Source organism: Hibiscus syriacus, unplaced genomic scaffold (assembly GCF_006381635.1).
Source record: "Hibiscus syriacus cultivar Baekdansim isolate YM2019G1 unplaced genomic scaffold, ASM638163v2 tig00110264_pilon, whole genome shotgun sequence".
NCBI classification, from domain to species: Eukaryota; Viridiplantae; Streptophyta; class Magnoliopsida; order Malvales; family Malvaceae; genus Hibiscus; species Hibiscus syriacus.
Window position 1 is genome coordinate 1,598,419 of NW_024062653.1, and position 72,089 is coordinate 1,670,507.

A 72,089-nucleotide genomic window follows, 5' to 3' on the forward strand; every position below is an offset into this window, starting at 1 on the left:
ACACATTTAGCGGTTCCATCTCTACCAAGGAAATCATAAGAGCTAGTAAGTGTTTCTTATTTGATTAATACTTTTATTATGTTGATTTTTTTTTTTTTTTTTTGCCAAAAAAATCGGATTCGGATCCGGATATTCGAATATCTGATCCGAAATTTCGGATATCCAAATTTTCGGATATCCGATTTTTTCGGATCGAATACGGATCATTATTTTAGTAATCCGAAATTTTCGGATATCCGAAAATTCGGATCGGATAATATCCGATAATGCACACCCCTAATCATCCCAGCCCTTGTCCCTGTTGAAGATGATGGCTGCACCAAGGCTACGAGCCGGGTTGATTCCGGTTCCGGAGATCGGGATGGTGGCTAAGTGCACCAAAATCACTGCGAACCCAATTGGCAAGGGTGCAAGAATCTAGCAGACAACACAAGTTTAAAGTTAAACTCTGATCATTAGTCAATTGGGTAGGAAAATAACAGAAGATGTCGAATCTGTGTTAAAAAATTGTTTATACATGTCTCAACAAAACACTCCAGTTCGATAATGTTCAGTAGTAATTTATAATTTAGATGTTAATCTTACAATTCTAATAAAAATATCACTTACAGGGCCGTGAGAGTCTCTGGCACTGCGCTTGGCATTCCTGGCCGAGAAAACAGTGTAAACAAGAACAAAGGTGCCGACAATTTCAGCACCAAGACCATATCCCTTGGTGTAGCCATGAGCCACCGAGTTAGCTCCGCCGCCCAAAGCACCGTATCTTGTCTCTCCCGTGAACCCTTTAACAACACCAGCACCACATATGGCTCCCAAGCACTGCATCACCATGTAGAAAATCGCCCTCGTCAAGGACAATTTCCTTCCCAAGAACAACCCAAATGTCACCGCGGGATTGATATGACCACCTATACATGTATATATAGCAAAGTTTTATACATTTTATAATTTTCCCGAGAAACAAACATAAGGGATATGGGGTATATTTACCTGAAATACCAGCGGTGAGGTAAACAAGAGCAAATATCATACCACCAAAGGCCCAAGCAATCCCTTGGATCCCAACAGTAGAGCATTTAGTCGGCTACTTAACAACACCGAGATATACAAGAAAAGTAGCAACGAACTCAGCTATCCCAGCTCGGTAAAAAGACCAAGAGGTCAACTCACTGGGCTCAAACAATGGTGCAGGTTGTGGCTCAGTGTAGTCCTTATCGTCTTGCGACTGAGCTGCCGTCCCAATAGACTGCCTCTCGGAGAACTTGTTGGCTCCCAATCTAACATCCTCTTCCTTCCCTTCCATTTCCCTTCTCTTTTTTGCTCTTTAATTACTACGGACAGTGGAAGACAATGAAACCTGCGAGCCAAATAAACAATTAAGAGTGTGCTTTTTGCGAGTTAATGGAGTGGATCTCATATACAAAGTTGTATGAGAAAATGATGGGATCAAAGCTTACCATAAATGAATAAATATAGTGTTTTACGATATTAAATATAATGAATTATGACCGAGTACGGCGGCGGGGTGGCTGCTGATATATCTTAGGTGGCTTAGTCTTGGCCACAAATTTTTGAGCTGACGGTCATCAGCCACCGCCCCATTGCTGCGATTGTACTAAACTGACATCTTTTTACGAAAATTTTCTTTTTCTAATACTATTCGATTAATATTTCTTGAAGTAGCACCTTTCGATACAAAGTCGTCTTTTCGGGGATGCGTTTTACTTGGGTTTATATTGTATGAGATGCCACGTGTGTAAGACGAATCCCCGAAGATGCGCTTTATATGAGATCTGCTGAGTCGGATGTCACGCTGATATTTTTTTTAATAATAAATATTTTATTATTATTATTATTATTAATATATTATGTAAAGTGTTTCGGTTATAATTTAATAATTATCAAATATATTTTTTAAATGTGTGTTGAAGATGTGGAGTGAATTTAAGTTTTAGTATTTTATGTTTCAGAGACTTTGACATTCACGCATTCCACGCGACATTAATCGGATAGAACAATAGATGAAAACCAGCTTTGATCTTATTGTAGTTATAGGAAAAATGTATGAAATTATAATATTACATGTATGGTTATATATCTATTATTTTTTTTATTTTGATTATCGATCTATTAATTTTATCACTTAATTATTTAAATGTTATTAATCTAGTCATTTGTTATTAATATTTATCGAAAATATTGATGCATAAGTTAATAAAATGAGAAAATCGCCTCAGTGACCAAAAAAAAGTTATAATATACGATTTTAACCAACTTTTTTTGGATTTGCCAAAATGACCAACAAAATCGCAACGCGAAATAAAAATCGCAACGCGATCCCCAGAATCGCAAATCAGTTTCCAAAATCGCAACGCGATTCTTGAAAATCGCAATGCGATAGTACAAATTCGCATTGCGATTTTCCAAAATCGCAACGCGAATATGAAAATCGCAACGCGAACACATAAATCGCAACGCGTATCCGTAAATCGCAACGTGTATCCGTAAATCGCAACGCGTATGGGTAAATCGCAATGCGTATCCGTATATCGCAACGCGTATCCGTAAATCGCAACGATAATACATAAAATCGCAACGCGTATCCGTAAATCGCAACGCGATATTTAAAGCGCCATTATAATCGCTACGCGTATTTTATTTTCAAATTACAAAAAGAATATTAAGACAAAATCCCGTAATCGCAACTCATAACCTAAAACCTAAAATCACAACTCAGTCCCATCTCCATCTCTCACTCTCTACGGCGAAGAAATCCGTCCCCATCTCCGAAGATTTCCGTCCCCATCTCCGGCGAAATCCCTCACAACCATTCACGGTCAGAAATCCCTCACAATATTCAGAAATGGAAAATCAACCTCCGAGGGTTAGTTTTTTTAATTATTTTTATTTTGAAATGTTTGCATTATTGTAGGTTTTTCATATTGAAACTGATGATAAGTTTACTGGTCATTTCAATAATAGATTAACCATTTCACTTAGATTTCATTTCGCGTTACGATTCTGTCGTTGCGATTTTCATTTCGCGTTGCTATTCTCTCGTTCCGATTTTCAAGTTAGTATTTGTCTTTGTCTTTGTTCTGTCTTTTGGTTGAAGTAATGCAATCCATTCAAGTTTCAATTTGCAGAAGAGTCGCAACGAGATAAATGAAAATCGCAACGAGAGAATGACTGTCGCAACGAGAGAAATGAAAAGCGCAACGAGAGAATCGCAACGCGAAATGAAAATCGCAACGAGAGAATCGCAACGCGAAACCAAAATCGCATTGCGATTTTCATTTCGCGTTGCGATTCTCTCGTTGCGATTTTCATTTCGCGTTGCGATTCTCTCGTTGCGATTGTCATCTCGCGTTGCGATTCTCTCGTTGCGATTTTCATTTCAACCAAAAGACAAAACAGTGTTGCAAATTTTAGTTTCAAGAATAAACTACTACTTTTTATGTTTATTGTTTTTGGTATATCTTCACAGTGTAGTTTTTGGTATATCTAACTTGGTATGTTTATTGTTTTTGTAGAAATTTTTTTCGGCTCAATTGACCTTGAGAAATAAAGTCAGCCTGGCCACTACAATTGCAAAGAAGCTTTCACCTGCTCAAAGACAATTGTTTGAGGAAACCTGCTTCGGGCCATGGCTGAGAGTACAGCATCCGGGTGGAGATGCTAATTTGACCCATTTGTGGCTTCAGACCATGACATCAAATCTACCCGACAGTATACAACGTGGTGAGGAAGAGATATGGTTTCATTTTCCACCAGCGTATACTTGTTTTGGGCGGAAGGAGTTCTGCTTAATCACTGGTCTACGATTCGGACACGATGATGTAGGCCGGTACACTCGTCATATCGCCCGCCCATCATGGTTATCCCGGGTTTTTCCGGATGAGTCAATGGAGAAGCCGAACCTACATGTCGACGACCTGAAGAAATTGTTTAATAAGAAAGCTGGTTTCACTCGGATGGATGACGTCGATGTTGTCCGAGTATGCCTTCTACTACTTGTGTATGCCGGCTTTTTAGGCAGAGAGGCCAGACAACCTATTCATCGGGAGCTAATAATATTGGTAGAGGACCTGAATGCATGGAATCTGTTTCCGTGGGGTTCGTATATATGGAAAGCTACCTGGACTAAGTTGTCGTCTGCCTTTGATGACCGCAAAAGTTTGCGGGGCGATGGGTCCAAATACACTTTGTCAGGCTTTGTTTGGGCCTTTAAGGTAAGAATTTCTATATAATGTTTCTAAAATTATAATTAATTATTTAACAATTACTAATTTTGTTATTATATTGTTTGTAGATTTGGATATTCGAGGCTTTCCCCAGCATGCGTACATATGCAATAAAAACGTCAAATGATATTCCCAGGGCTATTTCCTGGAAGAGGAAAACTCTGTTGGATTGGGAAGACTTAATACCATATGCCACAATAAATAATGTAAGTTAACACAAATACTTTCATATAATATATAAACAAGTTATTAATAGTAGACGTTTAACTTTGTTTGAGTTTTTATATTTTAGGAGGCTAACATTCCATTACAAAGACTGACACCCACGGAGGAAGAGCTTGCCACTGATTGGTGGCAAGCTAGTCAGAATTTTTTTGATGGCACGGATGATGAGCAGCATCCACTTCCTCCAATTCGAGAGCCATCACCTCACCTAGAGCCATCACCCGATCGACCCGACTATACACCTCTAGAACGAGAGCCATCACCTATCCCGTCACATCATCGAGCCTCTTCTCCACCATCACCTCATGATAGGCGACCGGCAAAGATGCCACGACTCCTATCTCCCTGTTCTCCACCTCCACCTCAACGGGATGAGTCAAGGGAGTTACGTGATGAGGTCAATGCCTTGCGTGAGGAGATCGGTACTCTACGCGATAACGATGGTGCATGGCGTGTGGAGGTGTCAACTTTACGTAGTGAGGTTGCCGCTCTACGTGAGATGATAGTATCGTTGCAGAATGAGGTTCATACTCTACGCAACGAGGTAAGTTTAAGATTTTCCATATTTAACTTAATGATAAATTTACTCGTAATTTCACTTAGATTAGCCATTTCACTTAGATTGCTTAGTAAATTTATTCGGTTGCTGCCAATTCTGCTAAACTGTGTATTCTTTAACACTGTGAAATAGTATTTGTCTTTGTTTTGTCTTTTGGTTGAAAGTAAATTTGTTCGGTTGCTGCCAATTCTGCTAAACTGTGTATTCTTTAACACTGTGAAATAGTATTTGTCTTGTTTTGTCTTTTGGTTGAAAGTAAATTTGTTCGGTTGCTGCCAATTCTGCTAAACTGTGTATTCTTTAACACTGTGAAATAGTATTTGTCTTTGTTTTGTCTTTTGGTTGAAAGTAAATTTGTTCGGTTGCTGCCAATTCTGCTAAACTGTGTATTCTATAACACTGTGAAATAGTATTTGTCTTTGTTTTGTCTTTTGGTTGAAAGTAAATTTGTTCGGTTGCTGCCAATTCTGCTAAACTGTGTATTCTTTAACACTGTGAAATAGTATTTGTCTTTGTTTTGTCTTTTGGTTGAAAGTAAATTTATCCATTCAAGTTTCAATTTGCAGAAGAAGAAATAGTTTACTTTCGCAACACGAAACTTAAAATCGCAACGCGAAACCAAAATCGCAACGCGAAATGAAAATCGCAACGACAGAATCGCAACGCGAAACCAAAATCGCAACGACAAGATCGCAACGCGAAACCAAAATCGCATTGCGATTTTCATTTCGCGTTGCGATTCTTTCGTTGCGATTTTCATTTCGCATTGCGATTCTTTCGTTGCGATTTCATTTCGCGTTGCGATTTTGGTTTCGCGTTGCGATTTTAAGTTTCGTGTTGCGAAAGTAAACTATTTCTTCTTCTGCAAATTGAAACTTGAATGGATAAATTTACTTTCAACCAAAAGACAAAACAAAGACAAATACTAACTTCAGGGTATTAGTTTGAAACATATTTTCTTTGTTATCTGATGCATTTTGTGAACTATGATAGAATAATGACTTGGGTGAATACAATGCAAGTTTGAAACATATTTGTCTTTGTTTTCACTGTTTAAATATCATGTCTGTTTATTTACTGATTTTTGTATTTAATTATTTAGCGGCCCGATAGAGTGGATGCTTTACGTCGGGTTATGCTTGCACGACGGAGTTCACGCATCAGACAGCGTGCACGTGCTATTAAGTCTCCGTACACCCCAATAGTGCGAAGACACCGCAAGAAGAAGCCTGACTCGCCTGTCATCCCTCAAGAGTCCACTCCTATCGTTGAAGAGGCCCCCCCTATCATTCCTCGAGAGTCCCCTCCCACCGTTCAAGAGGCCACTGTCATCATTGAAGAGGTCCCTCCCACCATTCAAGAGCCCGATTCACATGGCGTCATATGTAGGCTTCTTGAGAAACCCTCTGTCGTGCCGGACATGATGGATTCAAGTTGGCTCTCGTATGAGTTACCGGCCAGTACCATACCGGTATCTGAAGAGGAGAGGGAACAACTACCGGACACAATTTTGGATAACACCCTTTGGGCTAAGACCGCAGTTGATTTTTATCTACATGAGCGGAGCAAGGGGTGTTTCACTGACATATGCAAGCTCACCGATGATATCTATTTGTTGCTTGAACGGCCTTGGTGGGGCGTATTATTAGGGGTCGAAGACAATGGCTATTTCGATGGGGGGGTAAGTCTTATATTTTTCTTATATTTCAATTTGATTAATTTTTTTTAAATTTATGTAAGTCACTAATATATGTCTTTTTTGTAAAACAGCATATCGATGCGTGGGTGACACGTCTTCTAATAATAAGAAAACTTAAGAAAAATAAAAATATACGATATACAATTATGCCGACGTCTTTTCACGCCGTTCACTTGAAGAATGCACGAGATGAATCATTTGATTTGGGCAATGGACAAGCTAAACTTTATCCTGCATGGGGGAGGTCGATAAGGTTAGTATTTATTTTAGATTGAGTTTAAAGGTTTTATGAAATAAGTGCGCAAATGAATGAATTATTACTTATGATTGCAGGTGTTTATCCCTGTTTTGGAACGTAAACATTGGATTCTCGTCGAGCTTCAGCTCCCATCCCTTAAGACAATAGTGTATGACAGCATGATAAATTACATATCATTGGCTGATTTAAGAGATGTTATTAAGGGATGGAGCTCTCATTTGGCTAAATTCTTGGATGCGATCAATTATTGGACTCGTTCTGGAAACAAGAAGCCAAAGAAGCTCAATATTACAGTTATTAGAGACGAGACCGCGCCACAACAAACGAGCGGAGCCAGAGGAGATTGTGGTCCTCTCGTATGCTTGGCGTTGGAGCGTTTGACGACGGGAAGCATCAAGTATCTACCTCCCACCGATAGAGATAAAGCTGCAGTAGGCTTGTGGTTTCGGCATTATATGGCTAAATCGATATATACGAGACGCTGCCTACCTGCATCCGCGTTATAAAAATGTCCATAAACAATTGGTAAGTTTATATACTTTTGGTTTGAAAATGTTTGGTTAAGTACCTAGAATTCAATAATTTGCTGTTTGAACAAATGTTTGGTTTCTGCAGGTTAATCTCAGAAGTGAACTGCGTGAAAATGATGTCGAGCTGCAAAAGTTGATTCAATAGTTTAATTGATTGTTTTTTGATTGTTTAATTGATTTGTAAAAGTTGATTCAATAGTAGATGATCGGAAATAAGAATTATTGCTTATTTTTTGATTGTTTAATTGATTTGTAAAAGATGATTTGTAAAAGTTGATTTGTGTAATTGATGCGAATATAATTCTTATTTGTGCTTGTTTAATTGATTGAAATGTAATGGTTGATTTTGTTGATTTCAATCTGCATTATGTTGAAGGCAAAATTGACTATCGCAATGCGAAATGAAAATCGCAATGCGAAATGAAAATCGCAACGAGAGAATCGCAATGCGAAATGAAAATCGCAATGCGGAAATGAAAATCGCAACGAGAGAATCGCAATGCGATTTTCATTTCGCATTGCGATTCTCTCGTTGCGATTGTAATTTCCGTGTTGCGATAGTCAAATGCATGCCTAATAGTGATAACAACTGAATAACAAGAGTTGGTTAAGTCAAAATGGTTGGCCTGAGTCATTAATTCAACTGAAAATGTTAAAAGTCCACACATAAAATCCACATAATACAACGTTTGCATTTAAAAATCACCTAAGTTAACAGTCCCAAAAGGTGAAGCCAATTGTGATTGGGATTTTAAAGATGGTTGCCTTTTGCTTGACACCATATGAGCTTTGGATTTTGATGAGGATCCATATTTTGGTAGAGGAAAAGATGATTTTGATGGCACTGGTGATCCACATGTCAACCTTGTATGACCACTTTCCTTGCACCGACTACATGTCGATCTCTTCTTCTCTTCACCCTTAGACGGTATACGATCGTGACTTTTGGTCGGCCAGGTAGCCTTCTGTCCATGGCTGGTGGCAAAACTGTTTGTAAGTCATCTGGTATGTCCCACTCAGAAGGATGTGGAATAGGGTAGACAATCTCGGCATAAGTCTGTCGATAAACTTCTGTAGTGTAGCAATCCATAGCGTATGCGCTTGAATCATCTTGGTTTAAATGAAGAGCAACTTTTATAACATGGCCACACGGATAACCAGATGTTTGCCATTTCATACAACTACACGTCTTTGCATTTAGATCGACTAGCCCATTTAAGTTATTATCCAGTACTTGAAACAAAGTGTTTGAACATGGTTCAACTCTCCATGACGTTGACTTCACAACACGTTTCGTTATCTTTTTTTCAGTCCATGGTGTAACACGATGTTCCAATGTTCCTGTAAATTTAAATAAACAATACTTAGTAAAATATATAAATATGATAAGTTACGAATTCAAAGAAATAATACCTGCATGGTTTCTTTTCTTGTAGTACCACTGTTGAATAGAGGCTCGAAAAAACTCCATTAACATAGTAATGGGTAATTTCCGGGAATGACGACTTAGAGCGCTGATTGATTCTGCACTATTAGACGTCATGAAACCATATCTTGCTCCAAGTTGATGTACTCTTGACCATCTTTCAAACCCGACATCTTCTAGTGTTTGAGCACACTGAGGCAAAACACGTCTTAAACAATTTATATGCTTATTGAAATCCACTTCCCGATAAGCTTTTACAGCCTTCCAGTATGTCCATTTGTGCTTTTTTATACCAGCAGACCTTGATTTTAGATTTCTATACAAATGAACACCACAAAGTCCATGAAAAGCATCTGGGAAACACCTTCTAACAGCGTTGTCAATTGAGTTTGCCCTATCGGATATGATTGTCAGATTGCTAATAGGATCTATGCAATCCCTAAGATGCCCCATAAACCATGTCCATGAATCAGAGGTTTCAGATTTGCCAACCCCGTAAGCTATTGGCAATATCCCATTGTTAGCATCCATGGCTACTGCTAATAAGTTTACTCCAAGGTATCGACCTTTCAAATGTGCTCCGTCAACTATAATAACTGGGCGCATGCAAGTAATAAACGAACGAATCTACAAAATAATATACACAAGAAATATAATCATTTAAATGTGAAATGCATGTAACTAACAAAAATGAGTCAACAAATTATATGATTTACTAACCGTAGCACCAATGGCGATAAACAGCAACTCAAAGCGTCCATCTCTATCTGTTTTGATATGAGTTACCGACCCAGGATTTTTCAGCTTTAAATTGTGACAATAAGCCGGCAGTTGGGCAAACGATGCTTCTGGCGACCCCCTCAACAATTCCAAGGCATAACATTTGGCTCTCCAAGCTTGAGAATATGATATACTAATCTTGAACCGAGCATTCATGTCAGTCATAATTTCATGTCCCCGATATACCCTGCCATTCAAAAACATTAACTCAGCCAGAAAACCACCCAACACCTTTTTGTTTGCCTGTCTATGGTGAGGAAAAACTTGGGTTCTTGAACATGTATGTTTATCAATAAAAGTCCTAACTTGAAACATTTTGCAATCTTTTATTCTCTTTGCAATCATACGCCACGTACAGTTTTTGTCAATCATACACCTTGTTTCGAAACGATCTTTGCTTGATTTGTTAACTTTTAGTTGATAGCCATCTTCCACACATTTCGTATACAAAGCTATCTTCAAGTCTTCCTTTGTATCAAAACAATCATCTTTCTTGACACGAATAACTTTTGTGTAACAATCAACTGCTTTCTTTGCCAACTCTTCTTCCGGTAACTGAAGTAATTCTGGCATATTCCAGTTATACTCCCGTGGCATTTTCTTTTCTTCGGGGACTTTTTCTTCTTCTTTTTCTTCTTCAGGATTATATGAATTACAGAATGGATGTTCAACATGTTCATTCACAGTCGTAACTTCCTCCTCATTATCATCAACAACATCTTCCTCGGCAACGGGTGTTTCATCATCAAAATTCGGTATTGACCAATATGAAAATCATTACACACATGGTCTGTTTCTTCTTCTGAAACATCATCAAAATCCGTGTATTGACCAATATCAAAGTCCGGATATTGACCAAGACCAAATTTCGAATACTGACTAGTACTCACAATTTTTTCTGTTGGCTCATCATCGTCTAACTGGTCAATACGAAAACCGGAATTTGGTGCTGAAAGTTGATTGGGATTTGGATTAGAGAAAGGTTGTGGGTTTTGAGAAAAACTTAGTTGATTACTACCCGCTACTGACCCAACAATACTACTTCTAGGTTCAACAACATACAATGTAACATCATCTTGTGAAACACTAATGTAAGCAATGAATCGTTCAACATCTTCATTGTCGGTTAACAAATAAACTTTACCATTTCTCTGATAAGATAGCCTAAATCCACTTAGGGGCTCTAAATTCAATTTATTTGAAACACGTAGCATTAGAGTTTCATAAGTTAACTTTTGTAAAGACAATTTTAGTTGAAGATTCATGGGTAAAGGCATATATTGTAAAACACCATGAACATTATCCCATGACCCTCCAAAACACAAATCTATCCAAACATGATCAACATTAGATGATTTCATGGTTGTAAATTAATTTACTAAACAGACGAGCTGCGAAACTAAAACCTGTTGCCGGATTGGGAAGGATGTCGTTGGATATAGGAACGGATGTCGCCGGAGAGAGTGATAGATGGAGATGGAATGAGTTGCGATTTAGGGATTTAGTTTATGATTTCATTGTTATATACCCAAAATTTCAGTGTTGTGATTTACAGATTCTCGTTGCGATTTACGGATTATCGTTGCGATTTACAGATTCTCGTTGCGATTTACGGATTATCGTTGCGATTTACAGATTCTCGTTGCGATTTACGGATACGCGTTGCGATATACGGATACGCATTGCGATTTACCCATACGCGTTGCGATTTACGGATACGCGTTGCGATTTACGGATACGCGTTGCGATTTATGTGTTCGCGTTGCGATTTTCATATTCGCGTTGCGATTTTGGAAAATCGCAATGCGAATTTGTACTATCGCATTGCGATTTTCAAGAATCGCGTTGCGATTTTGGAAACTGATTTGCGATTCTGGGGATCGCGTTGCGATTTTTATTTCGCGTTGCGATTTTGTTGGTCATTTTGGCAAATCCAAAAAAAGTTGGTTAAAATCGTATATTATAACTTTTTTTTGGTCACTGAGGCGATTTTCTCTAATAAAATTAGTATAATTACACATTTAATTTTCAATACTTACATATTTTATCAATTTAGTCTTACTTTTAATTTAATTTAATAAATTTAATCCTCCAATCAGAATATGAAATGTGTAATCGTATACATAAATTTTTTATAACTTTTAATTTGTTTAATTTAATATTTTTTTCTCTACTTAGAAGGTGAAATTATTATAATATTTTAAAATTAATAAATAAAATTTTTATAATAAATTATATTAATTATTATATTAAATAAATATCATAAAATAATTTTTAAATAAATTTTTTTTAAAAAATTACTTAGGTGTACATACATTGAGAAATTATAGAAAATGCATTTACATTTAAATATTAGAAACAAAAACATTCATTTAAATAAAATATTAATTACATAAGGGTTAACGGTTATGTGATGATAACAGAGCTGGACATTTTTTTCTATTATGTCTGATGTTTCTACAATGCCCACATCGTTTTTGTTCTGTTGACTTCTCCCGAATATCCATATCACAATGTATTCTAGTAGATTTTGGATAACCTGAGTCCCTCAATAGCAATGGATCTGGTACAATTGTAAGCCAAGTTTGAATCTCATCTCGGTATCTTTCGTTTCCTATGGGCGGAAACTCAAATTCATATACCTTGAAACCACAATCGCACCACCTCTCTTGCAGATTAACTCTGAAAGAGTTAGCTTCAATCCCTTGTAGCGGACATGGCATTTTGGTAACATGAAACAATTCAAGGGTACGAGAAAAATTTGTAACCAACATCCCATATGATGCAACCACTTTTTTCTGTAAATCAGTTACTAGTCTTGGGTGGTAAATATGTTCATTTTGCAACCAAGTAAGAGCTTGTCCACCGAGTTTTGCAAAGAGTTGACCCAAACTAAAATAAGTCATTTTGACCAACGCCGTGACTAGTAAATGACGCGCCCCCTTTAAGGTTGAATTTATTGCTTCAGCCAAGTTGGTTGTCATATGACCATAACGATACCCCTGTCATATGCATTTGTCCACATTTCTTTGCTGATGTCCATAATGTACTCACACCCCTTCTTATTTTTGCCAAACAACTCTTGTAGCATAGACTCAAACCTTTGAGGTAAGAGTTCGTAACCTAAGCCATTAGGAATATGTAATAGTTAATATGAAGTATAAATAAGTAATACGAAAATGATAGAAAAATTGGGAAAAAGTAACATACCCATCCGCATGACTAACTGACATTCATCGTTCTTCTTGTATTTTTCGTAATAGTTTGCAGCAATATGACAAACACAATAACGATGTTGAACATGTGGAGGTCTATACATTGTACCCAAAGACTCCATTGCTTCTTTTATCCCGACTCCTCGGTCTAAAATAATGCATACTCGTTCTCTGGTGACAACATGTAAACGTAAATTTTTAAGGAAAAAAACCCAGGACTCAATGTCTTCTCCTTGAACGAGGGAAAACGCAATAGGAAGAGTATTGCGGTTTCCATATTGGACCACAGCCAATAATAAAACTTGCTTGTATTTCTCATACAAGAAAGTACCATCAATTTGGACAACTAGTTTACAGTACTTGGCTGCATTAATACACTGAGGGTAAGTCCAAAAGACACGGTAGAATTGATAGCGATCGCGAACCATTCGATCATTCACGTAATGATGTTGAGTTTCGAACTCAACAATTGTCCCGGGATTGAGTCTTTACACAACATGAAACCAACTGGGCAGTTCGTTGTAAGAGGAATCCCATTCGCCATGAAGTTTGCAAATGACATTTTTTTTTGCCAACCAAACTTTTTTATAGGAGACGGTGTACCCATATTATGACTGTATAGTAGAAATCAACACTGCAATAGCTATATGAGAGCTTTTCTTCACAATGGGCATGATTGCTTGGCAAATAATGTTGGAGTCCAAGTTGGCATGATCCTGGTTTATACCTCTTGCACAACATGTATGAAGATCGTTGTATCTGGTTAGTTCCCATAAGTTGTTCTTCCTCTTCCTCTTTGATACACATGACATCCATTGACATCCGTTGTCACGTTGGACGTAGTAGCAGACATATTTTTCCGTGGTAGATCGATCAACTTGGACTCAGGTAAAGCGCATATAAGGCGCATCCCCGGGGATGCGCCTTACACGCGTGGCATCCCAATCAGCATAAACCCAGGTAAAGCGCGTCCCCATGGATGTGCCTTTGTGCCACCTCAACCGAAAGGGTGCTACCTCGGGAAATATTGGTCAAAGGGTGTTAGAAAGGGATAATTTCGACAAAAAGGTGTCAGTTTAGTCAAATCACCCCATTGCTAGACTGGAGGGGGAGTAAATGATTAGTCATGTTTCTTTTATGGGTAAAATACATCCTAAGTCACTTAGTTATATATTTCAATCTAATGGTTAATGATTTTTTATAACTATTAGTATTGGATTTATCAATAGATAATTATGATAGAATGTTATATAAGTTCAATATGTGACAACACTTTCAATTTAATTTATTTTTTAGTAATTATTAAAATTTAAATTTGATATTTTTTAAAGAATAATGTCTCATTCAACTAAATTAATTAATTGTTAGTGAGTGATTTATTTTTTAATAAGTTTGTAAGGATAAATTATATACTTAGTACTTAAATTATCAGTTTTGATTTGTTTAGTATATAAACTTTTAATTATTTCAAAAACATACCTAATATTTAGTTTTTTTTTCATTTTAGTACCCTATTGTTAAATATTTAACATGTTTAGTGCTTAAAATATCAGTTTTGGTCCGTTTTAGTACCTAAAGTTTCAATATTTTTTTAAATTTAACGTTAAATTTTGAATTATCATACTAAAATGAAATAAAAACTAAATTTTAGGTATGATTTTAAAAATTAAAAAAGTTTTGTTATTAAAACGGATCAAAACTGATAGTTTTAGTGCTAAACATATAATTTATCCAAGTTTTCAACTAAATAATATGTTTATATCTTTCTAAAAAAAGTATTTCACTTAGTATTAAACATATAAAATGTACTTCCTTTAATTATATAAGCTAATAATTTTATTGTAAGGACTACAAAAATTGCAGAAAAACTGACAATCTGTAATTGGTTTCGGGAGATGATGATCGGGCTAATTGGAATTTTATTACCTAATCTCAGTTATTTATAATTTCTTTCATTGGAATGACATGTATAAGATAACATATAAAAGAATGGCATCTAATGTAACACAAATAATCAAATTCAGAATCTTTCAAGCATTCTAACATTTTATATTGGCTGGCAAGACCTTTAGGTTAGAGACATAATCATATTTATATGTTTTGGAATATAATTTGTTTATAAACATGCAAATTGGTCCCATTTAATGGTATGGTGGTTTATAAACGGTTCGTGTAATGTTCAAATATCAAATTCAATAAACATGTATAAACAAAATTTTTATATTTCTTTTAATAAAAAAATGAACATAAATCGAATTATGTTCACAAACAAACTCGTTGAGAGCTTATTTATTAACTCGTATATAAGTTCGTGTATCTGGTTTTCTTTTTCTTTTCTTTTTATCTTTTTATATTTTAAATATTGGTGAACCTAAAGACTAAATTGAGTGCAGGATGAACTTTAGAGTTTAAAATGAGAAGTATTTTGAAGACTAGTGATGTAATTTCACCATTTTTAATTTATAATTGACTATGTTTAAGAATACTAAACAAAAATGTTGACGAACATTGAACGAACATATTTATGAACGCTAAATAAACCGAATATGAATATTTTAAAAAATAAACAAATATATACAAATATGATATTAAAATAAATTAAATAAATAGACAAATACAAATATAATCTTGTTCATTTAAATATAAATATAATCTTGTTCATTTAAGCTTAATTCATTTAGGCTCACTCTTTTGTAAAGCCTAATTCATTTGTAAAGCTTCAAAGCTCAACTTGGGAATGATTTCAGAGCTTCTTTTGAGGAGTGAACAACTTGAGGACTTGACTGAACATAGTGATAGTCTATGCCAATGCCAAGTCTATGTGTGAGCCCAATTACCATGTCCGGTTGTTCAATAATTAATGCCTCAAATTTTAGTATCATAGCTTCCTGTGAGCTTGTTGTTGCTTGATGATATATGGTTGGTTTGTTGGCATTGATGGGGAAGAGGAAGATGAGGTTTGGACTTAAGCTAGTTATGTGAAAGACAAGCATCCGAGACATTGTTGCTGCAAGATAGTAGTTGGATAGGCCATTGTGACTCAAATTTGAGGTGTCCCTTACTTGGATTCTTTGTTATTGGAATAATATATTAACTTGAAACTCATTGAAAGAGAATATGTTCATATTGGACTTTGAACAGATTGGAATTATATATTTTCATATTCTTGTATACATACACAAAGGGCATACAACAAAAGAAAGATGGAATCAAACTGAAAGGATGGGTGGAATTCTCCTTCTTAAGATCATAATCATAATCATGACCGTTGATCGGATCATTTTGATTTGAAAGGAATGGCTCTGATCACAACGACATGGTAGAGTGCTGCTAGTGCTGCTCCAATCATCGGACCAACCCAGAAGATCCACTGCAACCAAACCAAAGTAGATAAGTATCAATATTCATGGTTACAACAAGAGTTAGAATGGTGAAGGAATCGGCTTACATGGTCATCCCAACCCTTGTCCTTGTTGAAGATGATGGCTGCACCAAGACTACGAGCCGGGTTGATACCGGTTCCGGTGATTGGGATGGTGGCTAAGTGCACCAAAAAAACTGCGAATCCAATTGGCAAGGGTGCCAGAATCTAGCAAACAACACAAGTTTAAGTAAACTCTTTACAATTCTAACAAAAATATCATCTGATCAAATTTGAACTTACAGGGACGTGAGAGTCTCTGGCACTGCGCTTGGCATCAGTGGCGGAGAAGACGGTGTAAACAAGAACAAAGGTGCCGACAATTTCAGCACCAAGACCATCTCCCTTGGTATAGCCATGCGCCACCGAGTTAGCTCCGCCGCCTAAAGCACCGTACCTTGTCTTCCCCATGAACCCTTTAACCACACCTGCACCACATATGGCTCCCAAGCACTGCATCACCATGTAGAATATGGCCCTTGTCAAGGACAATTTCCTTCCCAAGAACAACCCGAATGTCACCGCCGGATTGATATGACCACCTATCCATCACCATAATTTCATCAAGAATCCAATCGTACATGTCTATGTAGCAAATATTTGTAAAGGATATGTATATAGTTTACCTGAAATACCAGCAGTGCAGTAAACAAGAGCAAAGATCATACCACCAAAGGCCCAAGCAATCCCTTGGATCCCAACTGTTGAGCACTTAGTCGGTTCTTTAACAACGCCCATAACAGTCAACACCGAGATATACAAGAAAAGGAAAGTGGCTACGAACTCAGCTATCCCAGCTCGGTAGAAGGACCAAGAGGTCAACTCACTGGGTTCAAACAACGGAGCAGGTGGTGGCTCAGTGTAGTCTTTGTCGTCTTGGGACTGAGCCGCCGTCCCAATAGGCTGCCTCTCGGAGAACTTGTTGGCTCCCAATCTAACATCTTCTTCTTTTCCTTCCATCCTTCTAGTTATTTTGCTCTTTACAACAGACTCTGGTTCAAACAATGAAACCGAACTCTATGCTTTTGGTGAGTTAATGGGGGGCTGTTTTTTAAATACCAAAGTGGCTGAGAGAATGGTGGGGATAAAGCTTGGGATAAATGAATAAATTTAATGTCTTGTGATATTAAACATAATGAAATTATGACGACTGATCAATAGTTTTCTGGCATTTTTTCTTTGGGGTTTAGTGGGAAAAAGGCATGAATACACCGTTGGAATGTTTATTCTTTATGAACCACAATGGTGGGGTGGCTGGTGAGAGTGGTACTCCTTAGCTGGCTTAATTTTGGCCACAGATATGCGAGCTGACGATTATCAACTACCGCCCCATCGCCACACGTAAGAGAGAGTGAAACATTCATGATTTATTCTTAAATGAAAATTTTCATTATTGTTCGAGCAAGTTCCATGAGTTCCGCAGTGTTTGAAAAACTGGATCATCATGTTTATCTCGTGGGGCGGTGGAGCTGGAGCAGGCTTAGGGATGGGCACGAGACCCAAATACGATATGTTTGGATCTGGTTTAAATTTAAGGTAAAAGTATTTGATCCAACTCAAAATTTTATTTTATATATTTAGATATAATTATAATAATAACCATATATATTATTTTTTATTCATTTTTATTGAATAAAAATAATATTGTTTATAGAATAAATTTTAAATTGCATCCTGAATTTTAATCTGTTTTTTATTTTACTCAATCAACTTTCAAAGTTTTCAATTTCTCATTGAACTTAATACATTGAATTTTTTTGTCACTGAACTTTACTCTCTTTCATATTTTGGTCATCCCGTAGTTAAATAGTTAACAACATTAAAAATGATGTTGTTTTAAAAAAAATACAATTTGCATCAAAACAACGTTGTTTTGCATCTATGTAATAACTCATTTTAACGCTGTTAAATATTTAACGTTCGAATAACAAAAATAAATCAATATATTAAGTTCAGTGAGGAAATTGAAAAGATTTAAAGTACAATGAGTGAAATAGGTAACAGAGTAAAGTTCAGTTGTCAAATTTTTAATTTACCCTTTTTTATAAATATATTTATTTGGGTTGGGACATGTCAAGTTTAGATTTTATCTCAAAAAATGGGATCGATTTGGGTCAGGTATAGTCACCCCAGGTCGGATCGAGTTTTAAATGGATGGTGTAAATTTTCAGATCGGGTTAGGGGATTGAAAACTCGACCCATACTCGTCCCTAAACAGGTTAGATCTAATTTATACATGAAATAGATATATTTTATTTTTATTAAACTTAGCATAATTTGAAATACGAAATTCAAATTGTTTTCTACATTACATTTCAGATAATCCAATGATTTTCTCCAAAGGTGCAAAGAAATGCAGAAAAATGACAATCTGTAATCCAGGGAGATCGTTTTGGGAAGATAATGACGACCTAATGGAATATTATTATATTTAATGCCGATAACTAATCTCATATATTTAAATATTATATGTCATTGGAACGACATGTAAAGGTATAACATAAAATAATGGCATCCAATATAATATTGTATATATATATATATATGCAGGCAAAACCTTTTTGGTTTGAGACATCGTCGTGTATCATATATTTTAGTATATAACTTGCTTTTAATATATTTATTAAATCAAATAAAATTATCGATTTTTTTATTCAGTTTATTATTAAATAAATGTTATTCGAATATTAGGATTGTAATCATGGGGGGACTCCTTTGCATTGCATGGCCCTCAACATGATTTAGTGTTATAAAAAAAAGTTGTGGGTCGGCCATTGAAGTTGAAGCTCAAGTTACTTCCATCTGTTATTCAACTTCTTGTGGTTGTAGTGAAGTAGGGGTTTTAATTCTTGAAAGAAGGTTATGCATGTTTAAGTTGTATTTATATATATGGAGCAACGTATGAATTTATGTTAAAAAGATGAATTTTTAGATTTTAAGTAATATAAAAATTATAATTTAAAAAAACTATTAATGTAAAATAAAAAAAAATTAAAATATATGATAATTTAATATTTTCAAGAATATAACTATCTTCGACCATCTCTTCTCAATTCATCCTATTTATATGAGAGTTGATAATTATATACAAATAAAAATTTAAGGATGATATGATTAAGAGTAAATTACATCAATCATCACTTAATTTTACTTTCTCTCCTATTTCACTTATTATACTTTAAATTTGTTCAATTTTCTCACTGAACTTAATACATTTAGTTTTTTTTATCACTCTGTCATTAAATATTTAACGGCGTTGCCGTTTAAGAAAAATAATTTTTTTACCGAAACGACGTTGTTTTGCACTTATATAACAGTCAATTTATAATGCCATTAGTGAGAAAACAATCGAGCGACTAAAAAATCAAATGTATTAAATTCAGTGAGGAAATTGAACGGATTTAAAGTACAATGAATGAAATGTGAGAGAATAAAACTCATTGATGATTGGTGTAATTTACTCTATGATTAAATGTATGGAAGTTATTTGTCATTTTGGGTGGCTAAGTGTTGTTTAATTAATGATGATCACATACCTAAAACCATATTACATAATTTGGCATTGTTTAAACCATAGGTAAGATTAAATATCAAACCCCAGCCGCCCATTGAATTGAGACCACAGTTTGTGTTGTTGGTATGTCAAAATCATATGGCCTCACAAAAATGGCTGCTGCTGACCTAAAACTCCAAATTTCTTTTGTTTTCCTTCACCACAAATTAATATATATATGCTCAAGTCGCTTTCTTTTCAATAAATAGTCTTTTGAGAATATGAAAGGTTGGAAGCTTAAATGGAACTAATGATTTGGGAATAAATGTAGTTTCTCACAATCCCTTTAAATTGAAGTTTTATCTGTCCATGGGTTCAATTACTTGTTCAACATGAAAGGTTTGGTCCATATGTATCTAGGGTTATGGATGTGCATGAGATTCGGATCTGAATGAGTTTCAACATAATTCAATTCTATAAAATGTAACATTTTTTTCTCTCTAAAAATTAGGTTCGAGATTAGTGTAGGCACTAATTTTTCATTTTACTTTTATTATTATTATCATTATTAATATTATTATATTATTATTATTATTATTAAATACATTTCAGGACCAAATCCGAAGCCATTTTACAACAAACCCGAGGCCCGATTACAATTCCAGGCCCAACCCAGATGGCCCAGTAGGACCCAAACCCTAATGTAGATAGGGTTTCTAAACCCTATCTCAACTAGCACCGCCGCCTCAACTATCCACAACCCCTGCCGACGCTCCACTACCAGATGACCCAACCAGCAGCTGTCGACCCCTGCTGCCACGACACCACCATTGCAGAAGCCTCCAGAAGCTCTCCAACGCTAGGCCAGCCATCCACGTTGCTTCCATATGGTGAGTCACCAGCATAGCTTTGGTGACTCACCGAACCTTCCCCCTTTGGACTGGTCCGAGCAGAACACTGGAGTGGCTATAAAGCCTCATCGAACACCTGCAAAGAAAAACCACCAGGGACAGCAACCAAGAAGAGACACAACGACGAGGAGAGCAAAACAGAAAAAAGAAAAAGAAATAGCAAGGCAAATAACCAACGATCCCAAACAGTGTCAAACCGAAAGAAAAAAAAAACGAGAGCCTTACCTCGACCATCAGAGCTTTCCAACGTTGCCGGAGATCCAAGTAACCGAAGGTAACCACTTCGATTTATTTTAGATCTAAGGTAAAATATAGGGTTTTAAAGGGAAAGGAGGCTAGATTCGGCTTTAAGGTTTAAAACGAACGATTTGGGGTAATATTGTAATTTTCGGCCACCATTTCCGGTGGCCGACGGTGATGATCGGCGTCGAAAACGGTGGCTGGTTTTCTCCTCCGACGAGAGAAAACGAGAGTTTCTGTCTCTAAAGAGAGAAACACAACTAGAAAAATGAGAAAATCGGCCCTTAAAGGCCGGTTAAATGGGTTTAAATACCCTCCCCACACGGCATCGTTTTGGGGGAGGGGTGTTTGTGTAAATTCTCGTATGGTCAAACCACACACGCAGTCACTCTAACTTTGTAAACTTACATTATGGTCACTGAAATCTGTTTTCTATTTATTTTAATTTGGTATTCTAATTTTAATATATTATGTTTTAGTCCATGCCAGTATTTATATATAATTTAGGATAAATACTAGATTTAGTCCCTCATGTTTTAATAAATTTTATTTTAATCCTGATTAATTAATTAGGGATAAATTACACTGTTAGCATTAAAATTTTATAATATTACTAACTAGGGCCTTTAATTTTTATATTTTACATTTTAGTCACCGATATTTTATTTCTTTTCATTTTTGACCTTGAATTTTATATATTTTAAAATTTAATTCCACATTTTTAATTTCTTTTATTTTAGTCATTATTTATTGCAATTTTATTCTATTTTTTTATTTGTCATTTATTTTTTAATATGTTTAAATTAATAATTTAATAATTTATGTATTTATTTGTTATTATTTATGTTTTATTCATTAATATTTATATGAAATACAATATAATAATTTCATAATTTAATTAAATAATAATATTTATTTATTTTTAAATACTCAGAAAGGGCGGTATTAAAATAACTAGATGTCCTATTCTGGTATTTTAAAAATAAACAAATATATTGTTTATAAAAATATATATATTTATTTCATTTTTATTTAAATTATTTTATTCTAATTAATGTTTATTTGTTTTTTAATATCAAAGAAAGGGGTTGTCTTAATGTAACTAGATGCCTTTTTATGATATTTTTAAATAAATAAATACCCTATTTATAAATCCTTAAAAATATATTCTATTTAGTTTTATAAAAATTATTTTAATATATTTTATTTTAAAATTATATGATTGAATCTGAAATAATAAGATCATAAATTAAATTTATATTCGAATTCTTAAAATTATATTATCAGAGACAATTTATAATCAATATGTACCAATTCTGGGTGTTGTGGGGGTGCTAATCCTTCCCCAAACGTAACCGACCACGAATCCTTTTTTATTTCTAAAAAAATGAATTTTTGATTAAATGCATACCCGTTTCTCTTTTAAAATGGTATTTTCTTAAAAAACTATTTTAAAAGATGATTTTTAGGTATTCACCTAGCTAATCCAAAAGGACGATGGCGACTCCAAAACATTTCCTTAAAAAAGCCATTTATTTATTCATATTACTTTTCCGCCAAGGAAATTTCGTGCCCGGGCAAAAACCGGTTACGACAGCTTGGCGACTCCGCTGGGGACCCTGGTCAAACCTAAGTTGATTATATATTGTCTCTATAATTAGAAATTAAGAATCCAATTTTATTTAATTTATAATTCTTTTTATTTCTTTCAATTTATTTTATGTTTATATTTAATTGCTTTTTAGATATTAATTTTTGTGTAAAAATTTCTCTTCACACACAACACGTGCATTGCATAACATAGACTTTATAACCAAGCTTGTCCTATTTAAGTGGGAGTGAAAACGACGTCTTTGTGAGAATTTATTCTCCGTGTCAGACCTAACAAGTAACTTTCGGGGTTCATATATTCTATGTCTTTGTGAGAATTTATTCTCCGTGTCAGGCATAGGGAAATGTGTCCCCTCGAATTGAATTTGATCCGCTTAAGTCTGTAATGGACTAGGATTGAGGGTTTGGTAGCCCAATGGGGCACCAACAAAGACAATTCGAGTATCTTTACTCCTGGAACTGAAACCCTGCATATAATAAACCATAGAAATTCTCTTGATCTAAGATAATGCTGAAACCCTGTCCGTAGGTGTACACAAAGGAGAAATAAGCTCTAGCTTTTAATTTATTTGATTTCATTTTCTTTTTCTAAATAAATGCCTACGAACTATAAATCATGCGGTTAGGTTAGTTTTTCCAAACAAAGCATTGAACTAGAAAGCATGAGGTTAGAATTTATACCATGATAGATATGATCTTTTATTTTCATTAATGGGTACTAACTATTTGTTTTTTCTCTCTTATTTTTATCTATTTTGTATATACATTTTATTTTGCTCTAACTTGTTTACATTAATTTCTTTTTCTTGCATTACATGATCATGGCATAACCAGAAGGTGTTAATTCGAGAGTGTACATCAGATTGGAAAGTTTTCATAAATGGACAAAACGTTTTATGATCAAGCAAACTATGACGCAACCAAGGAATGGCATCCTAAGGGAACTCCGAAGATAGAGGAGTGCTATACACCTAAAGATCGTATGCATATTGAAGAGCAAAAGGAGATACGAGAAATAAGAGAGCATATGTCCAAGATGATGGGTAGAATATCTGTTTTGGCCAAAGGAAAAGAGACTCCTGCACAAAAAGAGAGAGAGGTCAATGAACATAACCCTTCAATCTCAGATATACAAGGAACTTCAGATCTTAACCAATTTGAGAAATTACAGACAATCAACATTCGTATTCACAAATTGTCTGGAGATACCAAAGAAATGGTGACAATTGTAAAAGCTCCCAAAGATGAGAAGAAATCATGTAATCTGAAATCGTCGAAGTTTAGTATGCTCCCGACGTCTAAAACTCAGGTTCAATCCAAGACAAAAGGCGGTTCTCATTTTGATGTTATCCCTATGTCATATAAAGAGTTGTATAAAAACTACTTGAAGCGCGAGAAGTGGTTCCATACTACATAAAACCGTTCCAACCTCCATATCCGAATTGGTATGACATTAACGTTTATTGTGAATATCATGCCAAAGCTCAAGGACATACCATTGAGAATTATCTTGCCTTCAAATGTCGAGTCTAAAGTCTTTTGGATCATGGAATCTTACAGTTTATGATAAATGATGTACCTAGTTTGGTAATTGAAGGTCTTGCTAGATTAATACCAAAAGTATTCAAAGGTAAGAGCATCAGTAGGGGCATCCAGAAGGAAGAAGATTTGATGAGGTTTGAAGCTCAAATATGTCATTTAAAGATTGAAAACGATAAATTGAGCACCAAAATGGAAACCATGCATGAAGATTTCCAGAAGGTCAATCAAGCCTTTCAAAATGCTGGCATATGAAATACACCAGATGAATGGATAACAGGGGTCACCAAATTGAAAAAGAACTGCAACATACATGAAGGACAAGCCAAGAAGTTTTCTCATGATTTACGAATTACAGAAGAAATGCGCAATACAATTGTCATTGAATTGGCAAAATGTCAAGCCAAAAATCAAATGTTGAATAGTTCTATGACCAACATGGAAGCATCATATCAGATCCATCAGCATGAGATCGATACTGAATTAAAAGCCACTAGAGCCAAGAACAAGACATTGAAGAAATATTTAGATGATTATGGAGATCTTGTACGAGAACTTCTTGAACATAAAGATTTTCTCACAAGAAAAAATGAACAACATTGTTTACAACTCCGAGAATTGACACAGAAGATGAAGGAAAAAGACAATATCATGAAGGAAGTTGATGCTCAAGCAAACAATGTGGCTAGATTCGACTTCGGTTTATTTTAGATCTAGGGTAAAATAGAGGGTTTTAAAAGGGAAGGAGGCTAGATTCGACTTTAAGGTTTAAAAACGAACGATTTGTGGTAATATTGTAATAATGGTGGCCGGCGACGGCGGCGATCGGCATCGAAAATGGTGGTCGGTTTTCTCCTCCGGCGAGAGACAACGAGAGCTTCTCTCTCTCTCTAAAGAGATAAAAGTAAAACCATAAAATGAGAAAATCAACCCTTAAAGGCCGGTTAAATGGGTTTAAATATCCTCCCCCACACGGTATCGTTTTGGGGGACGGGTGTTTGTGTAAACTCCCGCATGGTCAAACCACACGCGCAGTCACTCTGACTTTGTAAACTTACATTATGGTCATTGAAATCTATTTTCTATTTATTTTAATTTGGTATTCTAATTTTAATACATTATGTTTTAGTCCATGCCAGTATTTATATATAATTTAGGATAAATACTAGATTTAGTCCCTCGTGTTTTAATAAATTTTATTTTAATCCTGATTAATTAATTAGGGATAAATTACATTGTTAGCATTAAAATTTTATAATATTACGAACTAGGGCCTTTAATTTGGATATTTTACATTTTAGTCACCGATATTTTATTTCTTTTCATTTTTTACCTTGAATTTTATATATTTTACAATTTAATTCCACAGTTTTAATTTCTTTTATTTTAGTCATTATTTAATGTAATTTTATTCTATTTTTTATTTATCATTTATTTTTTAATATGTTTAAATTAATAATTTAATAATTTATTTGTTTGTTTGTTATTATTTATGTTTTATTCACTAATATTTATATGAAATACAATATAATAATTTCATAATTTAATTAAATAATAATATTTATTTATTTTTAAATACTCAGAAAGGGTGATCTTAAAATAACTAGATGTCCTATTCTGGTATTTTAAAAATAAACAAATATCATGTTTATAAAAATATATATATTTCATATCATTTCATTTAAATTATTTTATTCTTATTAATGTTTATTTGTTTTTTAATATCAAAGAAAGGGCTATCTTAATGTAACTAGATGTCATTTTCTGATATTTTTAAATAAATAAATACCCTATTTATAAATCCTTAAAAATATATTCTATTTAGTTTTATAAAAATTATTTTAATATATTTTATTTTAAAATTTTACAATTGAATCTGGAATAATTGATCATAAATTGAATTTATATTTGAATTCTTAAAAGAGAAAATAACCTCAGTGACCAAAAATCCCATATAATATACGATTTTAACCAACTTTTTCCGGATTTGCCAAAATGACCAACAAAATCGCAATGCGATCGCTAAATCGCAACGCGATCTCCATTATCACAAATTCGCGTTGCATTTTCGCAATGCGATAGTTGAAAATCGCGTTGCGATGGTCTACAGTATCGTTGCGATTTTCCCAATTCGCAATTCGAATAAGTAAATCGCAACGCGAATTGGGAAAATCGCAATGCGAATAAGTAAATCGCAACGCGAATTGGGAAAATCGCAATGCGATACTGACTATCACAATGCGATAATAAAAAATCGCAACGAGATACTTACTTTCGCAACGCGATACTGACTTTCGCAACGCGATAATACATAATCGCAATGTGATTTTCAAAGCGCCATTAGTATCCTGGCCAAGTATTTTATTTTTAATTTCCAGACATGAATATTAATATATTGGAACACTGAACTGTCCACAGTATATCCCGTAATCGCAACTCATAACCTAAAACCTAAAATCACAACTCAGTCCCATCTCCATCTCTCACTCTCTCACCCATCTCCGACGAAATCCGTCCCCATCTCCGGCGAAATCCGTCTATCTAAATCTCTCAGAGCCACCCTCACAATCAGAAATGGAAAATCAACCAAATCAACCACGAGGGTTAGTTTTTTTAATTATTTCTTTTTGAAATTTTTGCATTATTATTAGGTTTTTCATATTGAAATTGATGATAAGTTTACTGGTAATTTCAATAATAGATTAACCATTTCACTTAGATTGCTTATTAAATCAACCAAGAATCGCAACGCGAAATGCAAATCGCAACGCGATTTTAGTTTTACGTTGCGATTCTCTCGTTGCGATAGTCATTTTCGTGTTGCGATTTTCATTTTCAGAAACTATTCTGCTTCTGCAAATTGAAACTTGAATGAATTGCATTACTTCAACCAAAAAACAAAGACAAATACGAAATTCACAGTGTTGCATTTAAGTTTGAAGAATAAACTACTACTATTTATGTTTATTATTGTTTTTGGATATCTTCATAGTGTGTTTTTGGTATATCTAATTTAGTATGTTTTATTGTTTTTGTAGAACTTTTATTCGGCTCAATTGACCTTGAGAAATAAAGTCAGCCTGGCCAAAACAATTGCGTCGAAGCTTTCACCTGCACAAAGAAAAATGTTTGAGGATACATGCTTCGGGCCATGGCTGAAAGTACAACATCCGGTGGAGATGCGATGTTGACACACCTGTTTCTTCAACCATGACTAGCGATCTACCAGAGACTATACAACGTCGTGATGAAGAGATATGGTTGATTTTCCACCGGCGTATACGTGTTTTGGGCGGGAGGAGTTTTGCTTATCACCGGTCTACGCTTCGGACACGATGATGTAGGTCGGTACACTAGACACATTACCGCCCATCATGGCTATCCCGGGTTTTTTCCTGAGCTGGAGACCGAGTCTACACGTAGAAGACCTGACAAGATTTTTGAATAATAAAGATGGTTTTACTCGGATGGATGACGTCGACGTGTCCGAGTATGCCTTCTAATTCTTTTGCATGCCGGCTTTTTAGGCAGAGAGGCCAGACAACCTATTCCAAATGAATAATCAAATGGTAGAGACCTAAATGCGTGGAACCTGTTTCCGTGGGGCTCGTATTTATGGAAAGCATGGAATAAGTTATCGTCTGCCTTGGATGATCGAAAAGTTTGCATGGGATGGTTCCAAATACACTTTGACAGGCTTTATTTGGGCCTTTAAGGTAAAAATTTTGATATGATGTTTCCAAAATTATAATAATTATTTAACAATTACTAATGTTTGTTATTATATTGTTTGTAGATTTGGATATTTGAGGCCTTTCCCCGCCATGAAGACATATGCAATAAAACTTCAAATGATATTCCCAGGGCTATTTCCTGGAAGAGGAAACGGACCTTGCAATGGGAAGATTTACTACGGTATACGACAATAAATAATGTAAGTTAACATAAATACTACCATATGTTTATAAACAAGTTATTACTAGTACACGTTTAACTTTGTTTGAGCTTTTATATTGTTAGGAGGCCAACACTCCTCTACAGAGGCTGACACCCACGGAAGCTGAGCTTGCCACTGATTGGTGGCAAGCTAGTAAGCGTTTTTTGATGGAACGGTTGATGAGCAGCCTCCACTTCGGGAGCCATCACCTCGCCCAGAGCTATCACCTCACCCAGAGCCATCATCTGATCGACCCGGCTATACACCTCCACAACGACAGTCATCACCTATTCTGTCACATCATCGAGCCTCTTCTCCACCATCACCGCAAGATAGGCGACCGGCAAAGATGCCACGATGTTTATCTCCCTGTTCTCCACCTCCACCTCAACGGGATGAGTTAGGGGAGTTACGTGATGAGGTCAATGCCTTGCGTGAGGAGGTCGGTACTTTACGCAAAGACGATGGTGCATGGCGTGTTGAGGTGTCTACATTACGCGGTGAGGTAGCCGCTCTACGTGAGATAGTAGCATCGTTGCAGAATGAAGTTCATACTCTACGCAACGAGGTAAGTTTAAGATTTTTCATACTTGTAATTCATTCGGTTGCTGCCAATACTGCTAAACTGTTTTTGTTAGTATTTGTTTTTGGTTTTGTTTTTGTCTTTTGGTTGAAGTAATGCAATCCATTCAAGTTTCAATTTGCAGAAGAAGAATAGTTTACTTTCGCAACACGAAAATGACTATCGCAACGCGGAAATGGCTATCGCAATGCGAAATGAAAATCGCAACGACAAAATCGCAATGCGAAATGAAATCGCAACGACAAAATCGCAACGCGAAATGAAAATCGCAATGCGATTTGTGTTTCGCGTTGCGATTTTGTCGTTGCGATTTCATTTCACGTTGCGATTTTGTCGTTGTGATTTTCATTTCGCATTGCGATAGCCATTTCCGCGTTGCGATAGTCATTTCGCGTTGCGATTTTAAGTTTCATGTTGCGAAAGTAAACTATTCTTCTTCTGGAATGTTTATATATGTTCCTTTTAAATGTTTATATAAGTGCTTACTTCTGGAATGTTATCTGAGCATTTTGTGAACTATGATAGAATAATGATTTGGGTGAATACAATGCTAGTTTGAAACATATTTGTCTTGCGGGACTCTTGAGGGCCTCTTCAACGATAGGAGTGGACTCTTGAGGGATGATAGGCGAGTCGGGCTTCTTCTTGCGGTGTCTTCGCACTATTGGGGTATACGGAGACTTAATAGCACGTGCACGCCGTCTGATGCGTGAACTCTGTCGTGCAAGAAAAACCCGACGTAAAGCATCCACCTTATCGGTCCGCTAAATAAAAAATACAAATATCAGTAAATAAACAGACATGATATTTAAACAGTGAAAACAAAGATAAATATATTTCAAACTTTCAACCAAAAGACAAAACAAAGACAAATACTAACTTCACAGTGTTAAAGTAAAAAGTTTAGCAGTTTTGGCAGCAACCGAATAAATTTACTAAGCAATCTAAGTGAAATGGTTAATTTAAGTGAAATTACGAGTAAATTTATCATCAAGTTAAATATGAAAAATCTTAAACTTATCTCGTTGCGTAGAGTATGAACCTCATTCTGCAACGATACTACCATCTCACGTAGAGCGGCAACCTCACCACGTAAAGTAGACACCTCCACATGCCATGCACCATCGTTATCGCGTAGAGTACCGATCTCCTCACGCAAGGCATTGACCTCATCACGTAACTCCCTTGACTCATCCCGTGGAGGTGGAGAACAGGGAGATAGAAGTCGTGGCATCTTTGTCGGTCGCCTATCATGAGGTGATGGTGGAGAAGAGACTCGATGATGTGACGGGATAGGTGATGGCTCTCGTTGTAGAGGTGTATAGTCGGGTCGATCAGGTGATGTCTCTGGGGTGAGGTGACGGCTCTCGAAGTGGAGGAAGTGGAGGCTGCTCATCATTCGTGCCATCAAAAAAACGCTGACTAGCTTGCCACCAATCAGTGGCAAGCTCAGCCTCCGGGTGTCAGTCTCATTAATGGAGTGTTGGCCTCCTAAAAATATAAAAACTAAAACAAAGTTAAACGTCTACTATTAATAACTTGTTTATATATGATAGTATTGTGTTAACTTACATTATTTATTGTCGCATATGGTATTAAGTCTTCCCAATCCAACATACGTTTCCTCTTCCAGGAAATAGCCCTAGGAATATCATCTGAGTATTTTAATGCATATGTCCGCATGCTGGGGAAAGCCTCGAATATCCAAATCTACAAACAATATAATAACAAACATTAGTAATTGTTAAATAATTAATTATAATTTTGAAAACATTATATAGAAATTCTTACCTTAAAGGCCCAAACAAAGCCTGACAAAGTGTATTTCGACCCATCGCCCCGCAAACTTTTGCGGTCATCAAAGGCAGACGACAACTTAGTCCAGGTAGCTTTCCATATATACGAACCCCACGGAAACAGATTCCATGCATTTAGGTCCTCTACCAATAATATTAGCTCCTGAGGAATAGGTTGTCTGGCCTCTCTGCCTAAAAAGCCGGCATACAAAAGTAGTAGAAGGCATACTCGGACAACATCGACGTCATTCATCCGAGTAAAACCATCTTTCTTATTAAACAATTTCTTCATGTCGTCGACGTGTAAGTTCGGCTTCTCTATTGACTCATCAGGAAAAACCCTGGATAACCATGATGGGCGGGTGATATGACGAGTGTACCGGCCTACATCATCGTGTCCGAATCGTAGACCAGTGATTAAGCAGAACTCCTTCCGCCCAAAACAAGTATACGCCGGTGGAAAATGAAACCATATCTCTTCCTCACCACGTTGTATACTGTCGGGTAGATCGCTAGTCATGGTCTGAAGCCACAAATGGGTCAAACTAGCATCTCCACCCGGATGTTGTACTCTCAGCCATGGCCCGAAGCAGGTTTCTTCAAACAATTTTCTTTGTGCAGTTGAAAGCTTCGAAGCAATTGTAGTGGCTAGGCTAACTTTATTCCTTAATGTCAATGAAGCCGAAAAAATTTCTACAAAAAAACAATAAACATTCCAAGTTAGATATACCAAAAATTACACTGTCAAGATATACCAAAAACAAAACAATAAACATAATAGTAGTTTATTCTTGAAACTAAAATTTGCAACACTGTTTTGTCTTTTGGTTGAAATGAAAATCGCAACGAGATAATGAGAATCGCAACGCGGAAATGACTATCGCAACGAGAGAATCGCAACACGAAATGACTATCGCGACCAGACAATCGTAACGCGAAATGAAAATCGCAACCGCGAAATAAAAATCGCAACGCGAAATGAAAATCGCAACGCGAAATGAAAATCGCAATGCGATTTTGGTTTCGCGTTGCGATTTTTATTTCGCGTTGCGATAGTTATTTCCGCGTTGCGATTTTCATTCTCGAAACTATTCTTCTTCTGCATTACTTCAACCAAAAGACAAAGCAAAGACAAATACTAACTTCACAGGCTAAACAGTTTAGCAGTATTGGCAGCAATCGAATGAATTTAATAAGAAATCTAAGTGAAATGGTTAATCTATTATTGAAATTACCAGTAAACTTATCATCAATCTCAATATGAAAAACCTAAAATAATGTAAAAATTTCAAAATAAAAATAAAAAAAAACTAACCCTCGGAGGTTGATTTTCCATTTCTGAATGATTGTGAGGGATTTTTGACTGTGAATGGTTGTGAGGGATTTCGCCGGCGATGGGGACGGAAATCTTCGGAGATGGGGACGGATTTCGCCGTAGAGAGTGAGAGATGGAGATGGGACTGAGTGTTGTGTTTTTGGGTTTGAGGTTATGAGTTGCGATTACTGTGGACGGTTCATTTTCCGATTTATTAAGAAAAAATTCGTGTTTGGAATTTGAAAAAAAAAATACGCGTTAATACGAATGATGCTATGTAAATCGCATTGCGAAAGTCAGAATCGCGTTGCGAAAGTCAGTATCTCGTTGCGATTTTGTATTATCGCATTGCGATAGTAAGTATCGCATTGCGATTTTCCCAATTCGCGTTGCGATTTACTTATTCGCATTGCGATTTTCCCAATTCGCGTTGCGATTTACTTATTCGCATTGCGAATTGGGAAAATCGCAACGATACTGTAGACCATCGCAACGCGATTTTCAACTATCGCATTGCGAAAATGCAACGCGAATTTGCGATAATGGAGATCGCGTTGCAAATTAGCGATCACATTGCGATTTTGTTGGTCATTTTGGCAAATCCGGAAAAAGTTGGTTAAAATCGTATATTATATGGGATTTTTGGTCACTGAGGTTATTTTCTCTTCTTAAAATTATATTATCAGTGACAATTTATAATCAATAGGTACCAATTCTAGGCGTTGTGGGGTATTAATCCTTCCCCAAACGTAACCGACCACGAATCCCTTTTTATTGCTAAAAAAAATGAATTTTTGAATAAACGCATACCAATTTCTCTTTTAAAATGGTATTTTCTTAAAAACTATTTTAAAAGATGATTTTTAGGTATTCACCTACCTAATCCAAAAGGTCGATGGCGACTCCAAAACATTTCCTTAAAAGCCATTTATTTATTCACATTACTTTTCCGCCAAGGAAAATTCGTGCCCGGACGAAAACCGGTTACGACAATTTAGTGGAACGAGTTTTAGGAAAGTGATAATTGAGTTTGAGTTGGAATTAAATTTATGATAAAAACTATATTTAATTTTTAGTTCTCATCACTCTCGTTCCTCATGCAAATTCACTCATCTTTCACTACTCTAAAATTTCTAAATTCCTAAAAGAATCATCGATAATCACACAAACTATCGTCATCAGTTGTCGTTTGAACTCTAAATTTTTTCAAAAACAGGTACCGTATTTTGGTCCAATATGACAACATAGGCAGGATTTCTAAAAGTTGTTTATTTGGAATCTTCTGTTATTTTAGTGGATTGTCTGGTTTGTGACTGAATCAATAAGGTCTGCTCGGTTGTAAGTCGGGGAATCTCAAGAAGGGGTTTTACGTGAATTTTTAAGTCTTGGTGGCCTCTTAATTGGAATTGCAATACTGTCTCCAAGGCGATTGGTTGTCTCTATGTGGTGTTGCTGTTTGATCAAGGTGTGCAGATTAGATTGTTGTGTTGTTTCTGTTGACTCTTCTTAGTGTTTGAGGGAATTTGTTTTTATGTTTGGTTGTGGTGTTGTAAAGTTATGGTCCTGCGATGCTTAGTCATAGATAATTGGGAGTGTTGTGTGTTTGTATTGTGGGGGCATTTGTGTTGTGTATTTGTTGATGTTATTCTCAATTTTTTCCCATTGATTAGGACACTCTTTTCCCTCCATCTAAGATTAGGGAGGGTTTTTAACGACCCTACCAATCTAATTTAATCATACAAAACTCATTTTTTTTTTAAAAATAACTATATTATCTTTCTCATCAAGAAGAGTCTTCTTCGTGGAAATTAAAAAAAGACATTCATCGATCTTCGAAAATCAATATACCAAAAAATGAGTATCTTTTTGACTTTTTTCCCTCTTAGTTGTTCTCTATCTTTGGGGGTTTTGTTTTCTTTTTCTAAATCTTTTTTTTTACTGATAGATCAAGCTATTCATCTTTATTCTCTCATATTTCGTCATGAGTTGTAAATCTAATAGGAGCACTCACATTCCTTTCCTTATAGTCCCATCTTTTCCTCGTCTCTAGGTAGAATTAGGATTATGTTGGGATTTATGATGTTTTATCGATCAACCGAAAATGTTGTCAAGAGGAGATGAATTGACCTTTTTAAATTTTTGGGAATTGAGGAGAAAGGATAGGAAAATTGGCTCAAAGATTTATAGTGGTTCAACTTCCTCAATGAAGTCTACATCCATTACTTCAGCTCCTCACTAAGGATTTCTAACAAATTCACTAATTTGTTTTTTCTTTTTCTAGGCTCAAAAGTAACATTTACAAATTCTTTTTATCTTTTACAATGGTTAAGATAGAACCAAAACCCCTTTTTAACAAGGATAAAAGGTTCTAGACAATAAACCTCTCAAAGGAAAGTGTTTACACAATTTAACTTTCTAAAACACTCTGTGTACAAGAGAAAAGGAAAAAGTAAAATTGAAAGAGCTTTCTCTTGATGTGGATTGCTTGGATAGGTGTTTTAAACTTCTTCAAGTGTTCTCAACTTGTTTTTATATGTTGGAATACACATGTACCCATTTCTAGCCTTTGGGGATGTTATGGAGCCGTTGGGGACTTACTTGTTGCAAAATAAAACTACCCAGACCAGGGAGTATCGGTACTCGGGCTTGGAGTATCAATACTGCACTAATAAAAACTAGTCGCTTTTCGACCGCTGTGCTTGGAGTATCGATATTGAGATCATGGTATTGATACTATAATACAAAGTAGTATTAATACTACTTTTAGTATCAATATCAAAAATGCCTACTAAAATCTGAACACATTTAAATCTAATAAGCAGTATCGATACTGCCATGAGGATATTGATACTACAAGAAAAATATTGATATTGTTCATGTGGTATCGATATTGTTCTTCAATACTGTAAGACCAATATCGATACTTCTTTGAAGAAAATCATTTTTGTGTTCAAATTCAAGTTTTATAGACTTTGAATTATTTTGAAAACTTTGAATAAATTCAATTTAGTCCCAAAAACATTTTGTCCTTAAAATTGTTATATCAAAATATGTTCAACAGATCAGATTTGAAATTTGTCACACACACAAAAATAACTCTTTTTACCTTTTTTGCAAGTTTTTTTGTTTTTGAATTTTGGTTTAGTGAATTTAGAGTTTTAAAGTGATATTTGATCAGATAGAGTCGTGGTTTATTTTCACCCCATGTTTCGGGTCAGGTTCGGGATGGATAAGACTTTTAAATTCGGGTCAAGTCAAGTGTCGAGCAAGGGTATGAAATTATCAAATCCTGGCTAGTACGAAAAAAATCTGACCCTATTCGATCCATGTCTATCCCTAGCCATGACCTTAGTTAACTAAGTCGTTTAACCTGGTGTATTTTTAGGATAAACTATACCTTTAGTTGAGTGTAAATGAATCGAGCTTGAACGAACAATGTTGTGTTTGTTTGATTATTTTTAAGGTGTTTATATTCGGTTCGTATTCGTTTAATATTTTAGTATTGTGTTTGTATTCACTTATTTATTTTGCAAACGTGTTCGTTTAATGTTCGTGAGCATGTTTGTTTAAATGTTCGCGAACATGGTCGTTTATATATTTGTTTAGCATTCGTAAACATGTTCGTTTAGCATTTGTTTATCATTCGTGAACATGCTTGTTTAGCGTTCATTTATCGTTCCCGAATATGTTCGTTTAGAATAAATGGGAAAAGATAAATTGCAAATTTGGTAAGTGAATTTTACTCTCTCTCATATTCCACTCATTGTACTTTAAATCTTTTTAATTTCCTCACTAAATTTAATATTTTGGGTTTTTTTTGTCACTCGGTCATTTTCTCACTAACGGCGTTATGACATGACTTTTTTGTTGTTAACAGAGGAGTGACTGAAAAAAATCCAATACATAAAGTTCAGTGATTAAATTAAAAATATTTAAAAGTATAGTGAGCGAAATAGAAGAGAGAGTAAAGTTCAATGATTAAATTTGTAATTTATCCATTAAAAATAAAATTAAAAAGTCACATCATAACGTTGTTAGTGAGGAAACGACTGAGTGACCAAAAAATTCAATGTATTAAGTTCAGTGAGGAAATTGAAAAGATTTAAAGTACAATAAGTGTAATAGGAGAGAGAATAAAGTTTTGTTACCAAATTTGTAATTTTCCAAAGGGAAAAGAGAGCAAAGGGAAAAGGTTTTTTTAGTGTTATAATAGGGAAATGGTAAAAAGTGCTTAAACTTATTAGGATTCATAGTTTAAACTCTAAATTTCATCATATATTCAATTTAGTATTTATCTTAACTAATATTCAAAATATGTAAAAAAAAATTAACTAGCTTCTATGCGAACTTATAAACAAAGTTCTAAATAAGCTTCTAAACGAGCTTATAAATGAGCTTCTAAACGAGCATTTAAATGAGAATCTAAACGAGCTTATAAACGAATTTGTTCGTGAACATAAGCGAACCAAACACACATTTGTTCGTGTTCGTTCGTTTATTAAATGAACATAAAAATTTTGTTCATACTCATTTATTTAGATTAATAAACGAACATTATACAACACGAAGAGTTCACTGAATGTTATGTTCATTTACACCTCTAACCGTTTGTCATTAAATTTTAAATTGCATATTGATTTTCGTGCTAGAATTTAAAACACTTTAATTTAAGCACTGAAATTTAGTTTGAGGTTGAATTAAAGTATTGAATCATTAAATCATTGTCGATCAATTACCATCCTCATCGATTGTGATTTGCAACAAGATTGATACTAAAATATTTGTATTTTTTTCCTCTTCCTTCTCTTCGAATTGATTTTTCACAAAATTCACTCAAACTCGATGAAAATCTATCTAAATATTCTAACTTCTAATGCTTCGATCTCCTCTAACGATCCTTCAAGGAGTCTTGTCTCAAGATATGTTGTTATCTTCTTGAAAGAACACTTCTCACTATTCTAGAGCAAATATCTCAAACTTCTCAAAATTGATAAAACCCCTAAAAACCCAAAAATAATGGTTATGTATGTTTAATTTCTGAAATTTTAAAGAGGTTTTGGGAAAATATAAACCGATAAAATAATAGAGGACGATGAAGTGAGTTTACCGATGTTTAGAGTCATCGTAAAATAGATTGGACAATGATAGTTTATGGCGACAACAAAAAAGTGGGTGAAAATAAATCTTAATTTTGATGGAGGAGATGAAAAAGTGAAATAAAAAATATTCTTTCGGTTTCCATGTGAATACCAAAACTAGTATGACAATCATGTCGTTTTAAATTTAACATTTGAATCTTAAACTATAAAGCTTAGCTCTTAAATTAAAATGTTTCATCGATATATGATCTAAAGTTTAGTAACTAATGGTGTAATTTACATTTTTTAATTAGATCATCCCTCTAAAATCGTGTATAGTTAGCGTTCCAATTCGGTAGGTTGAGCATTTTCGTGTATAAACGAAATGGAAATTTCAAGAGAGAAAAGCTGCAATTGGTAAAGTTCAATTTCAAGCTCCGATATTAAGAAGTGCAAGACAGAAAGAGATAAAGGACATCTGAAAATGAAATTGTAAGAACTTTGTCTCGGAGGGCTTCGATGGAGAAGGAAGCCCATAGCGCCATACTATACTATGCTTAGAATGGATTGTAGCCACAGCACCAGGAGTACTAGTTGGATGACTGTTGTGCTTATAGCTTGGTTTTCGTTTTTGAGAACTGCAACTATGTTGCACCAGGAGTACTAGATGGATTGTTCCGTTGACATGCTGAAGAACTTGTTTCATTGCCTCCCATTATTGCCTGTGACGCAAGACAGAAGCTTGGCTAATCCTAAATCCGCAACATGAGCGACCATGTCGTCGTCAAGGACATTGGAAGGCTTTAGGTCGCGATGAACAATCAATGTCTTGCCACCACGATCAAGGCAATGAAACGCATGTAGTCATTCTTTAGGCAAGTTGCACAGAAACAATAAAAGCATGATGAACCGAGGGGACTCTCATAAAATATCAAATATGATATTACACTTAAATAAGATTTTTCATATTTTTATAAACAAAATTAAATTAATTATTTACCCTATAATGATTTGATAATCTCACGTGCACAAATTTGAAGGAAACTTCAAATACTATTATCAGATTTTGTCACTATAAGACATCTGATTCCACCATGTTTTAGTACCAAAATCGTCAAAGATACGTTCATCTATTTCGTGCACAAAATTCTTTTGGAAATTTTCTATCTTCTTACATATTTGGCTGACTCATTAATGTCAAGTTGTTGGACCGAAATACATTAAGGTTACGTGTCTCATCTGAAATTCAATAGCAACAGATAAACAACGATAACCCATGAAAATGAAAACACTTATTGCTATTAACATAATCTTTAGCTGAGAGGAAAACAGGTTCCTTCACCACCAGTTCCCCATAGAAAATAGGCGTACTTGGATGCTCGGAACGGGTTTTTCAGGTCGGCCTTGATTGCCTCCAGGTACCGTTCTTCGGCCTCCGGTTGGTTGTTCTTCGCCTTCCACAAGAAGTCCGCGTATTGCTCTAATGCCTCCGGATCTTGTGGTTCGACCTGAATTGCACGTTTGAAGTACTCCTCCGCCCTGTTAGAGTCCCGATTTCAACAAAATCAGCATCATATATAACATAATCCGGGTCGAGAACTACAGGGTAAGAGATTATACCTGTCATGGTCCTTGACAACAAGGTAAAGAAACTGAGCATAATTCAACAGCAAGAGAGAATTCTCAGGCTCGTCAGCTATACGCATCTGATAAACGAGGTTCATTTTCAAACGCGATTCGTCGTTATCGTCCGGTTCGAGCCGCACGTGTAGGGGAGACACCAACTGCTGCCTAATCTGATGATCAATGACCTTGTAACATACCTCTCCTTGCATTCTCGAAGCCTCCTCCACCATCGACCTCCACATCCCTAATTCTCCATCAATGATATCGGTTTCAGCCACGACCGGTTGTCGACTAATGTCCATAACGGCCTTATTAGTCATCGAATGTACCGAAAAATTGGCCAAAAGGAGCATCACGTAGACCATAAGAGTCGGTGTTGTCGAAAACACTTGCTGAAACAGCCACACGAATGTTAATGTCAAATCCCTTTGCATCTTGTTCATCGCATCGATTAAATCTTCACAGTTTAAGCCTTCCCTTATAACCAATGTGTAGCTCTGAAGCTCTCTTATGATCAATACCAGTGAAGAAAATGCCTTTTTAACAGAGCAGTATGCAAACTCCCCTGCATCCACGAAACCCTCTTTCCACTTTTGCTTCCTCTTTATCATCCGAACCGAATGCGGGATTCCGAAACATCTCGCTTTCTGCTCGATATCTATCCTACAAACCTCGTCTCGCTCGGGCCAGTCCGGCGGATCCGGACAGATACCGAGCAGACTAGGGTCGAGCAACTCGACCTTTGAGGGTAAAATCTGCGTCTCTAAGCTGTTTTGAAACAAGCCTCCGTCGGAGAAATCGTCGAACCGCGCACGGGGAGAGAGTATCCGGCTACGTCCTTTTAACTTTCTCGATATTAAACTGAAGGTCAAAGGTTGCTGATTGAATCCACCGTGATTAGCAAACCAAACCGCAGAGATCAAAAGGACTGGTTTTTGTGGGATTTTGTGTATGAGCATACCCTTTGAAGCTAAATTTAGCTCCATAGTTTATAAAATTCTGGGATTTACCTGCTTATCAAAGAAACAGAGAAAAACCAGAAATGAAGAGATTTAAGCTATGGGTGAACGAATAAAATGAATGAAAAAGAAATCAGATTTCAACAGTTTCCATTGTTCGAAGGTCGAGAATTTAGGTGGCTGAGAAACATACCACGTGGGTTGAGTGCATGGTTTGGTGATACAGGTGAAAACATGCGGCATTTTCAGATCGGTTGCGAGTCTTGGTGCTGGAAAATTTGCAGGAAAAAGGTTTGGAGGTGTTGACACTTGGCTCTGTTACCACGGAAGCGTCGCTGTTGGGTTTTATAAATTTTGACTCACAAAACTCAGATCTAGAATGACCGAAAGGTCTGTATTGTTCTTTGACGTTTTCCAGCCAGGCACAATACTTTTCGCTTTAAACCGAAGAGGGAGAAAAACGACTGTTCGATTTAGTGGGTTAGTACTTTTTATTTTTGTTTATATTTTCTAAAAAATATTTATATTTATGAGTAGTAAACGGCATCCGTAAACAACATCATGAATACGTGAAGGATAGTCCGAAACAAATGATATTGAAGTATACATGACCAAGGCATAATGGGCAAGAGTATACTGTACACTCTCATCAATGATCAAGACAATTGGAGGACAGAACCACAATTGTTACCTTGGGAGTATATGATCTTGATGGAACAATACATTCTAACAGTGCCATAACTGATGTAAGAACACAAGGAGATCAATGAAACGTGCGACATCCAAGGATTCTATAACACACCTACAATTAATCTAGTAATTATTTCATTTTCGTTGATAAAAAATTAGGTTTAATTTTGAAATTATTCTATGAATAAGGACCAAAATATGAAATTAATAGTTTTGAATGTAAATAAAGTTGAAAACCCCTTTTATGGAAATTTTTGTTAAAGGACCAAAGCTCTACTTTTCCCAAAATTTTAATATTGGCGATTCTTCACCTATGAGTCATGAAATGGTAATTTATAATTATTTTATTAGTTATGAAAATTAATGTTTTGATTCAAATTAGACAACTATTCACACCTAAAGCACTAGCTAGGGGGAGAGAAAAAGTGAAACTACATCTTCAACTTTTGAATTCTATCCACTTTATAATCTCCTTTAAACATTCAAAGCCTCAAGTTAAATTTATTACAATCTAACCATTAGAATTCAATTTTAATCATATAATAACCTCTTGTTCCTACCTTTCATTTAATACCAACTTGATTAAGTTTAGAGTATTAATAATAATTTTTTCCATGACAGGATCTTTGGTTCACGAAATGTAAAATTACCTTTGGAAATAATACTATTATGAGAATATTGTATTACTTTGTTTTGTTTGTTTAGAAAGAATGTAAAACTAAAATATTTAGTTGAAAGAATATAAGATTACTTGAATGCATATTTTACCAAATTATCCTTGTGATATATGTTTTTTTTAAAAAGGCTTAAATGTCCCATTGCCCCCTTAACTATATCATTTGTACCGAGTAATCCAATTATATTAATTTTAAAATTTTCGCAAGGGATAATTTATAGGAACTATATCCTAAATTCGAACATAGTATAGGGACCAAAATTAGAATTTGACCTGATCGATTAGCTGGCGAGACATATTCATTAAGCTGACATGGCAATATATCATTGAACCACGTTGACAACAGATGGCCGCGCTAAAACAACAAAAAAACCACCCGATGATTTCTTTGCTTTCTCTCAGGCAAACCTTCCTCTAATTCCTTAATAAATCCTTCTCCGGCAGCCGACAACGAAAATTTCCCTTCGAGGCCGACTTAAACGGCGTCGTTTTCCTCCATGGCCTCCCCGTACAGAGATCGGATCGCCGAGTTCCGATCACTATCCCAAACGCTTCAAAAGCTCGGAGGAGAGATCTCAGCCGTCGATAAGAATCATCTCCAAAACGACGATGTTTCCCAATCACCTCCTCTTCCATTTCCATCTTTCAGATCTGAGTTCAACAGAAAGGCTTCTCTAATCGGGTCGGGTATCCATGAAACCTCTCAAAAGATTGTTCGACTTGCCAAATGTAAGCTCTTTATTTCGATTGTTCTTTTAGCTTAAAACTTTGTACAATTTTTTTTTTGCTTGGTATTTGATCCATTTTAAACATACAATAACCTAGATTTTAGCTCTCGAGAATAAAAAGTTGATTGATTCAAGTGTTTGCTTTTTAAATTTTAGAAAAATGAATAAAAGACAGAACATTTATCTTAATTTTACATTTGGGGATTATTATTTTGCAATGGGATTTTTGAAATATTGTTACTTTGTTTTATGTTTTTTAATGTGATTGTTGGAGTGGCGAAAAGATCATCGATGTTCAATGATCCAATTGTTGAAATACAGGAATTGACTGCTCTGATAAAGGCCGATATTACCGCCTTGAATGCTGCACTTTCGGATTTGCAAACACTTCTAAACATGGAGATCGCTGATGGTAATTACTCCGAGGATCGGGTTGTTCATTCGACAATGGTTTGTGATGACTTGAAGAACAAGTTAATGGGTGCTACAAAGCATTTCCAAGACGTGTTAACTGCAAGAAACTGAGGTTTTCTTCTTTTTTGCTATGCTAGAATTGTAGTTTGCTTAATAAGTATTGGGAGTGAGAACCAACTAGTGTAATTTTTGGCTATCACAATACTTATGTTCTTTGGGCATCTCTATATTGTGTTTGTGCAGAATATTAAAGCTCACGAGAATAGGAAACAGATATTTTCTAAAAGTACAACAAGAGAGAACCCGTTTCAGCGCCCAACAAAATCTGTGATTGAGCCACCTCCTTGGTCAAGTTCTTGAAATGCCATTGAGATTTCACTGCCCTCAGGATGAGTTACGTGAGTACTCTCATGTCTTGTGCTGCATTTAGGAGATATTAATGAACATCAGATAGGAAACTACTATGGTTGATATTACCCTGTCTTCATGTGTAGGAGGCCAAGTCGCTTTCCGGCTATTTTTTGGGAATCTGAAAGAATCATTTCATTCGGTGTGCTAGACTATTAGCGTGTTGCAGTTTAATCTTTAAAATTAACTGTCTGTTGGTTAACCTCTGGCATAGATTCTGCACTGACCACCTTAGATGTTATACGTCAACTGTAAAATATTCTGCCGTGGATATTTGCTTACACCTACCATTAGACTTTTAATTTTTTGGATGTGCCAGTTTTATTCAATGCAAAACGATAGCTTCTACTCTTGCTGTTTTACTAATGTATGTATTTTGCTTTTAACCAGACTGCCATCTAAGGGAGTGCAAGCTGGAAGCCAACTAAGGTGTGTGTATTTGTTATTGTTCATTGATGTCTGAGGTCTATATTCTTCCCATTGCTCAAGTGTTCTGCTTGATGGTCATATTTCTGAACTAAATCCATCAACATCTTTATGTCATCTTATGAAATTTAGATGTGTGCGTATTTACCCTTTACCATGCATTCAGATTGAAATTTTCTTTATTTATGCATATGTAGATATGTATCAAACTCATGCCCTTATAGAAATATATCAATGAGTTTCATTTTCGTTTCTGTTTCCCTATTTGTTATATTTTCCCCAACCATACCTATAAGCGGAGGCCGGCCGTGGATGGCACACCTTCACACCACATGGAAATGTCCATGTTGCAGCAGGTCGTTCCCAGGCAAGAGGATTACTCTCAAGGTAGAGCGGTTGCTTGTAACCCTGTTGAGAACCCGATTTGTGCATCAATAGTGGCTGATGAATTTGATATCGGATAATATGTATGATTCGAAATGATCAATTTTTCTCCCCCCATCTTCCATGCTAGTATTTTTGCTTCTATTGCCTGTACTTGTTCGTATTATATCTACCCATACGTGATACGTAGAAGGAATGGTATCCTTCTTTTGCCATGAGTGCATAAACTAAATCAACTATGTTCTTGTTGAATAGTGATGTCTAGGCTAAGCCCCCGCTGTCTGTCACATTTGCTGAAACCTGTCGGCCTTGAGGTAGAAGAGTTCTTCTATCGATGTGTGCATGTCTTTAGGGCTGCATAGGAAGAGCCTTTCCCTATGTCCAAAGATGTCAAAAGAAATATTGCCGGAAAGAAAGGCTCACCGGAACTTTATTGATCATCATCCCATGTCGATTCTGATGGTAGAAGGAATACCGTTTGCGGACCATATCCATTTTAATTATGATCACAACTACATTGATTAAAAGCCAAACTAAACTTTGTTTGCAGATTAAATAAACAAAACAGAGAGTGAACCCCACTAAGTTGATTGATGCATACTTTCTCTGAGAATCTTGAAAACTTTTTAAAACCAAGAATTCTTAAATCAGTTGTAGACCACAGCAAAGTTTGTTTCACTAAAAGAACAGAATTGCCAAAGCAGAACAAGTGGAGAATAGGAGAAGGAAAGAATAGTCTGATATGAATACAAAAGAATATTAGTTTAGAAATTTTCTCAACGCATATATTCTACAATCGTCGTTGCTCAAACTCAAATTATCTAATGAGAAATTCTCTTTTACTATTGATGTTATAATAAATTCATTTATTCATCCACTTTAAAATTTTCTTATGTGTATATATACAAAATCTAAAAGTGGGTGCAATTGCTTGTTGGCAATTGATTAAAGTTTTTTTTTTGTTGGGGGGTGTTTTTTTTCTGACCTTTCATCTCAAAGATTCATTGGAAACAAGAAAAATCAAGTACTGGCAGACACAGTGAAGGGTGGAAACAAATATAAAATCTTCGATGTTCCATGATAGATTTGGTAAGACAGTGTTGAACACCGCAAGGTTAACCCTTGAAATGACTGACAATTTGCAATGGGATGCTTTCGAATTTTTGCCTAAACAACTCTATCCTTAGTTGACAAAGTACGCACTAACTCACCCATTACAACACCTCCATTCACCTTGTTTGAAATTTAATGAAAGTGTGAAGATCAAATCCCAAGTATATAAAGAGTACAAGGACTTCAAATATATTTTAACTTTTTTTAAACAAATATTTAATTTTTTTTATAATTTATATTTAAATCCACTTTTGCATGTGAAAAGTGCTAAATTTGGGGAAATTAATAGTATATAATAAGATTTTAGTTTGAGAAATGTTTATTTAGAGCGTCAACATTGAATTTGCTAAAGTTGGTGAAGAGTGGTGCTTGTATTGGTGGGCATATGAGCATGTTGGGTGGAAGGATAATTGGGATTTGTCATGGATTTCAATCTCTTGATGGTCTGCTTTCCTGTTCATTTCTCCATGCTTACCAAGCTTGACATTTCAATTCGATCTTTTAAAGTTTTGTAACTCAAAAGTATATATCATACTTTGATTCAAGTCTTATTCTATTCAAACTCAAATATATTTTTTATCATTAGTTCAACTATATTTTGTATACATACTTATAATTCCAAAAATAACATTTAAAATAAATGGGTTTCTCTTTTATTGACGACCTCAAGATTTATTTTTGAATCCCCAAAAATCCACACGACCACGTAATCTTATAATCTAAAAGTTCTTCAACGTTTAGTGCTATGTCGGTTGGTCAAATATTTTACAAAACATAAATTGGATAAGACAACATGTTTAAGGTTTTGGTCACAACTTTGAATATAGTAATAAAAACATCAACAAAGCTATGAAAGATCTTCATAGTACTATTGTAACATAACTTGAATTGGATTTCATATTTTGAGGGTGTCAATCTGTCCTTTCCCCTAGGCAAATTCAATGTTGACACATATTCAATTCTCCATGGCCCCTCCAGAAAAGGAATTTTGCTCCACTATGTTAGCCTTCTTTTATGATTACAAGAGTAAAGCAAATAAAATAAAGAATAAGAAAATGGTTGACCCCATCAATAATAATAGTGTTGTTGTCACTTGATAGTATCTACCATTATTGTCTCAATTGCACATCATCTAAAGTTGGGTCCAATGACTCAAGTTTGTCCATCTATATAATATTTACTACAATGCAATTTCAATAGTTGCCTATACAGCATTGGACCGAAAATGGTTGAGGTGTCAAGATTTTATTTTTGTTTAAATCTCATTATATGTAAATCTTTATTGAATATATTAGCCATTTGTATCATACATTCTCAAATTATGATTTTCATTTTAAACTGCTTCTTAAAATTTTGAATGTACTAGTTTTATCCTCAAAATATGATTTTATTTTAAATTAGTCCTTAAACTTTTGAACATGTTAGTTTCATCCCAAACATAGGTTCAACTATGATTGGAACTAATTATATATTTGGATGAATACGAGGATGAAATTGGAAGATTTAAAAGTTTGTTAACCAATTTAGAATAAGAATTATAATTTGGGGATGAAATTAAAATTTTGTGGACTAATTTAAAATGAGAATCATCGTTTGAAGATAAAATAAAATTATTAAAGAATTTTATGATTAATTTAAAATGAGAATTATATTTTGAAAAAATGTGTTGCAATTAATTCTTATTAATTGATTATGCTTTATAATGATTAATTCTCATTATAGTTGCTAGGATGTGTATTTGTTTATAATTGTAAGTTGTACTTTGTAACTTCAAAAAAGAAGTATTTCGAGTCGGAGTAGATATGTCTATAGATAAAATCACTTAGCAGACATCTCACTGTAAATTTTAATATTGCTATAAATTTAAATTTATAAATTTTTTAAAATCAAACCATGATAAAATTCTCATCCATTTCATTTGTTTATAAATTTTTAAATTTACAATAAAGTTTTACATTATTTGTTCTAATTTAGTTATATGAATAGATTAAATACTATCTATTAATCTAAAAATAATAATTTTCTTTTTGAGTTAGCATCCGATAAATCCAACTCAATCAAAGTTTTTTTGAATTAATAATTTATATTTGACCGATTAATCAAAATCGAGTATTGGAGAGGCATGGGCTACCCTTCCAAACCAATTTACTCTATTCACAAATGTCAGAGTTCGAATCCCTGACATTGTTTAAATAATCTAGTACGTCGTCCCACCATATTAAACGATGGTTCGTAACTCAATCAAAGTTTTAATAACAAATTATAGCAGGATACTACAAAAGAAACATATTACACAATTTATCAAACAACGTCATAAAAAAGTTTTCATAATAACATTATTAATAATTAAACTTTATATGCATGTATATATATCGTGTTAGGGTTTATCACTACTAATTATTATAAACTTTCTTAAGCAAAGAAAGAGGATCCCGAATAGCCTCTTCGATTAATGATTATCTTTCCCACTAATCACTAGGCCAAGCTTAAAACCTAATCCGAGTTTATTATTTCAGAAGTTGAAATTAAGCATCGATTAATCAATTTTCAATTAAACACTTATCCACTCTAATTGTATTATTATTTATATTTAAATCCATTAACTTTATCTCGACTCTATCTATGATATAAAGCACAAGTGGATGAACACATAACCAAAATATATTTTATTGTATATTAAAAAGATATAGATAAAATTCACATACGATGTAACTAAAACTAAAATAAGTTTCAAATTAATAATTTATATATAAATCTAATTTTTTAATATTAGGGGTGGAAGTTGGAGGGCCGGGCCTTGGGCCAGGGCAAGATGGGCGCCCGCCCAGGGCCCAAAAATTATTTTTTAATTATAATATTTTTTTATTTTTTATAATAAGTTAAAAAATTATAAAACAAAATAGGGTAATTTATGTATTTAGCACCTAAACTATCAATTTTGATCCATTTTAGTACCTAAACTTTTATTTTTTTTAAATCATAATGTTTAGTTTTCATTTCATTTTAGTATCCCGCAGTTAAAAACTTAATGCGTTTAGTACTTAAACTATCAGTTTTGATTTGTTTTAGTGCCTAAAATTTCAACAATAAAAAAATAAACTTAACGTTAAATTTTGAATGGGTACTAAAATGAAATAAAAAAAACCTAAAGTTTTTAACGATGTGTACTAAAATGAAGCAAAAACTAAACCTTAGGTATGATTTTGAAAAAAAAATGAAAGTTTAGGTATTAAACGCGTTATTTACCCAATAAAATAATGGGCCCATAAATTTATTAAGGTGTCATATTGAATTTTATATTAACGTTAATAATATGTTATTCTATAAAATTCTAATTCAATATCTCTTTCCCAAAATTAAAAAAAAAAAATCAATTGAATCTCTTTAATTTTGGTCTTTCCAAATTTCCACCACTAATTCACCAAATCTCTTTCCTGATTTTTCATATCAATGAACAAATTTATTAATGTTATTTTTTGTTCAAAACTTAATGAGAAAAAAATAGAGAAAATCGCCTCAGTGACCAAAAATGTCTTATAATATACGATTTTAATCAAATTTTTTTGGATTTGCCAAAATGACCAACAAAATCGCAATGTGAAATAAAAATCGCAACGCGATCTCCAGAATCGCAAATCAGTTCCCAGAATCGCAACGCGATTATGAAGAATCGCAATGCGATATTACAAATTCGCATTGCGATTTTCCAGAATCGCAACGCGAATATGAAAATCGCAACGCGAACATATAAATCGCAACGCGATTCTGACTATCGCAACGAGTATCCGTAAAATCGCAACGCGTATCAGTAAATCGCAACGAGTATACGTAAATCGCAATGCGTATCCGTAAATTGCAACGACAATACGTAAAATCGTAACGCGTATCCGTAAATTGCAACGCGATTTTTAAAGCGCCATTAGAATCGCTACGCGTATTTTATTTTCAAATTCCAAACACGAATATTAATTATCGAAACACTGAACCGTCCACAGTATATCTCGTAATCGCAACTCATAACCTAAAACCTAAAATCACAACTCAGCCCCATCTCCATCTCTCACTCTCTACGGCGAAATCCGTCCCCATCTCCGAAGATTTCCGTCCCCATCTCCGGTGAAATCCCTCACAACCATTCACGGTCAGAAATCCCTCACAATCATTCACAAATGGAAAATCAACCTCCGAGGGTTAGTTTTTTTAATTATTTTTATTTTGAAAATTTTGTATTATTTTAGGTTTTTCATATTGAAATTGATGATAAGTTTACTGATAATTTCAATAATAGATTAACCATTTCACTTAGATTTCTTATTAAATTCATTCGATTGCTGCCAATACTGCTAAACTGTTTAGTCTTTAACCCTGTGAAGTTAGTATTTGTCTTTGTTTTGTCTTTTGGTTGAAGTAATGCAATCCATTAAAGTTTCAATTTGCAGAAGAAGAATAGTTTCTAAACTTAAAATCGCAACATGAAAATGAAAATTGCAACACGAAAATGACTATCGCAACGAGAGAAATGAAAATCGCAACGAGAGAATAGCAACTCGAAATGAAAATCGCAATGCGAAACCAAAATCGCATTGCAATTTTCATTTCGCGTTGTGATTCTCTCATTGCGATAGTCATTCTCTCGTTGCGATTTTCATTTCAACCAAAAGACAAAACATTGTTGCAAATTTTAGTTTCAAGAATAAACTACTACTCTTTATGTTTATTGTTTTTGGTATATCTTTAGAGTGTAGTTTTTGGTATATCTAACTTGGTATGTTTATTGTTTTTGTAGAAATTTTTTTCGGCTTCATTGACATTAAGGAATAAAGTTAGCCTAGCCACTACAATTGCTTCGAAGCTTTCACCTGCACAAAGAAAATTGTTTGAGGATACCTGCTTCGGGCCATGGCTGAGAGTACAACATCCGGGTAGAGATGCTAATTTGACCCATTTGTGGCTTCAGACCATGACTAGTGATCTACCCGACAGTATACAACGTGGTGAGGAAGAGATATGGTTTCATTTTCCACCGGCGTATACTTGTTTTGGGCGGAAGGAGTTCTGCTTAATCACTGGTCTATGATTCGGACACGATGATGTAGGCCGGTACACTCGTCATATCACCCGCCCATCATGGTTATCCCGGGTTTTTCCTGATGAGTCAATAGAGAAGCCGAACTTACACGTCGACGACCTGAAGAAATTGTTTAATAAGAAAGATGGTTTTACTCGGATGAATGACGTCGATGTTGTCTGAGTATGCCTTCTAGTACTTTTGTATGCCGGCTTTTTAGGCAGAGAGGCCAGACAACCTATTCCTCAGGAGCTAATATTATTGGTAGAGGACCTAAATGCATGGAATCTATTTCCGTGGGGTTCGTATATATGGAAAGCTACCTGGACTAAGTTGTCGTCTGCCTTTGATGACCGCAAAAGTTTGCGTGGCGATGGGTCAAAATACACATTGTCAGGCTTTGTTTGGGCCTTTAAGGTAATAATTTCTATATAATGTTTTCAAAATTATAATTAATTATTTAACAATTACTAATGTTTGTTATTATATTGTTTGTAGATTTGGATATTCGAGGCTTTCCCCAGCATGCGGACATATGCATTAAAAATTTCAAATGATATTCCTAGGGCTATTTCCTGGAAGAGGAAACGTCTGTTGGATTGGGAAGACCTAATACCATATGCGACAATAAATAATGTAAGTTAACACAAATACTATCATATATAAACAAGTTATTAATAGTAGACGTTTAACTTTGTTTGAGTTTTTATATTTTTAGGAGGCCAACACTCCATTACAAAGACTGACACCCACGGAGGTTGAGCTTGCCACTGATTGGTGGCAAGCTAGTCAGCGTTTTTTTGATGGCACGAATGATGAGCAGCCTCCACTTCCTCCACTTCGAGAGCCATCACCTCACCCAGAGCCATCACCTGATCGACCCGCCTATACACCTCTACAACAAGAGCCATCACCTATCCAGTCACATCATCGAGCCTCTTCTCCACCATCACCTCATGATAGGCAACCGGTAAAGATGCCACGACTTCTATCTCCCTGTTCTCCACCTCCACCTCCATGAGATGAGTCAAGGGAGTTACGTTATGAGGTCAATGCCTTGCGTGAGGAGATCGGTACTCTACGCGATAACGATGGTGTATGGCGTGTGGAGGTGTCTACTTTATTGGTGAGGTTGCCGCTCTACGTGAGATGATAGTATCGTTGCAGAATGAGGTTCATACTCTACGTAACGAGGTAAGTTTAAGATTTTCCATATTTAACTTGATGATAAATTTACTCGTAATTTCACTTAGATTAACCATTTCACTTAGATTGCTTAGTAAATTTATTCGGTTGCTACCAATACTGCTAAACTGTTTATTCTTTAACACTGTGAAGTTAGTATTTGTCTTTTGTTTTGTCTTTTGGTTGAAGTAAATTTATTCGTTGCTGCCAATTCTGTTAAACTGTGTATTCTTTAACACTATGAAGTTAGTATTTGTCTTTGTTTTGTCTTTTGGTTGAAAGTAAATTTGTTCGGTTGCTGCCAATTCTGCTAAACTGTGTATTCTTTAACACTGTGAAGTTAGTATTTGTCTTTGTTTTGTCTTTTGGTTGAAAGTAAATTTGTTCGGTTGCTTCCAATTCTGCTAAACTGTGTATTCTTTAATACTCTGAAGTTAGTATTTGTCTTTGTTTTGTCTTTTGGTTGAAGTAATGCAATCCATTCAAGTTTCAATTTGCAGAAGAAGAAATAGTTTACTTTCGCAACACGAAACTTAAAATCGCAACGTGAAAAATGACTATCGCAACGCGAAATGAATCGCAACGAGAAATGAAAATCACAACGAGAGAATCGCAACGCGAAACCAAAATCGCAACGCGAAACTATAATCGCGTTGTGATTTTCATTTCGCATTGCGATTCTCTCGTTGCGATAGTCAAATTCGCATTGCAATAGTCATTTTCGCATTGCGATTGTTATTTTCGCATTGCGATAGTCATTTTCGTATTGCGATAGTCATTTTCGCGTTGCGATTTTAAGTTTCAGATTCTATTCTTCTTCTGCAAATTGAAACTTGAATGACTTGCATTACTTCAACCAAAAGACAAATACTAACTTCACAGTGTTGAAAATTTAAGTTTCAAGAATAAACTACTAGTCTTTATGTTGTCATTGAACCTGCACTAAACCTATATGTTGTCCTTTTAAATGTTTATATAAGTGCTTACTTCTGGAATGTTATCTGATGCATTTTGTGAACAATGATATAATAATGACTTGGGTGAATACCGTGCAAGTTTGAAATATATTTGTCTTTGTTCTCAGTGTTTAATATCATGTCTGTTTATTTACTGATTTATGTATTAATTTATTTTTAGCGGCCCGCTAAGGTGGATGCTCTACGTCGGGTTTTTCTTGTAAGACGGAGTTCACGCATCAGACGGCGTGAACGTGCCATTACGTCTCCGTTCACCCCAATAGTGCGAAGAATCCGTAAGAAAAAGCCCGACTCACCTGTCATCGTTCAAGAGGCCTCCCCTATCGTTCAAGAGGCCCCTATCATCCATCAAGAGTCCCCTCCCACCGTTCAAGAGGCCACTGTCATCGTTGAAGAGGTCCCTCCCAACATTCTAGAGCCCGATTCACATGGCGTAATATATCGAATTATTGAGAAGCCCCCTCACGTGCCGGACATGATGGATGACTGTTGGCTTTTGTATAAGTTACCGGCCAGTACCGTTCCGGCAGATGAAGTGGAGAGGAAACAACTACCGGAAACAATTCTGGATAATACCCTTTGGGCTAAGACCGCAGTTGATTTTTATCTACATGAGCGGAGCCAAGGGTGTTACGCTGACATATACAAACTCAAAGATGATATGCATTTGTTGATTAAATGGTCTTGGTGGGGTGTATTATTAGGGGTTGAAGACAACGACTATTTCGATGGGGGGTAAGTCTTATATTTCTTATATTTCAGTTTGATTAATTTTTTTTTAAAATTTATGTAATTCACTAATATATGTCTTTTTTTGTAAAACAACATATTGATGCATGGGTGACACGTCTTCTAATTGTAAGGAAATTGAAGAAAAATATTAAAAAAATGCGATATAAAATTATGCCGACGTCTTTTCACGTAGTTCACTTGAAGAATCAACGACATGAATCATTTGTGTTGGCTAATGGACAAGCTAAACTTTATCCTGCATGGTGGGAGGTCGATAAGGTTAGTATATTTGTTTAAATATTTTAAAGGTGTTCATAAATAAGTGCGCAATTTGAATTATTACATTTCGATGCAGGTGTTTATCCCTGTTTTGGACCGTACTCATTGGCTTCTCGTCGAGCTTCAGCTCCCATCCCTAAAGACAATAGTATATGACACCATGATAAATTACATATCATTGTCTTATTTGAGAGATATGATTAAGGGATGGAGCTCTCATTTGGCTAAATTCTTGGATGCAATTGATTATTGGACTAAGTCTGGAAACAAGAAGCCAAAGAAGTTCAATGTTACAGTTATCAGAGACGAGACCGCGCCACAACAAACGAAGGAAGCCAGAGGGGATTGTGGTCCTCTCGTATGCATGTGCTTGGAGCGTTTGACGACAGGAAGTACACATTTTCTACCTCCCACCGATAGAGATAGAGGTGTAGTAGGCTTGTGGTTTCGGCATTTTATGGCTAGAGCGATATATGCGAGATGCTGCCTACCTGCATCCGCGTTATGAAAGTGTCCATAAACAATTTGTAAGTCAAATGCAAGTGTTGTTAAACATATGTACTCTTTTTGGTTTGAAAATGTTTGGTTAAGTAGCTAGAATTCAATAATTTGCTGTTTGTAGGGTTTAGATGTGTAGAAAGTGTTGTTGATTCAATGTTTGGTTTCTGCAGGTTAATCCTGAAGTGAGCTGCGTGAAATGGATGTATGGGTGCAAAAGTTGATTTCATTATTATTTTTTGATTGTTTAATTGATTTGTAAAAGATGATTTGTAAATGTTGATTTGTTTAATTGATGTGTACATAATATTTGTGCTTGTTTAATTGATTGAAATGTAATAGTTGATTTGTTGATTTCAATCTGCATTATGTTGAATGCAAAATAGACTATCACAACGAGAGAATCGCAATGCGAAATGAAAATCGCAACGAGTGAATCGCAATGCGAAAATGAAAATCGCAACGCGAAACTAATTTCGCGTTGCGATTTTCATTTTCGCATTGCGATTCACTCGGTGCGATTTTCATTTCGCATTGCGATTCTCTCGTTGCGATAGTCATTTCCGCGTTGCGATAGTCAATTCCGCATTGCGATAGTCATTTCCGTGTTGCGATAGTCATATTCGCGTTGTGATTTCCGTATTTCGATAGTCAAATGAATGTCTAATAAGTGATAACAACTGAACTTATCATAGCAATGTTCAAACTCAAGTTACTAATACATGCCTAACTGAAAATGTTAAAAGTTCACACATAATATACACATAATACAACGTTTGCATTTAAAAATCACCTAAGTTAACAGTCCCAAAAGGTGAAGCCGGTTGTGATTGGGATTTTGATGAGGATCCATATTTTGGTAGAGGAAAAAATGATTGGGATGGCACTGGTGATCCACATGTCAACCTTGTATGACCACTTTCCTTGCACCGACTACATGTCGATCTCTTCTTCTCTTCACCCCTAGACGGTATACGATCGTGACTTTTTGGTCGGCCAGGTAGCCTTCTGTCCATGGCTGGTGGCAAAACTGTTTGTAAGTCATCTGGTATGTCCCACTCAGAAGGATGTGGAATAGGGTAGACAATCTCGCCATAAGTCTGTCGATATACTTCTGTAGTGTAGCAATCCATAGCGTATGCGCTTGAATCATCTTGGTTTAGATGAAGAGAAACTTTTATAACATGGCCACACGGATAACCAGATGTTTGTCATTTCATACAACTACACGTCTTTGCATTTAGATCGACAAGCCCATTTAAATTATTATCCAGTACTTCAAACAAAGTGTTTGAACATGGTTCAACTCTCCATGACATTGACTTCACAACACGTTTCGTTATCTTTTTTTCTGTCCATGGTGTAACACGATGTTCCAATGTTCCTGTAAATTTAAATAAATAATACTTAGTAAAAATATATGATAAGTTACGAATTTAAAGAAATAATACATGCATGGTTTCTTTTCTTGTAGTACCACTGTTGAATAGAGGCTCGAAAAAACTCCATTAACATAGTAATGGGTAATTTCCGGGAATGACGACTTAGAGCGTTGATTGATTCTGCACTATTAGACGTCATGAAACCATATCTTGCTCCAAGTTGATGCACTCTTAACCATCTTTCAAACTCGACATCTTCTAGTGTTTAAGCACACTGAGGCAAAACACGTCTTAAACAGTTTATATGCTTATTAAAATCCACTTCCCGATAAGCTTTTACAGCCTTCCAGTATGTCCATTTGTGATTTTTTTATACCAGCAGACCTTGATTTTAGATTTCTATACAAATGAACACCACAAAGTCCATGAAAAAGCATCTGGGAAACACCTTCTAACAACGTTGTCAATTGAGTTTGCCCTATCGGATATGATTGTCAGATTGCTAATAGGACCTATGCAATCCCTAAGATGCCCCATAAACCATGTCCATGAATCAGAGGTTTCAGATTTGCCAACCCCGTAAGCTATTGGCAGTATCCCATTGTTAGCATCCATGGCTACTGTTAATAAGTTTACTCCAAGGTATCGACCTTTTAAATATGCTCCGTCAACTATAATAACTGGGCGCATGCAATTAATAAACGAACGAATCTACAAAATCATATACACAAGAAATATAATCATTTAAATGTGAAATGCATGTAACTAACAAAAATGAGTCAACAAAATTATATTGATTTACTAACCGCATCACCAATGGCGATAAACAGCAACTCAAAGCGTCCATCTCTATATGTTTTGATATGAGTTACCGACCCAGAATTTTTCAACTTTAAATTGTGACAATAAGCCGGCAGTTGGGCAAACGATGCTTCTGGCGACCCCCTCAACAATTCCAAGGCATAACATTTGGCTCTCCAAGCTTGAGAATATGAGATACTAATCTTGAACCGAGCATTCATGTCAATCATAATTTCATGTCCCCGATATACCCTACCATTCAAAAACATTAACTCAGCCAGAAAACCACCCAACACCTTTTTGTTTGCCTGTCTATGGTGAGGAAAAACTTGGGTTCTTGAACATGTATGTTTATCAATAAAAGTCCTAACTTGAAACATTTCATAATCTTTTATCCTCTTTGCAATCATACGCCACATATAGTTTTTGTCAATCATACACCTTGTTTCGAAACGATCTTTGCTTGATTTGTTAACTTTTAGTTGATAGCCATCTTCCACACATTTCGTATACAAAACTATCTTCAAGTATTCCTTTGTATCAAAACAATCATCTTTCTTGATACGGATAATTTTTGTGTAACAATCAACTGCTATCTTTACCAACTCTTCTTCCGTCTGAAGTAATTCTGGCATATTCCAGTTATACTCCCATGGCATTTTCTTCGGGGACTTTTCTTTGGGGATTTCTTCTTCTTCTTCAGTGTTATATGAATTACATAATGGATGTTCAACATGTTCATTTACATTCGTAACTTCCTCCTCATTATCATCAACAACATCTTCCTCGGCAACGGCTGTTTCATCATCAAAATTCGGGTATTGACCAATATCAAAATCATTACACGCAGGGTCTGTTTCATCTTCTGAAAAATCATCAAAATCCGAGTATTGACCAAGATCAAAGTCCGGGTATTGACCAAGATCAAATTTCGAATACTGACTAGTACTCACAATTTTTTCTGTTGGCTCATCATCGTCTAATTGGTCAAACAAAAACTGGAATTTGGTACTGAAAGTTGATTGGGATTTGGATTAGGGAAAGGTTGTGGGTTTTGAGATTGTGTTTGGTATTGGAAATGTGGTGAAACAATATTTGCTTGGTGATGAAATTGTGGTGGAACCATTAAATTTTGAGCACCATAAACTGGGGTTGAAAAACTTAGTTGATTGCTACCCGCTACTGACCCAACTTCACTACTTCTAGGTTCAACAACATACAATGTAACATCATCACTTGAAACACTAATGTAAGCAATGAATCGTTCAACATCTTCATTGTCGGTTAACAAAAAAAACTTTACCATTTCTCTGATAAGATAGGCTAAATCCACTTAGGGGCTCTAAATTCAATTTATTTGCAACACGTAACATTAGAGTTTCATAAGTTAACTTTTTTAATGACAGTTTTAGTTGAAGATTCATGGGTAAAGGCATATATTGTAAAACACCATGAACATTCTCCCATGACCCTCCAAAACACAAATCTATCCAAACATGATCAACATTAGATGATTTCATTATTGTAAATTAATTTACTAAACAAACGAGCTGCGAAACTAAAACCTGTTGCCGGATGGGGAAGGATGTCGTTGGATATAGGAACGGATGTCGCCGGAGAGAGTGATAGATGGAGATGGAATGAGTTGCGATTTAGGGATTTAGGTTATGAGTTGTTGCTGCTGCGTATTATATACCCAAAACATTTGTGTTGCGAAACTAAAACCTGTTGCGAATTCAGAAATCGAGTTGCGAATTTGAAATTCAGTATTGCGATAGTCAGAATCTCGTTGCGATTTACAGATTCGCATTGCGATTTACGTATTCGCATTGCGATTTACGTATCCGCGTTGCGATTTACGTAATCGCATTGCGATTTTCCAAATTTGCGTTGCGATTTAAGTAATCGCATTGCGATTTTCCAAATTCGCGTTGCGAGTTACGTAATCGCGTTGCAATTTACGTATTCGCATTGCGAATTAGGAAAATCGCAACGCGAATTTGGGAAATCGCAATGCGATAGTCAGAATCGCGTTGCGAATCTGGAAACTGATTTGCGATACCGGAGATCGCGTTGCGAATTATCGATCGCGTTGCGATTTACGGATATGCATTGCGATTTTACATATTGTCGTTGCGATTTACGGATATGCATTGCGATTTACGTATTCTCGTTGCGATTTACAGATACGCATTGCGATTTACATATTCTCGTTGCGATTTACGGATACGCATTGCGATTTTACGTATTGTCGTTACGATTTACGGATACGCGTTGCGATTTTACGGATACTCGTTGCGATAGTCAGAATCACGTTGCGATTTATATGTTCGCGTTGCGATTTTCATATTCGCGTTGCGATTCTGGAAATTCGCAATGCGAATTTGTACTATCGCATTACGATTCTTCATAATCGCGTTGCGATTCTGGGAACTGATTTGCGATTCTGGAGATCGCGTTGCGATTTTTATTTCGCATTGCGATTTTTATTTCGCATTGCGATTTTGTTGGTCATTTTGGCAAATCCAAAAAAAGTTGGTTAAAATCGTATATTATAAGGCATTTTTTGTCACTGAGGCGATTTTCTCAAAAAAATAAGTATAATTAGCATGTTTCTTTTCTCTTTCTTGTTTCACTATTTCTCTTAAAATTATTATTCTCATTTTTAATTTATCATGTTTTTCTCACACGTAAAGTCACATTTGTTTATCATCAATTGTGGTGTTTGAATTATATTGAAGATTGTTCTTAAAATTCTAGATAGATAACATTTTCAAATTCTTTCTTTTAATTTTTATAGATTTTCAAATTCTAGATAATATCGTTATTTCATTCTCAAATGATATGTTATGTATTGAGAAAAATATGTTAGATAGCACTAATGTTGACACTATCATAAATGATTTTTGCATAAAAAATGATTGAATGAATTTTTTTTATAAGTATGTGTATTCTTAAATATATATTTTGGTATCTTTTATATTATAATGAATAATTATTTTTTTTATTTTAATAAAATATCTAATAAAAATTTTATATTATTTATTTCTTAAATTTTATTATATTAATGCTTTTTTTTGTCCCGAACCTAGAAATAGTCGGGACGTAGAAGTTGGATAAAGCCAAGTAAGAGGGGGGAAAGGTCCCTCCACTCACTAAACATGTTTAATTAATTTTCAGCGCGACTTTTGGAATTTAGAAATTCATGTTTAGATTTCATTACATATGAAATATCATTTTATAAAGGTAAGTATTCAAACGAATCAAATTTAATTAAATAAATAGGTTTTAAATTAATCAAACAAATGGGAATTTATAATCAATGGGATTTGAAGATATATAATCATTCGAGTAATGAGCATTATACTTGAGTGGAGGAATAGCTTGGCATTGCACATATGAATGCCACTGGCCCTATGCCTAAAGTGGAATATTGTATTATGACATCATAAATCGTAATAATAACTCAAAGAAGGATAAAATACATCATATATCATTCATTTATAAGATCGATTATAAATTAGATTATTTTTATGATTTTTTCTTGTAAGTTATAATTCACCCGGTCAATTAAAATATTATTATAAATAAATCACCTCATCATTAAAATTTAAGCAAGCGTCTAACATAACTTAATATAATAATGGTTTTACTCCGTAAAACTTATGCATTCCATCAAATTGACCATAATTTAAAATAATTTTATAAATTTAATTATTTGTATCTAAAAATTTGATCATTTTAATCTTTATTCTTCCCTTAAATAACCGGTTATTCCCCGTAAATGTTTATATTACTTCCAAGTTGCTTAGAAACTCCCAATATCTTGTACATTTTTTAATTTTACCAACATGGCATGGTGTTTATTATTCTAGCACTAGGAATGGGAGTTTATTATTCGACCATTCTCATCATCGAACCATAGATTTTGTTACATTGGTGCTTTGTAAGGTTGCAAACCAATTTTGTTCAATCGTATAATTGACTAATATTCATTAAAACTTTAATTGTGGAGGCATTTTTCCGTAACTTCTTGTTGCTTTATAATTGAATGCATTTATACAAATGTTGCTTTGATCCGAATGATTCAGATTCATTTGGTTTGACAATATTATAAAAATGATTAAATTGATATAATTTTTAAATATGAAAGAAAATTTATTGAATTGGTTTGAGTTAAAACTAAAGTAATAGAATGTATAAGTTTTGAGATTAAAACTATTGCACTTGACCATACTAAACATCTAATTCAAATTTAATAATAGAATGACTTGTTTGTAATAATATATTAACAGAGTGACTAATTTGTTTTTAAGAAAATTACTCTTATAGCGATACTAATAATTGAGTGGGTGTATTAGAGGCAAACGGGTACAATTTTATAGATTCTGCACCGTACCAGCTCTAATTGAGGCGGGAATGGGTATAACTTTAGTGGGTAGTGGGCGGGTGTGGATTTAGAAAGTGGTATTCGTCGCTAGTAGTGGGCAGGTGATGGGTTTGAGACCTTACTTGTAACACCCCAACCCGTACCCCGACCCGAATACGAGTCCGAGGTGTCACATTGACTTTTAAAACCTTGACACTTAAAGAAAATTCCCGGGAAATTTAAAACTTTTTAAATAAACAAAATACTTTAATTTACATAGAAGAGACTACAAAATACAAACTCGATCAGAGTGCTCATAATTAACGACTTATTACATGCCAACACTCTATACACAACAAAATACATACTTTGTCGATTACTTCTGATCTGATCTTCTAGTAAAAATACTATCCTTGCCACTTCTATTCTTGCTATTCACGTTTCTTGGTACCTACGTGTAAATCACTTACACGCTAAGTCATAGACTTAGTGAGGCAATAAATAAACATGTAACAATAGTTTCATGAATATGCATTCTTACCATTTGATCATGATATTTCAATATGCATGGATATATTTTTCCTATGACATATATAACCAAGTCATGCACACATGAAACTTACCTTTATGCATCACTTTCACTTTAATTTATATTTCAATTGTCGTTGTTGTTGCCCATGTATATTATTGAGAATAGAGGTATGTGAGTATATTGAGGTTGTGCACCAATGCTGTCACCACAGCTCGTATAAATTCCCTCATGGGACACCGAACATTTGTTAAGTATTCGTCCCGAAGGACTGCTATATATGTCCCGTAGGACCACTACGTCCCGAAGGACTACAATACCCTCGACTCTTGGCATGCCAACTATACCTATAGCTCTCGTATCATATACTATGGGCATTTACGATGAATACTTTTCTCATCACTTGTTCTTTCTTTTCTGTCACATACCACATGTATGTGTAACCATGTATTTCATATCATATCACATGTATCATGTATTGCATATTCATATATCATTTCATATATTCACATAACTTACTCATTTCACATTGATCATGTCTCATAGCATATATCACATATGCATATAATCATGTATATCATATCATATATCTTATGTTTCATGCTCTTATGTCTATGCATATCATATAACATATATAATAACCTATACCCATTTCATGTATTCATGCATATATAAGAATCACAAATCAATTAACATTTTAAGAGTCACTTTTTACCATAGTAACTCCATCACTAGCTCATCGCAAGCCAATGTTCAATAATATAAGTACAATTAAAATTGCACTCACCTTAGCCTTGCTTTGATTCGATTATAATCCTTTGATTATTCCGAAACTTGTTTAGGCTCAATATCTACATAAATATAACATTTCAAAACAACTATCAGAAGCCTAAACCTTAAACTTGATGTTAACAACTTAAGCCAGATTATTGAACCCAATTTCATTTTTCCTTTAGGGGGGGAATCGATACCCCCTGGACATACTGGAAATTTTCTCGTTCTAGAAGGGGAATCGATTCCCCTTCATAGGGTATTGGTTCCCTATGCCCAGAAATTGTATTTTAAGCCCGAAAATCATCAATTTTCACTTAATTCTTCTATTTTAAACCCCTATCATGACATTAAACTCAACTACCATTACTTAAACCAACTTATATCCATGAAAATCATCTATAACTTCAAAATCCTATTCTTCATATGAAATTCAAGAATCATACTCAAATTTCAACATGTTCTAAATACAATTCTAACACTTCATATTCCTTAATTAGCATGATGACAAGTCAAATTTAACTTCAAATTCAACTTATCAACTCTATTTCAAGATTTCATATAAAAACTCATTTTCTTAAATCTCTTATAACTTCTTCATCTTTTGATTATAAGACAACTTAAGCTTTCCTTAAGTTTAGTTATCATCTAATGATCAAAACCTAACCTTTAATTTAACAAATAACCAACAAATCAGAAAACCCTTACCTTTGCTATGGCTTTCTCTCGTATGGAAGAACAAAGAGGAGAAGAAGATATATTCTTCTTATCCCTTTCCCCCGTATATATCCTCAACATAACAAAAATTAATCATTTAATGGTTAAATGACCATTTTACCCTTTAATTCTTTGGATAATTACTAAAAACTTTCAGGAAATATTTCCGAACAAATCATCGGACTATACAAATATCCTACTTAAATCACCAAACTATGAAGTTTTATGATTTAGTCACTAACCCGTATTTTGGGATGTTACAAATCTCTCCCCCTTTAAAAAAAATTCGTCCTCGAATTTTCATTTTACAAAGAGATAGGGATATTGAATCTTCATGTCTTCTTCACGTTCTCACGTCGCTTCTTCCACCTTGTGATTTCTCCACAGCACTTTGACTAATGGAATAGTCTTGTTCCTTAATTTCTTGACTTCGTGAGCCAATATTTGAACAGGTTCTTCCTCATAAGTCAAATCTGATTGAACCTCGATCTCTTCGGTAGTCACTATATGAGATGGATCGGATCGATATTTCCTAAGCATGGAGACATGAAAGACGTCGTGAATTTTCTCCATTTCAGGTGGAAAAGCTAATTGATATGCCACTGGTCCTACTCTCTTAACGATTTCATATGGTCCAATAAACCGAGGACTCAATTTTCCTTTACGTCCAAATCTCAATACTTTCTTCCATGGAGACACTTTCAAGAACACTTTATCTCCGATTTGAAACTCAATTTCTTTCATTTTTAAATCAGCATATGATTTCTGTCTATCAGCTGCAGCTTTCAGATTATTCTGAATTACTTGGACTTTCTCTTTCATTTCCTGAATCAACTCAGGACCAATAACTTCTCTATCCTTAAGTTCATACCAATTCAAGGGTGTACGACATCTTCTCCCATATAAAGCTTCATAGGGAGCCATTTTGATGCTTGACTGATAACTATTGTTGTATGCAAATTCAGCAAGTGGCAAATATTTTTCCCACGATCCTTTAAATTCAATAACACAAGCTCTTAACATATCCTCCAGAATTTAGATAGTTCGCTCAGACTGACCATCTGTCCGAGGATGAAACGCTATGCTAAAATTTAGTCTTGTGCCCAATGATCCATGTAAAGACTTCCAAAATCGTGACGTGAATGTAGGATCCCGATCAGAAACTATGGAAACAGGTACACCATGTAACCGTATAATCTCTCTGATATACAACTCAGCATATTTATCCATAGAGAAATCAGTTCGTACCGGAATAAAATGAGCTGACTTAGTCAACCTGTCTACAATCACCCATATTGAATCTCTTTTGTTCGGAGTTAAAGGCAACCCCGTCACAAAATCCATTGTTACATTCTCCCATTTCCATTGAGGAATTGAAATTGATTGTAACAGTCCCGACGGAACCTGATGCTCAGCTTTAACTTGCTGACAAATCAAACATTTTGATACAAATTCCGTAATGTCTTTCTTTATTCCCGACCACCAATATCGACTCTTGAGATCCATATACATTTTGTTTCCTCCTGGATGCATCGTTAATGGACTACAGTGAGCTTCCATTAATAAATCATTCTTTAATTCATTAACATCTGGAATCACTAGCCTCCCTTGATAATATAGGTTCCCATTAGTTTTCATCTCATAATCTGTATATTCTCCATTCTTTATTTGCTGCAACTTCTTTGAACACTTTTCATCTTTGGCTTGCAATTCTTTAATTCGATCTAACCATGATGGTTTGATAGTTAATTCAGCACAAATTACACCATCTCCGCCTAATGATAGTTTAGCATCCATAGTTCGTAAGGCTGTAAACGTCTTTCGACTTAAGGCATCCGCTACCACGTTTGCTTTTCCGGGATGAAAATCAATCACAACATCATAATCCTTGAGAAATTCTACCCATCTTCTCTGTCTTAAGTTCAACTCTTTCTGGGTCATTAAGTACTTTAAACTCTTGTGATCTGTATACAAGTAGCATTTTTCACCATACAAGTAGTGACACCAGATCTTAAGAGGAAACACTACTGCAGCCATCTCCAGATCGTGTGTCGGATAATTATTTTCATGCGGCTTTAATTGTCGTGAAGCATAGGCCACCACCTTGCCTTCTTGCATTAACACACATCCCAAGCCATTATGAGACGCATCACTATACACTACAAAATCCTTGCCAGACTCAGGTTGAACTAATACTGGAGCTTCTGTCAAAATCTTCTTTAACTTTTCAAAACTCTCTTGGCATTCTTGAGTCCAAGTAAATTTTACTTCCTTTCTCAACAGCTTAGTTAGGGGTAATGCTATTATTGAAAAGTTTTTAACAAACCTTCGATAATAACCAGCTAACCCCAGAAAACTTCAGACTTCTGACACATTCCTTGGAACTTCCCACTCCAGAATAGCTTTAATCTTTTGAGGATCCACTCGAACTCCTTCTACAGAAATTACATGTCCAAGAAATGTCACTTCATTCAACCAGAATTCACATTTAGAGAATTTAGCATAAAGCTTCTTATCTCGTAAATTCTGCAAGACAGTCCTCAAATGAGAACTATTCTCTTCCTCTGACTTTGAATATATTAAAATATCATCAATGAAAATCACTACGAACTGATCCAAATAGGATTGAAAAATTCTGTTCATTAAATCCATGAAAGCAGCTGGTGCATTCGTAACTCCAAACGGCATTACAATAAACTCATAGTGACCATATCTTGTTCTAAACGCCGTCTTTGGAATATCTTTCTCTTGAATCTTTAATTGATGATAACCCGAACGTAGATCGATTTTTTAGAACACTGAAGCTCCCTTTAATTGATCAAATAAGTCATCGATTCGAGGAAGTGGATATTTATTCTTGATAGTCACTTTATTGAGTTGCCTGTAGTCAATGCAGAGACGCATTGAACCGTCATTCTTCTTAACAAACAAAACTGGAACTCTCCAAGGTGATACACTTGGTCTAATAAAACCTTTGTCCAGCAATTCTTGTAATTGAATCTTTAACTCTTGCAACTCTTTTGGATCCATTCTGTATGGCGCCATTGCAATGAGCGCTGTTCCCGGCATTATCTCAATCTGAAATTCTACCTCTCTGTCTGGAGGTAAACCTGACAATTCTGCAGGGAATATATCAGAGAACTCTCTAATGATATGAATTTCTTCCATCTCTTTGTCTTTGGCTCTTACATCCAACACACTAGCAATGAACCCTTGATATCCTTGTAACAGTAACTTCTTTGCCGTCATCACTAAGATCACATTCGCCAATGGATTCCACCATTCACTAAACACCACGATTTCTACCTCTTTTGGACTTCTCAACGTTACTCTTTTCAGTCTACAATCGACATTAGCATAATAACGATATAACCAATCCATTCCCAGTATCACTTCAAATTCTTCAAAAGGTAATTTCATCAAATTAGCAGGGAATTCAATTCCATGAATTCGTATGGGACACCCTCGACTCACCATATTTACCCGAGCACTGTGCCCTAATGGATTCGTCACTATCATTTCATTACTAGTAGCTTCTAACGGAATGCTCAATTCTCTCACTAACTTACTAGTAATGTATGAATATGTAGACCCCGGATCGATCAATACCATAACATGTTTATCAAACAGCAGAAAGGTACCTGTTATAATTTCCAGATCATCCCGATCTTCATTGGTCCTGAGATTATACACTCGAGCAGTGGAACGTATCTCTTGTTGAGCAGAGGACTCTGACTGATTTCTTCCTCTGTCTCTACCTCTTCCTCTTTGGCCTGAAGAAATAGACCTCTCTGGCTGTGCAGATTCATCGACTACTCTAGGACAATCCCGAACAAAATGTCCGGTCTCCCCACATCTAAAGCAAGCTCCAGAAATCCTTCTACATATCCCAGAATGATTTTTTCCACAATGTGGGCATTGTCTGTCTTGACTCTGGTTAAATCTCCCAGTTCCAGATCCTGCTGACTGAGTTTGTCTTCCTCTCATCGGATTTAATCCTCTAGCTGAGGATACCACTAACTTCGATCTAGCTTGAGGTCAAGAACCAACATCTCTACCTCTTTTTGACGGTGTGGAACTCGAAGAAGCACCCGTTCTCTTGACTGTTTGAGTCCTTGAATTTTCAAATCTCTCATTCTGAGCTCTTTCCAAAGCTTTGGCATGATTGACTACCTCTTGAAATGAGGATAGATTCAATACAATCAACATCTCCTTCAACCGAGGACGTAACCCCTCTACGAACCACTCACAAGCATCCTTCTCAGTAGGAACAAGCTCGACAGCAAAGCGGCTCAACTTATTGAATTGACACTCGTACTCATATACAGTACGATTCCATTATTTCAGATTCATGAACTCTTGCTTCATTTGTCGAACAAATTGATCTCCGATGTACTTATGTTTGAATTCTTCTAAAAACAAAGACCAAGTTACTTGATCATCAGACATTCTCAATGTAACGTTGGTCCACCAAATTCTCGCTTGCCCTCGAAGCAAGGAGACGACTCCATCCAACTTGTCAGCATCGAAACAATAAAGTCCCTCAAGCATGATTTTCACATCATTAAGCCAAAGGTCCGCAGTAACAGGACCTTCATCAGCTTCCTCTTTAAACTCTGGAGCTCCTAAACCCTTCAACTCTTTTGCAACATTCATTTTTGTAGTTGAAGTAACAGGAGGTTGAAAACGCGTCAATACCGCGTCTAAAGTTTTAAAGAATACATCTTGATCATTCACAGGCACTCCAGAGGGTGTCTGTTCTTCACTCTGCCTGGCCAGGGCATGTGAATTACTGCTTTCAGCAGGTATATCATCTCCCGCTTCATTTCTAGAACTACCATTTCCGGACATCTATAAAAATACAATCATATAGTTCTATTAGCACAACAGTATACTTATTATTCCATCAGATCAGAAGTTTTCACTATTTTGTTGGCATGTATACCGTATAAAACACTTTAGACTCCGGTTTATGCATAGAATCGACTAAACCTTAGCTCTGATGCCATTAACTGTAACACCCCAACCCGTACCCGACCCGAATACGAGTCCGAGGTGTCACATTGACTTTTAAAACCTTGACACTTAAAGAAAATTCCCGGGAAATTTAAAACTTTTTAAATAAACAAAATACTTTAATTTACATAGAAGAGACTACAAAATACAAACTCGATCAGAGTGCTCATAATTAACGACTTATTACATGCCAACACTCTATACACAACAAAATACATACTTTGTCGATTACTTCTGATCTGATCTTCTAGTAAAAATACTATCCTTGCCACTACTATTCTTGCTCTTCACGTTTCTTGGTACCTACGTGTAAATCACTTACACGCTAAGTCATAGACTTAGTGAGGCAATAAATAAACATGTAACAATAGTTTCATGAATATGCATTCTTACCATTTGATCATGATATTTCAATATGCATGGATATATTTCCTATGACTTATATAACCAAGTCATGCACACATGAAACTTACCTTTATGCATCACTTTCACTTTAATTTATATTTCAATTGTCGTTGTTGTTGCCCATGTATATTATTGAGAATAGAGGTATGTGAGTATATTTGAGGTTGTGCACCAATGCTGTCACTACATCTCGTATAAATTCCCTCATGGGGCACCGAACATTTGTTCAGTATTCGTCCCGAAGAACTGCTATATATGTCCCGTAGGACCACTACGTCCCGAAGGACTACAATACCCTCGACTCTTGGCATGCCAACTATACCTATAGCTCTCGTATCATATACTATGGGTATTTACGATGAATACTTTTCTCATCACTTGTTCTTTCTTTTCTGTCACATACCACATGTATGTGTAACCATGTATTTCATATCATATCACATGTATCATGTATTGCATATTCATATATCATTTCATATATTCACATAACTTATCTCATTTCACATTGATCATGTCTCATAGCATATATCACATATGCATATAATCATGTATATCATATCATATATCTTATGTTTCATGCTCTTATGTTTATGCATATCATATAACATATATAATAACCTATACCCATTTCATGTATTCATGTATATATAAGAATCACAAATCAATTAACATTTTAAGAGTCACTTTTTACCATAGTAACTCCATCACTAGCTCATCGCAAGCCAATGTTTAATAATATAAGTACAATTAAAATTGCACTCACCTTAGCCTTGCTTTGATTCGATTATAATCTTTTGATTATTCCGGAACTTGTTTAGGCTCAATATCTACATAAATACAACATTTCAAAACAACTATCAGAAGCCTAAACCTTAAACTTGATGTTAACAACTTAAGCCAGATTATTGAACCCAATTTCATTTTTCCTTTAGGGGGAATCGATACCCCCTGGACATACTGGAAATTTTCTCGTTCTAGAAGGGGAATCGATTCCTCTTCATAGGGTATCGGTTCCCTATGCCCAAAAATTGTATTTTAAGCCCGAAAATCATCAATTTTCACTTAATTCTTCTATTTTAAACCCCTATCATGACATTAAACTCAACTACCATTACTTAAACCAACTTATATCCATGAAAATCATCTATAACTTCAAAATCCTATTCTTCATATGAAATTCAAGAATCATACTCAAATTTCAATATGTTCTAAATACAATTCTAACACTTCATATTCCTTAATTAGCATGATGACAAGTCAAATTTAATTTCAAATTCAACTTATCAACTCTATTTCAAGATTTCATATAAGAACTCGTTTCCTTAAATCTCTTATAACTTCTTCATCTTTTGATTATAAGACAACTTAAGCTTTCCTTAAGCTTAGTTATCATCTAATGATCAAAACCTAACCTTTAATTTAACAAATAACCAACAAATCAGAAAACCCTTACCTTTGCTATGGCTTTCTCTCGTATGGAAGAACAAAGAGGAGAAGAAGATATATTCTTCTTATCCCTTTTCCCCGTATATATCCTCAACATAACACAAATTAATCATTTAATGGTTAAATGACCATTTTGCCCTTTAATGCTTTGGATAATTACTAAAAACTTTCATGAAATATTTCCGAACAAATCATCGGACTATACAAATATCCTACTTAAATCACCAAACTCTGAAGTTTTATGATTTAGTCACTAACCCGTATTTTGGGATGTTACATTACTCGCCTCGCATCCACCCACCCTATATCCGCCCGCCCAACTAAATATCCATTAAATTTTGGACCATTATAAATTTAAGTATAATTTTAGGGGTTGTCTTTTATGTGTGCCAAAGAATAAAACTATTATATATTTGTCATTTATGTTTTTAGGCTTTAATTATGTCTTTTATTATGGTGTTTTATGTACTTTAAGATCTATGTTAACACTTAACTCAGATAATCCTTAGTTTATTTTATTATGTTTCTTAATGGACGTGTTTGTTTTATGTTTGTTGCTTATGTATAACTTAAGGTTGTTGTCAGAAGGGTCTAGCTGGGTACGTCTCCAGTTTGGTAGTGGGTGTGGGGAAGGATTTGAGAATGTACCCACGTGGGTTGGTGTGGATTTGAAAAATTTTACCCGTCATGAGTGGTGGACAGGTGGTAGATTTAAAAATATTAAGTGGATATAAGGATGGGGGAGAGAGTGTTCGCATCCGACCCGCCCGTTTATCATCCCTAGGGTGTATATTAACCTTTAAAGATACCAAGAATATTTTAGTAAATAATACGAAAATATTATGGATACATTAATTATTATTAAATTTACTTTGTTGACATGCACACCATAATTAATAATAAGTTGTAGCATTTCCTTTCATTTGATTCATTTCAAATAAATCTTGGTAACCCAATTCTCAAGCATAATAAAATAATTAGCAATTATGTAAAACTTATTCGCCATTCATTCAAATTTTGTCAAATTTTCTCTATTTTTTCTCTCATAAAATTTAATTGATAGTATTATATTATATATATTAATAATCATCTATTCTTTGTATTAATTAATTTTGATTTATTTGGGTGAATAAAGTAAAAATATATATGTGTATGAAAATTATTTGAAGAAATATATTAAAATTATAGTGTTTAAAAAATTATTTTAAATTTAATTTTCATAAATAATTTTTGTGCATTTTTATTTTTTATATTTTATTTTCCATATCATTTCTCTAAATTAACCCCTAAAAATATATTATATATATTGAATTTTGACTAAGTAAAATATAAAACTAAATCATCATGACTGTCCGACTAAACATTTGAATAAAAGTGGTTGGTAGAGATAAGATTTATGAGATGACAATACTTCCATATAATATCTTAGCGTTTATTCCAAAAAATCACATTTTTCATTTAATATTCTCGATCAGGTACCGTTTAGATTACATTTTTTGATTTAACATCCTTTACAGAAAGACACGCCCCCTGCAACGCTCTTAACGTTGATTTGGCGCCACGTGGGATAAGGCGCGCCTTATGGTGACATTGGATACATGTGTGTATAGCGCGGCCCCTAAGGCGCGGTTTAGGCCACGTAGGGTATAGCGCGTGGCAGGGGCCGCGCCTTAACTGTGAATCTGACACAATTATATTAGGCACGGTCCTGGGCCGCGCCTTAGCTTTATCTGATATAATTATGTAAGGCGCGGTGCAGGTACCGCGTCTTGTATAATTATAATAACTTTTCTCGGCTATAAATACCCTTCCCCACGGAACTCCTCACATCTCCTCTCAACAGAAAAAAATTAATACAACAATCCAGCAATCTTCTCATATTTGATTCAAAAGTTCGTTCGATTTTTCGTTATAAGATAATTTTATTATAATTTTTTTATTATACTTATTGTTTATTATAATTATATGAAAAAATATTATATTAATTGTTGTCAATTAATTTCTGTGTTTGTAAAATTGGAAAGCGGGAGCATACGTCGAAATAGTTTTGCGGTGTAGGTAATAATATAAAATTATATTATTTAAATTATTTACGTTTATGTGTAAAAAAAATTATTGTGTTATATTTTCATTCATATATTATTTATTTAATCAGGTTTGTTTCAGTTGTTTTTTTTTTGTAGATATAATATTATCGCACTTTTAAACTTAAAGAATGGTGCGACTTTCAGCTATTGTTTATTATGATGGTGAAATTCGAGAAGATGAAATCAGCGTTGTTTTCGTATCAAATGAGCGTGTTAAAATATCATTCAAGAGAAACATAACTCTTGAGGAGCTGATAATGAAGATTTCGAGAAAGATTCATGTTGGAAGTAATAGAAGAATGTCGTCGTTGCAATACAGATTTCCAACATAATTGTTGTCATTAACTTATACAATGTTCGAACTTTCAAACAATGGTGATGTTGAAATGATGGTTGAAGCTCAAAGTAATTATTCAAAAGCCGATATTGACATGTATGTAAATTTTGTTTAAGTGCGTGCTGTTTGGGGTCAATCATTAAGCTCCCACTATGGACTGGCTGAACAAGTTGATCAAGTTAACAGCCCGACGACAGTAATGTGTAATGATTTTAATGCCATTATGGGGAGACATTCATCCTCAACTCCTTACGATATGTACCGAGATGGGTCGACGAACAATCTGTATGGCAACATCATGTCCAATTCAAGGGGAAGACATTCATCTGCAAATCCCTTTTACCTTAATATGGAGATGCCATCGACGCAACAATCTATGCAGTTTCCATTTGACATGATGGCTTCAAGCTCCAGGGGGAGGCATTCGACTGCGAGATTTTTCGATCTCAATGTCGATATGCCTTCCAGTTCAAGGGGAAGGCGTGCAAGTAGTAGGTTCTTTGACCTAAATGTGGAGAGCATGGAGGAACCATCATCTCCACCAGAAGAACCGCTTCGTGAGCCTGGTGCAGATAGTGCTGAGACTGGACTATTCATTCACCCAGAATCACTGCAATTCAACTCCGATGATGATGACGATGTAGATGAAGTTCCAGGAAATGTGGCACAAACTGACCCTTCAGCACACATGTATGAAGCTGATTATGGTGCAATGTACGAGCCAGAATTTGTGAATATGCCTCATCTCGGTGACTATGAATATTACTCATCAATAAATAATGGTGGGTTATCTTTAGGCATGGAGTTTTCAAGCAAAGAAGAAGCGATGATGGCTATAAAAAATTATAATATTCGTAATTCTGTTCAATCCAGAGCCGACCGCTCCAAGACAAAAAAATATGTATATCATTGTGCCCGACGCAAAAACGGTTTCAATTGGATGGTTCACGTATCGAAGAGGAAGATGAAAAACAACAGATGGAAACTAACAGTATACAATGGTCCTCACACATGTTGTGCTGGAGGGGTAAACCAAGATCATCCCAACTTGGACTCTGAAATGATATGTCAAGCCATCATGCCCATGGTAAAAGCAAGCTTTCATATAGCTATTGTTGTGTTGATTTCATCTCAAACCTAGATGCAAGGCGGTCATGTCTATCACCCTAGATACAAAAAAAAATTATTCATCAAATGGAATGTCT

General features: G+C 35.1%; 3 protein-coding genes, 1 long non-coding RNA gene and 1 pseudogene across 5 annotated transcripts; 2 read left to right on the forward strand and 3 right to left on the reverse strand.

Moving 5' to 3' along the window:
• LOC120115509 overlaps positions 1–1,403 on the reverse strand; it is a 2,738-nt pseudogene extending 1,335 nt beyond the window's left edge.
• Positions 1,404–16,063: 14,660 nt separating this feature from the next.
• LOC120115426 (probable aquaporin PIP-type 7a) lies at positions 16,064–17,544 on the reverse strand. Its single transcript, XM_039136150.1, has 4 exons — positions 16,985–17,544; positions 16,602–16,900; positions 16,386–16,526; positions 16,064–16,307 (listed from the first exon to the last, which is right to left on the reverse strand). The coding sequence occupies exons 1-4, from the start codon at positions 17,316–17,318 to the stop codon at positions 16,215–16,217; spliced, it is 867 nt and encodes a 288-aa protein (XP_038992081.1). The 5' UTR covers positions 17,319–17,544; the 3' UTR covers positions 16,064–16,214.
• LOC120115427 lies at positions 16,393–36,069 on the forward strand. The gene is made up of 3 exons (XR_005515478.1): positions 16,393–16,548; positions 29,930–29,935; positions 36,028–36,069. It is a non-coding gene; the product is annotated as an uncharacterized LOC120115427 (long non-coding RNA).
• Positions 36,070–38,047: 1,978 nt separating this feature from the next.
• LOC120115375 lies at positions 38,048–39,836 on the reverse strand. Of its 2 annotated transcripts, XM_039136101.1 has the most exons (3): positions 39,640–39,836; positions 38,482–39,497; positions 38,048–38,400 (listed from the first exon to the last, which is right to left on the reverse strand). In XM_039136101.1, the coding sequence occupies exons 2-3, from the start codon at positions 39,471–39,473 to the stop codon at positions 38,175–38,177; spliced, it is 1,218 nt and encodes a 405-aa protein (XP_038992032.1). In that variant the 5' UTR covers positions 39,474–39,497; positions 39,640–39,836; the 3' UTR covers positions 38,048–38,174. The 2 variants fall into 2 exon arrangements, with proteins under 2 accessions (XP_038992032.1, XP_038992033.1); XM_039136102.1 differs by lacking the exon at positions 39,640–39,836 and having other exon boundaries at positions 38,482–39,523.
• A 1,365-nt stretch (positions 39,837–41,201) lies between these two features.
• Positions 41,202–42,337, forward strand: LOC120115428 (syntaxin-31-like). Its single transcript, XM_039136152.1, has 3 exons — positions 41,202–41,541; positions 41,815–42,066; positions 42,198–42,337. Exons 1-2 carry the CDS (start codon positions 41,310–41,312, stop codon positions 42,063–42,065), a joined length of 483 nt encoding a protein of 160 aa, XP_038992083.1. The 5' UTR covers positions 41,202–41,309; the 3' UTR covers position 42,066; positions 42,198–42,337.
• The last annotated feature ends 29,752 nt before the right edge of the window (positions 42,338–72,089 follow it).

Bases quoted from the DNA above. Each gene is read 5' to 3' on its own strand.
- LOC120115426 (XM_039136150.1), bottom strand. From the start codon at position 17,318: ATGGAAGGAAAAGAAGAAGATGTTAGATTGGGAGCCAACAAGTTCTCC. The intron at 16,901-16,984 runs GTAAACTATATA...GGTGATGGATAG, and splicing joins CTGCACTGCTGGTATTTCAG to GTGGTCATATCAATCCGGCG. The intron at 16,308-16,385 runs GTAAGCCGATTC...GTTTGGTTGCAG, and splicing joins ACAAGGGTTGGGATGACCAT to TGGATCTTCTGGGTTGGTCC.
- LOC120115375 (XM_039136101.1), bottom strand. From the start codon at position 39,473: ATGGAGCTAAATTTAGCTTCAAAGGGTATGCTCATACACAAAATCCCA. The intron at 38,401-38,481 runs GTATAATCTCTT...GGACTCTAACAG, and splicing joins GTTGTCAAGGACCATGACAG to GGCGGAGGAGTACTTCAAAC.
- LOC120115428 (XM_039136152.1), top strand. From the start codon at position 41,310: ATGGCCTCCCCGTACAGAGATCGGATCGCCGAGTTCCGATCACTATCC. The intron at 41,542-41,814 runs GTAAGCTCTTTA...TGATTGTTGGAG, and splicing joins GATTGTTCGACTTGCCAAAT to TGGCGAAAAGATCATCGATG.